Source organism: Rutilus rutilus (genome assembly GCF_951802725.1).
Source record: "Rutilus rutilus genome assembly, chromosome: 1".
Lineage (NCBI taxonomy): Eukaryota > Metazoa > Chordata > Actinopteri > Cypriniformes > Leuciscidae > Rutilus > Rutilus rutilus.
In genome coordinates, this window is record NC_140209.1 from 22,151,629 (window position 1) to 22,223,717 (window position 72,089).

General features: G+C 39.9%; 3 protein-coding genes across 4 annotated transcripts; 2 read left to right on the top strand and 1 right to left on the bottom strand.

Moving 5' to 3' along the window:
- Positions 1-19,379: 19,379 nt before the first annotated feature.
- LOC311292313 (zinc finger MYM-type protein 1-like) lies at positions 19,380-23,500 on the bottom strand. Its single transcript, XM_084411955.1, has 2 exons — positions 22,607-23,500; positions 19,380-22,531 (listed from the first exon to the last, which is right to left on the bottom strand). Exon 2 carries the CDS (start codon positions 21,557-21,559, stop codon positions 20,087-20,089), a length of 1,473 nt encoding a protein of 490 aa, XP_084268081.1. The 5' UTR covers positions 21,560-22,531; positions 22,607-23,500; the 3' UTR covers positions 19,380-20,086.
- A 4,564-nt stretch (positions 23,501-28,064) lies between these two features.
- Positions 28,065-32,216, top strand: LOC311291831 (uncharacterized protein). Of its 2 annotated transcripts, XM_084411129.1 has the most exons (6): positions 28,065-28,853; positions 29,066-29,163; positions 29,460-29,625; positions 29,860-30,140; positions 30,250-31,153; positions 31,406-32,216. In XM_084411129.1, the coding sequence occupies exons 1-6, from the start codon at positions 28,558-28,560 to the stop codon at positions 31,815-31,817; spliced, it is 2,157 nt and encodes a 718-aa protein (XP_084267255.1). In that variant the 5' UTR covers positions 28,065-28,557; the 3' UTR covers positions 31,818-32,216. The 2 variants fall into 2 exon arrangements, with proteins under 2 accessions (XP_084267255.1, XP_084267256.1); XM_084411130.1 differs by lacking the exon at positions 29,066-29,163 and having other exon boundaries at positions 28,579-28,853.
- Positions 32,217-49,307: 17,091 nt separating this feature from the next.
- On the top strand, positions 49,308-54,400 carry LOC311292521 (uncharacterized protein). The gene is made up of 3 exons (XM_084412233.1): positions 49,308-52,855; positions 53,028-53,237; positions 53,872-54,400. Exons 1-3 carry the CDS (start codon positions 52,280-52,282, stop codon positions 54,244-54,246), a joined length of 1,161 nt encoding a protein of 386 aa, XP_084268359.1. The 5' UTR covers positions 49,308-52,279; the 3' UTR covers positions 54,247-54,400.
- Positions 54,401-72,089: the final 17,689 nt, after the last annotated feature.

Below are 72,089 nucleotides of genomic sequence, written 5' to 3' on the forward strand. Positions count from 1 at the left end.
AAAACACCCTAGCAACCGCCTAGCAACCACCCAAAAGACCCTAGCAACCGCCTAGCAACCACCCAAAACACCCTAGCAACCACCCAAAACACCCTAGCAACTGCCTAGCAACCACTCAAAAGACCCTAGCAACCACCCAAAAGACCCTAGCAACCACCCAAAAGACCCTAGCAACCACCCAAAACACCCTAGCAACTGCCTAGCAACCACCCAAAAGACCCTAGCAACCACCCAAAACATCCTAGCAACCACCCAAAACACCCTAGCAACTGCCTAGCAACCACTCAAAAGACCCTAGCAACCACCCAAAAGACCCTAGCAACCACCCAGAAAACCCTAGCAACCGCCTAGCAACCACCCAGAATACCCTAGCAACCACCTAGAACACCCTAGCAACCACCCAAAATACCCTAGCAACCACCCAAAAGACCTTAACAACCACCCAGGACACCCTAGCAACCACCTAGCAACCACCCAGAAACCACCCAGAACACCCTAGCAACCGCCCAAAATACCCTAAAAAATACATTAGGAACCACCCAGAACACCCTAGCAACCTTTGCGGCCCAAACTTTCTCAAGCCAACTTAAAGTTTGTCTCGACGAACTTTCGCATCTAGTTATTATTATTAATCTTCTGTGAAAAACTGTTGACTCAAACTCGCCCTAGAGCTTTAACTCTACATACTCCAAACTCGGCTCAGACACTCAAACTGATCTGAAGTTAGTTGCTATATCTTTTCAGACTGATCGGACTTACGGTTTTCCGACAAATGACGATCAAAACTCGGAAAAACTCCCATTGACTTACATTGGGGAGTTCTAAAAAATTCAAATCCAGATTCAAACTCACCAACCGACAAAAATTCTAATCTAAACACCTTGAAGACTAAACCAAACTGCCGTTCTATATATATTAGCCAATGAAACTCATTTAAACTAATAAACTCTAATCTCATACACTTATAAACTAATTAACTTAAATTTAATAACTAATTAACTAATAAACTCATGAATTCATAGACTTATGAACTCTTAAACTCATAAATTAATAAACTCTGAACTCTAAACTCATTTAAACTTATAAACTCTAAACTCATAAACTCTGAGTGAGTGAGTGTGTCTGAGTGAGTGTGTGAGCGAGGTAGTCTGAGTGAGTGTGTGTGTGTGTGTGTGTGTGTGTGTGTGTGTGTGTGTGTGTGTGTGTGTGTGTGTGTGTGTGTGTGTGTTTTTGTGTGTGTATCTATCTAACTTATTTATATATCTATCATAAACTTCAAACTACTTTAAACTACTTTAAACTTCAAACCACTTTAAACTTCTTAAGTTTAATGCTTCCAGCTCCCAAGCAACTCCATAGCAACCAAACTTGAGTACCCTAGCAACCGTTTTGCAAGACCTATATCTCTGTATCAGAACATCGTATAGAGATGAGTTTTGGCTCTTTTGACTCATGCTAGCAAACAGCACTTCCAACATGCTACACATGCTAGCAGTGAATAGCTACATGCTAATAGCAATTAGTTAAGTGTTGAATCATGCCAAGATCATGCTAAGAACTCTATAAAAACTCCATAGTAACCATCTGTGACAACTACCAACCACCTAGTAACACCATATCAACCGCCCTCAATACCATAGCAACCCCCCAGAACACCCTAGCAACCGCCTAGCAACCACCCAGAACACCCTAGCAACCACCCAAAATACCCTAGCAACCGCCTAGCAACCACCCAAAAGACCCTAACAACCGCCTAGCAACCACCCAAAAGACCCTAGCAACCACCCAGAACACCCTAGCAACCGCTTAGCAACCACCCAGAACACCCTAGCAACCACCCAAAATACCCTAGCAACCACCCAAAAGACCCTAGCAACCACCCAAAACACCCTAGCAACCACCCAGAACACCCTAGCAACCACCTAGCAACCACCCAAAAGACCCTAGCAACCACCCAAAACACCCTAGCAACCGCCTAGCAACCACCCAAAAGACCCTAGCAACCACCCAAAATATCCTAGCAACCACCCAAAACACCCTAGCAACCGCCTAGCAACCACCCAAAACACCCTAGCAACCACCCAAAACACCCTAGCAACTGCCTAGCAACCACTCAAAAGACCCTAGCAACCACCCAAAAGACCCTAGCAACCACCCAAAAGACCCTAGCAACCACCCAAAACACCCTAGCAACTGCCTAGCAACCACCCAAAAGACCCTAGCAACCACCCAAAACATCCTAGCAACCACCCAAAACACCCTAGCAACTGCCTAGCAACCACTCAAAAGACCCTAGCAACCACCCAAAAGACCCTAGCAACCACCCAGAAAACCCTAGCAACCGCCTAGCAACCACCCAGAATACCCTAGCAACCACCTAGAACACCCTAGCAACCACCCAAAATACCCTAGCAACCACCCAAAAGACCTTAACAACCACCCAGGACACCCTAGCAACCACCTAGCAACCACCCAGAAACCACCCAGAACAAGCTAGCAACCGCCCAAAATACCCTAAAAAATACATTAGGAACCACCCAGAACACCCTAGCAACCTTTGCGGCCCAAACTTTCTCAAGCCAACTTAAAGTTTGTCTCGACGAACTTTCGCATCTAGTTATTATTATTAATCTTCTGTGAAAAACTGTTGACTCAAACTCGCCCTAGAGCTTTAACTCTACATACTCCAAACTCGGCTCAGACACTCAAACTGATCTGAAGTTAGTTGCTATATCTTTTCAGACTGATCGGACTTACGGTTTTCCTACAAATGACGATCAAAACTCGGAAAAACTCCCATTGACTTACATTGGGGAGTTCTAAAAAATTCAAATCCAGATTCAAACTCACCAACCGACAAAAATTCAAATCTAAACACCTTGAAGACTAAACCAAACTGCCGTTCTATATATATTAGCCAATGAAACTCATTTAAACTAATAAACTCTAATCTCATACACTTATAAACTAATTAACTTAAATTTAATAACTAATTAACTAATAAACTCATGAATTCATAGACTTATGAACTCTTAAACTCATAAATTAATAAACTCTGAACTCTTAAACTCATTTAAACTTATAAACTCAAAACTCATTTAAACTTATACACTAAACTCAAAAACTTGTACACTTATAAACTCATCCATTTATACACTTATAAACTCTAAACTCATAAACTCTGAGTGTGTGTGTGTGTGTGTGTGTGTGTGTGTGTGTGTGTGTTCACACACACACACACACACACACACACACACACACACACTAAACTCATTTAAACTTAAACTCTAAACTCATTTAAACTTATTAACTCAAAACTCTAAAACTCGTAAACTACTTTAAACTTCAAACCACTTTAAACTTCTTAAGTTTAAAGCTTCCAGCTCCCAAGCAACTCCATAGCAACCAAACTTGAGTACCCTAGCAACCGTTTTGCAAGACCTATATCTCTGTATCAGAACATCGTATAGAGATGAGTTTTGGCTCTTTTGACTCATGCTAGCAAACAGCACTTCCAACATGCTACACATGCTAGCAGTGAATAGCTACATGCTAATAGCAATTAGTTAAGTGTTAAATCATGCCAAGATCATGCTAAGATCTCTATAAAAACTCCATAGTAACCATCTGTGACAACTACCAACCACCTAGTAACACCATATCAACCGCCCTGAATACCATAGCAACCACCCAGAACACCCTAGCAACCGCCTAGCAACCACCCAGAACACCCTAGAAACCACCCAAAATACCCTAGCAACCACCCAAAATATCCTAGCAACCACTCAAAACACCCTAGCAACCGCCTAGCAACCACCCAAAAGACCCTAGCAACCACCCAAAATATCCTAGCAACCACCCAAAACACCCTAGCAACCGCCTAGCAACCACCCAAAAGACCCTAGCAACCACCAAAAATATCCTAGCAACCACCGAAAATATCCTAGCAACCGCCTAGCAACCACCCAAAAGACCCTAGCAACTACCCAAAATATCCTAGCAACCGCCTAGCAACTGCCCAAAAGACCCTAGCAACCACCCAGAACACCCTAGCAACCGCCTAGCAACCAACCAGAACACCCTAGCAACCACCCAAAATACCCTAGCAACCACCCAAAATATCCTAGCAACCACCCAAAAGACCCTAGCAACCGCCTAGCAACCACCCAAAAGACCCTAGCAACCACCGAAAACATCCTAGCAACCGCCTAGCAACCACCCAAAAGACCCTAGCAACCACCCAGAACACCCTAGCAACCGCCTAGCAACCAACCAGAACACCCTAGCAACCACCCAAAATATCCTAGCAACCACCCAAAAGACCCTAGCAACCGCCTAGCAACCACCCAAAAGACCCTAGCAACCACCGAAAATATCCTAGCAACCGCCTAGCAACCACCCAAAAGACCCTAGCAACTACCCAAAATATCCTAGCAACCGCCTAGCAACTACCCAAAAGACCCTAGCAACCACCCAGAACACCCTAGCAACCGCCTAGCAACCAACCAGAACACCCTAGCAACCACCCAAAATACCCTAGCAACCACCCAAAAGACCCTAGCAACCACCCAAAATATCCTAGCAACCAGCCAGAACACCCTAGCAACCGCCTAGCAACCACCCAGAATACCCTAGCAACACCATAGCAACCAACCAGAATACCCTAGCAACCACCTAGCAACACAATAGCAACCACCCAGAATACCCTAGCAACTGCCTAGCAACAACATAGCAACGACCCAGAACACCCTAGCAACAGCCTAGCAACTTTTTTAACTTTAAACTACTTGAAACTTTAAACTACTTTAAACTTCAAACTAATTTAAATTTTAAACTACTTTGAACTTCAAACTACTTTAAACGTCGAAGTACTTTAAACTTCAAACTACTTTCAACTACTTTAAACTTAAAACTAATTCAAACTTTAAACTACTTTAAACTACTTTAACCTTTAAACTGCTTTAAACTTCAAACTACTTTAAACTTCAAACTACTTTCAACTTTAAACTAATTTAAACTTCAAACTACTTTAAACTTCAAACTTCTTCAAACTCTCTGGTCCAGCTTTCTCAAGCCAACTTAAAGTTTGTCTCGACGAACTTTTTTTTCTAGTTATTATTATTAATCTTCTGTGAAAAACTGTTGACTCAAACTCGCCCTAGAGCTTTAACTCTACATACTCCAAACTCGGCTCAGACACTCAAACTGATCTGAAGTTAGTTGCTATATCTTTTCAGACTGATCGGACTTACGGTTTTCCTACAAATGACGATCAAAACTCGGAAAAACTCCCATTGACTTACATTGGGGAGTTCTAAAAAATTCAAATCCAGATTCAAACTCACCAACCGACAAAAATTCAAATCTAAACACCTTGAAGACTAAACCAAACTGCCGTTCTATATATATTAGCCAATGAAACTCATTTAAACTAATAAACTCTAATCTTATACACTTATAAACTAATTAACTTAAATTTAATAACTAATTAACTAATAAACTCATGAATTCATAGACTTATGAACTCTTAAACTCATAAATTAATAAACTCTGAACTCTTAAACTCATTTAAACTTATAAACTCAAAACTCATTTAAACTTATACACTAAACTCAAAAACTTGTACACTTATAAACTCATCCATTTATACACTTATAAACTCTAAACTCATAAACTCTGAGTGTGTGTGTGTGTGTGTGTGTGTGTGTGTGTGTGTGTTCACACACACACACACACACACACACACACACACACACACACACACACACTCTAAACTCATTTAAACTTAAACTCTAAACTCATTTAAACTTATTAACTCAAAACTCTAAAACTCGTAAACTACTTTAAACTTCAAACCACTTTAAACTTCTTAAGTTTAAAGCTTCCAGCTCCCAAGCAACTCCATAGCAACCAAACTTGAGTACCCTAGCAACCGTTTTGCAAGACCTATATCTCTGTATCAGAACATCGTATAGAGATGAGTTTTGGCTCTTTTGACTCATGCTAGCAAACAGCACTTCCAACATGCTACACATGCTAGCAGTGAATAGCTACATGCTAATAGCAATTAGTTAAGTGTTAAATCATGCCAAGATCATGCTAAGATCTCTATAAAAACTCCATAGTAACCATCTGTGACAACTACCAACCACCTAGTAACACCATATCAACCGCCCTGAATACCATAGCAACCACCCAGAACACCCTAGCAACCGCCTAGCAACCACCCAGAACACCCTAGAAACCACCCAAAATACCCTAGCAACCACCCAAAATATCCTAGCAACCACTCAAAACACCCTAGCAACCGCCTAGCAACCACCCAAAAGACCCTAGCAACCACCCAAAATATCCTAGCAACCACCCAAAACACCCTAGCAACCGCCTAGCAACCACCCAAAAGACCCTAGCAACCACCAAAAATATCCTAGCAACCACCGAAAATATCCTAGCAACCGCCTAGCAACCACCCAAAAGACCCTAGCAACTACCCAAAATATCCTAGCAACCGCCTAGCAACTGCCCAAAAGACCCTAGCAACCACCCAGAACACCCTAGCAACCGCCTAGCAACCAACCAGAACACCCTAGCAACCACCCAAAATACCCTAGCAACCACCCAAAATATCCTAGCAACCACCCAAAAGACCCTAGCAACCGCCTAGCAACCACCCAAAAGACCCTAGCAACCACCAAAAATATCCTAGCAACCGCCTAGCAACCACCCAAAAGACCCTAGCAACTACCCAAAATATCCTAGCAACCGCCTAGCAACTACCCAAAAGACCCTAGCAACCACCCAGAACACCCTAGCAACCGCCTAGCAACCAACCAGAACACCCTAGCAACCACCCAAAATACCCTAGCAACCACCCAAAAGACCCTAGCAACCACCCAAAATATCCTAGCAACCACCCAGAACACCCTAGCAACCGCCTAGCAACCACCCAGAATACCCTAGCAACACCATAGCAACCAACCAGAATACCCTAGCAACCACCTAGCAACACAATAGCAACCACCCAGAATACCCTAGCAACTGCCTAGCAACAACATAGCAACGACCCAGAACACCCTAGCAACAGCCTAGCAACTTTTTTAACTTTAAACTACTTGAAACTTTAAACTACTTTAAACTTCAAACTAATTTAAATTTTAAACTACTTTGAACTTCAAACTACTTTAAACGTCGAAGTACTTTAAACTTCAAACTACTTTCAACTACTTTAAACTTAAAACTAATTCAAACTTTAAACTACTTTAACCTTTAAACTGCTTTAAACTTCAAACTACTTTAAACTTCAAACTACTTTCAACTTTAAACTAATTTAAACTTCAAACTACTTTAAACTTCAAACTTCTTCAAACTCTCTGGTCCAGCTTTCTCAAGCCAACTTAAAGTTTGTCTCGACAAACTTTTTTTTCTAGTTAAGTTGGCTTGAGAAAGCCAACATATTGAAATCCTATTTAAACTTATTATTATTAAGTTGGCTTGAGAGAGCCAACTTACTGAAATCCTATTTAAACTTATTATTATTATTATTATTATTATTCTTCTGTTAAAAACTGTTGACTCAAACTCGTCCTAGAGCTTTAACTCTACATACTCCAAACTCGGCTCACACACTCAAACTGATCTGAAGTTAGTTGCTTTATCTTTTCAGACTGATCGGACTTACGGTTTTCCTACAAATGACGATCAAAACTCGGAAAAACTCCCATTGACTTAACATTGGGCATTCTAAAAAAATTCAAACTCACCAACCGACAAAAATTTAAATCTAAATCCCTTGAAAACTAATTCAAACTGCCATTCTATATATATTAGCCAATGAAACTCATTTAAACTAATAAACTCTAATCTCATACACTTATAAACTAATTAACTTAAATTTAATAACTAATTAACTAATAAACTCATGAATTCATAGACTTATGAACTCTTAAACTCATAAATTAATACATTCTGAACTCTAAACTCATTTAAACTTATAAACTCTAAACTCAAAAACTTGTACACTTATAAACTCTAAACTCATAAACTCTGAGTGTGTGTGTGTGTCTGAGTGAGTGTGTGAGCGAGGTAGTCTGTGTGAGTGTGTGTGTGTGTGTGTGTGTGTGTGTGTGTGTGTGTGTGTGTGTGTGTGTGTGTTTGTTTGTTTGTATCTATCTAACTTATTTATATATCTATCATAAACTTCAAACTACTTTAAACTACTTTAAACTTCAAACCAATTTAAACTTCTTAAGTTTAAAGCTCCCAGCTCCCAAGCAACTCCATAGCAACCAAACTTGAGTACCCTAGCAACCGTTTTGCAAGACCTATATCTCTGTATCAGAACATCGTATAGAGATGAGGTTTGGCTCTTTTGACTCATGCTAGCAAACAGCACTTCCAACATGCTACATATGCTAGCAGTGAATAGCTACATGCTAATAGCGATTAGTTAAGTGTTAAATCATGCCAAGATCATGCTAAGAACTCTATAAAAACTCCATAGTAACCATCTGTGACAACTACCAACCACCTAGTAACACCATATCAACCGCCCTGAATACCATAGCAACCCCCCAGAACACCCTAGCAACCGCCTAGCAACCACCCAAAAGACCCTAGCAACCACCCAGAACACCGTAGCAACCACCCAAAAGACCCTAGCAACCACCCAAAAGACCCTAGCAACCGCCTAGCAACCACCCAAAAGACCCTAGCAACCACCCAGAACACCGTAGCAACCACCCAAAAGACCCTAGCAACCACCCAAAAGACCCTAGCAACCGCCTAGCAACCACCCAAAAGACCCTAGCAACCACCCAGAATACCCTAGCAACCACCCAAAACAGCCTAGCAACCACCCAGAACACCCTGACCACCACCTAGCAACCACCCAGAATACCTTAGCAACGCCTAGCAACACCATAGCAACCACCCATAACACCCTAGCAACTGCCTAGCAACCACCCAGAACACCCTAGCAACCACCCAAAATACCCTAGCAACTGCCTAGCAACCACCCAAAACCGCCTAGCAACCACCCAAAACACCCTAGCAACGCCTAGCAACACCATAGCAACCACCCATAACACCCTAGCAACTGCCTAGCAACCACCCAGAACACCCTAGCAACCACCCAAAATACCCTAGCAACCGCCTAGCAACCACCCAAAACACCCTAGCAACCGCCTAGCAACCACCCAAAATACCCTAGCAACCACCCAAAAGACCCTAGCAACCACCCAAAATATCCTAGCAACCACCCAGAACACCCTAGCAACCGCCTAGCAACCACACAAAAGACCCTGGCAACCGCCTAGCAACCACCCAAAACACCCTAGCAACCACCCAAAACACCCTAGCAACCACCCAAAATACCCTAGCAACCGCCTAGCAACCACCCAGAATACCTTAGCAACCGCCTAGCAACACCATAGCGACCACCCATAACATCCTAACAACCGCCTAGCAAAAAACTTTCCGGTCCAAACTTTCTCAAGCCAACTTAAAGTTTGTCTCGACGAACTTTCGCATCTAGTTATTATTATTCTTCTGAGCGGAAAAAAATCTGAGACTAACTCCTCCTAGAGCTTTAACGCTACATACTCCAAACTCGGCTCAGACACTCAAACTGATCTGACTCGAGTTGCTTTATCTTTTCAGACTGATCGGACTTACGGTTTTCCTAAAAATGACGATCAAAACTCGAAAAAACTCATTCAAAAACTCCATTGACTTACATTGGGGAGTTCTAAAAAATTCAAACCGACAAAAATTTAAATCTAAACACCTTGAAGACTAAACCAAACTGCCATTCTATATACTATATGAGCCATTGAGACTCATTTAAACTAATAAACTCTAAACTATAAACACTTATAAACTAATTAACTTATAAACTAATGAATTCATAAACTTATGAACTCTTAAGCTCTTAAATTAATAAACTCTGAACTCTGAATCTCATTTAAACTTATAAACTCTAAACTGATTTAAACTTATAAACTCAAAACTCAAGAACTCATACACTTATAAACTCATCAATTTATACACTTATAAACTCTAAACTCAGACACACACACTGAGTTTATGAGTGAGTGTGTGAGCGAGTTAGTGTGTGTGTGTGTGTGTGTGTGTGTGTCTATCTAACTTATTTATCTATCTGTCAAACTTCAAACTACTGTAAACTACTGTAAACTTCAAACCACTATAAACTTCTTAAGTTTAAATCTTCCAGCTCCCAAGCAACTCCATAGCAACCAAACTCGAGTACCCTAGCAACCGTTTTGTAAGACCTATATCTCTGTATCAGAACATCGTATAGAGATGAGGTTTGGCTCTTTTGACTCATGCTAGCAAACAGCACTTCCAACATGCTACACATGCTAGCAGTGAATAGCTACATGCTAATAGTGATTAGTTAAGTGTTAAATCATGCCAAGATCATGCTAAGAACTCTATAAAAACTACATAGTAACCATCTGTGACAACTACCAGCCACCTAGTAACACCATATCAACCGCCCTGAATACCTTAGCAACCGCCTAGCAACACCATAGCAACCACCCATAACACCCTAGCAACCGCCTAGCAACCACCCATAACACCCTAGCAACCACCTAGCAACCACCCAAAAGACCCTAGCAACCACCCAAAAGACCCTAGCAACCACCTAGCAACCACCCAAAAGACCCTAGCAACCACCGAAAATATCCTAGCAACCGCCTAGCAACCACCCAAAAGACCCTAGCAACTACCCAAAATATCCTAGCAACCGCCTAGCAACTACCCAAAAGACCCTAGCAACCACCCAGAACACCCTAGCAACCGCCTAGCAACCAACCAGAACACCCTAGCAACCACCCAAAATACCCTAGCAACCACCCAAAAGACCCTAGCAACCACCCAAAATATCCTAGCAACCACCCAGAACACCCTAGCAACCGCCTAGCAACCACCCAGAATACCCTAGCAACACCATAGCAACCAACCAGAATACCCTAGCAACCACCTAGCAACACAATAGCAACCACCCAGAATACCCTAGCAACTGCCTAGCAACAACATAGCAACGACCCAGAACACCCTAGCAACAGCCTAGCAACTTTTTTAACTTTAAACTACTTGAAACTTTAAACTACTTTAAACTTCAAACTAATTTAAATTTTAAACTACTTTGAACTTCAAACTACTTTAAACGTCGAAGTACTTTAAACTTCAAACTACTTTCAACTACTTTAAACTTAAAACTAATTCAAACTTTAAACTACTTTAAACTTTAAACTACTTTAACCTTTAAACTGCTTTAAACTTCAAACTACTTTAAGCTTCAAACTACTTTCAACTTTAAACTAATTTAAACTTCAAACTACTTTAAACTTCAAACTTCTTCAAACTCTCTGGTCCAGCTTTCTCAAGCCAACTTAAAGTTTGTCTCGACAAACTTTTTTTTCTAGTTAAGTTGGCTTGAGAAAGCCAACATATTGAAATCCTATTTAAACTTATTATTATTATTATTATTCTTCTGAGCGGAAAAAAATCTGAGACTAACTCCTCCTAGAGCTTTAACTCTACATACTCCAAACTCGGCTCAGACACTCAAACTGATCTGACTCGGTATGCTATATCTTTTCAGACTGATCGGACTTACGGTTTTCCTAAAAATGACGATCAAAACTCGAAAAAACTCATTCAAAAACTCCCATTGACTTACATTGGGGAGTTCTAAAAAATTCAAACCGACAAAAATTTAAATCTAAACACCTTGAAGACTAAACCAAACTGCCGTTCTATATACTATATGAGCCATTGAGACTCATTTAAACTAATAAACTCTAAACTATAAACACTTATAAACTAATTAACTTATAAACTCATGAATTCATAAACTTATGAACTCTGATGGTGCGTTCACACCAAACGCGAATAGCGCGTCAGGCGCGAGTGATTTCAAAGTTAAGTCAATGCAAAGACGCGTTTCGCGCGTAAAAAATTCCTGCGGCGCGAATGAGGCGTTTAGCGCGGCGCGGTAGACGCGAATACGCCTCATTCGCGCGTCAAGTTCGCGCGAATAGCGCGAATTGAGCGTCTGGCGCGTTAAGCGCGTTACGCGCGAATGATTTTATTAGTGCTTTTTGTGCATTCACGCGTTTGACGCGAATTCGCGTCTGCCGCTCAAGTTGAAAAATCTGAACTTCTGCGTCAATTCGCGCCGCGTTAACCAATAGGAGCCTTGCTGCTGTCACGTGGTGAAGTGACGAGATAAACTCCCGCGTGGAGTTTCATTCATTTAAAATGGAGGAAAAATTAATTTTAGCCGTGAGCAGTCACCCAGAGCTATACGATAGCAGTTCTTATTTTTACCGAGACAGGAATAAAAAGGACCTTGCTTGGAAAAGGGTCAGTGAGGAGATAGGGCAAACTGGTGAGTTGTAAACATGTACACATTTCACTTTTAAATCACGTTATTGACCTTGCCGCTATATTCCCGCTATACAGCTACTTTTCGCTAACAAGATAATGTTTATTCAGAGGAAGTTTGCAGGAAAAAATGGAAAAGCCTCAGGGACACGTACCTGAAGGAGAAGAGGAAGGAGATGGAGAAGAGGAGTGGATCAGCAGCAGGGTCTGTGAAGAGGTGGAAATTCTCTCAGATCTTGGGATTCCTCGACCCCTTCGTCACCCCACGGGAGACGAGTGGTAACATGGAGGGGGTCGAGGCCCAGATCGAAGAGGACTACCACCTCGAGGACCAGGGACAGCCTGAAGAGATATCAGGGGAGACAGTGACAGGTGTGTTTCCAGTCAAGGCATTTATGATGCCATGTTTACAGATGAAGAAAATGTAATCTATCTATGACTATTGTTACCAATGTGTTTAACATAATAACATTTAAATGTTTAAAATAACATTTAATATTGTCTTGACAGAGGTAAATTATCAAAGAGGGGATCATCAAAGATCCCCTGCCTCTCCTCCTGTCTCCCCAGTCCCTGGTCCCTCAGTCCCTGCTGCTGAACCCACAGGTGAGTGAAGGCAATCGTACAAACAATATTTCAACATGTTACGAGCTCTAGTCCCCTTACTAATAATCATTGTATTTGTAAATGCAGACACAAATCCATTGCAATGTATGGAACCAATCATCTGCATACATACTTTATAGCTACTGTTCATTTGCATGTTTATCTATGTATATGTCTGAAGTATATTTATTTATTAATTTATTAATTAAAGGATAGCCTCTAACTTGTAACTTTAATTAAAGCCTATAACTTTAATTACTTAATATATGTTAAAGCAAGTTAAAAACAGTATCACATTTGCATTTAAATAAAAAAAAATTAAACCTTCACTGTGAACATGAAAATCAGGGATCATCTTTCTGCCTTCTCATTGCAGTGCTGTGTTGTATTTTTTTATTTCACAGGCCAACAGAGGAGGAGAGCCCGCCGGCGGCCCCGTGAGCGGTCCCAGGATGGTCCGTCGGAGGTGGAGCAGGCGCTGATGGAGCTTCTGTCACAACCTCCGGCGCGACCTCCAGCCCCACCGCCACTGACCGCCGATGAGCACTTCCTCCTCAGCCTTCTGCCTTTTCTGCAGAGCATGCCGCCTCATATAAAAGAAAATGTTAAATTCCAAATATATAAATTGACAATGGAAAACAGCACCACTGTGTTAAATTTGGAGCAATATGACCCCCCACAGTAGGTTTTAAAAAAAATGAGGCAGCAGGCTCTGCAGGAAACGCAGAATGCCCTCCTTCCTTTTCTCCTACATGTTGTTCCCTGTGGTTTTTCCACCTTCCAAGCGAGGTCCTTTTTATTCCTGTCTCTTTGTAAATAGTTTGTACGTTCAGTTTTTTTATTTTTAAAATCTGTTCATATTGTTAAATATAAATGTTCTATATTCATTTTATTTAAACCAATAAATTATTTTACAATCTGACTAAATGCCTGGTGTGGTTCTATGCACAACAAAGCAAATCTTGTATCACATAACTTGTTTTTTTAATATACGAGATGTATTAATTTAGTATTTAATGTTATTTATTCCATATCTAAATATAGATTATATGAAACATCATTGTAATATAAAGACAACCAACAACAACAAAAAAGAAAGGTTCATTACTTTTGGAGGCTGGCTCCATTTATTTATTAAAAAATAAATAAATAATTTTACCTTGTATACAAACATGGAAAACCTGTAATTTTGAAAAGGTTAGTCAGAGTTTAAACTTAATGCATGTGCATGTTGTGGACCTGACAGACTGGAACTGAGGCTGACAACCTGGAAAAAATACTACATATTATAATGGAGGAAAACTGTTTTTAGAAAGACATGTTCTTTATAGGTTTGTGGGTGGCTCTTAAAAGAGCCGTTGTGGGAAGTCATGAGGAGGACTTCAAATGCTACTCCGTCGGCTGCCATGGTACTGCTCCCTCCGCCGAGAAGTGTTCCATGAAAACCTCCCTCGCCTGGAGTGCCTCTCTGGAGGAGTTGTTGGCTGCAACTCGACCCAGACCTGGCAGTGGCTCATCTCCAGCATGCCCCGCGCCCCTCACAGCAGGTGCCTCTCTCCCTTCCGAATACCGCATGAAGTTGTGGAGAACACACGTCGCCTTCACACACTTCTCCGCAACTTCAGGGTGGACCTCGATGAGGCGGCGGTACATCCTCCACTGTGAGGAGAGGATGCCAAAGGCGTTCTCCACCACCAGCCTGGCTCTGGAGAGACGGTAGTTGAAAACACGCCTTTCTGGAGGAAGCGTGCGTCCAGGGAAGGGCCGCATGAGGTTCCTCCGCAGCGGGAACGCCTCATCAGCCACGAAGACATGGGGCTGGGGTCCTCTCTCTTCCGCACCAGGTAGAGGGTGGTCAGGAGGCAGATGAAGAGTGCCAGCCCGGAGAGCCTGTCCAAAGGCAGAGTTTGCCAGGATCCCACCGTCACTGGTCCTGCCATACCCCCCAACATCGATCACCCGGAAGCGATACTTCGCATCCACAACTGCAAGCAGAACGATGGAGAACGTTCCCTTGTAGTTGTGGAACTGGGATCCTGAGTTGGGGGGTGCCTTCAGCACCACATGCTTCCCATCCACCGCTCCAATGCACAGAGGGAAGTTCCACCGCTCCTGAAATCCCTCTGCGATGGACCTCCAGTCATCGTTGGTGGCAGGGGCGGATTAAGGTGGTCAGGGGCCCCTAGGCTGCTCTTTGTGTGAGGCCCCCCCCCCCACACTAAAAATGTATTTAGTGCCATACATGGCCATACGCAACTACAGTGAACTGGCATACACACACATTGAGACAGCCAAAGTGTTTTCTTTACATTCCTTCAAGTGGTGGACCACAACAGTAAGACAATTACCACCACACCACATAGGTAAAATGAAAAATTGAACATTACAAACAAACCACAAATACAAACAAGACCCAGTGCTTAGAATCAACCATTTAATTATGATCAAGAAACACTGGCAGTAAAACCAAAACTAACTTAATAAACAGAGGTGTAATTGTTAGAGGTTTTTTGTTTGCGCCAGGCACGGCGTTATGGGTGGGCCTGACGGGCTTAGGCCCACCCACTTTTCAACAGGCCCATCCAAAAATTTCCTTCAAAACAAAAAACAAAAAAAACAACCTTTTAATATATTCTAATTTTGGCAGAAATTATAAAAAATCGACAAAAGCTCATAATTTGTGCTAAAATAGTGTAAATATTTAGTTTTAAAAACAATTTTAAAAAGCTGGTTATGTCTATTTTGATGTTTCTGCGCAAGTTCGGCAGACAGTGAGGTTCGGGTTTGTTCCGATCAGAGCTCGTGAGCGGAGAGCGCATTTCTGAATATTCCGCTCCGCTCGCTCTTTCCGCAGGGTCGCTCGCTCAACCCAGAATGGCCTGAGACTGGTTCGAAAATATGTGGAATAAGGGCTGCCTCAGACTAAATTTTTTTCTAGTCAACTAGAAGTTGTTCATTTAAGCCTTCGTGGAAAATTCGCCCCTTTATATTAATTTAATTACTTAGGCTATAATGAGCGTTTACGTAGGCCTAATATAGCTGCACTCAAGCGCACGACCGCATGCATAAAGCTTGCCACAAAGAACCGGTAAAAGTAATGATTATGAATGTGTCTAAAATAGCAAGGAGACATTTAATTATTTATTAATAAACTGGTGTTTTCTGTGTCGCTGCAAAGATGAAGTTGACGATGCGGTCTCGCCATGAACGCCAGAGAGAAATGCACATTTCATATGGATTACATATTCAGAGAGTAGCCTATTTGTTTTGAATATTTTCGTTTAGAAGTAGACATTTCAAGCTTTCTATAATAGATAGCCTATATTTCTCAAATCTGTGAGGCACAAGCTGAGTTTCGGCGCCCTCCAGTTCACGTGCAATGCAAGTGATCGTGTCAGCCCCTTATTACATTGTCTGTTATATATTTGCTTCTTATTTATTAAATACAGGCAATTGGATGATAAAACATTGATCAAAATTAAGATACAATTTATACAAAACGAAAATCTTTTAAAAAAGAGACTACAAAACAAAAATTAATGAAGTGGTCAAAATGTTTTACCCATGTCTCCAGACATATTGCTCATCTCATGATGTATCATATCTCTCTCATGCTGCATGCTCACTTTCATACAGAAGAGGATTAGGGCCAAGCAATAATAAAAAAATAAAACCATCTCGAGATTAAAGTCATTATAATGCGAGATTAAACTCGTTAAATTTCGAGAAAAAAAGTCGAAATACAATCTTTAGAATAAACTCATTAAATATCGAGAATAAAGTCGTTGTGTTTCGAAAAAAAAAATCGTTAAATTTCGAGAGAAAAAAAACTCGAAATACAATCTTGAGAATAAACTCATTAAATTTCGAGAATAAAGTGGTTGTGTTTCGAGAAAAAAACTCGTTAAATATCGAGAAAAAAAGTCGAAATAATCGTGAGAATAAACTCATTAAATTTCGAGAGTAAAGTCGAAATGAAATGTAGAGAATAACGCATTCGATCAGTGTTCATTGCATAGCCTACTGATAGAGGACATGGCAGAGTTGGATCACTTAGTCAAGCTATATTTTAGACTTTCTTTCAGTAACAAAGCCGTCTAGGTCGGCTAGAGGAGGAGCTGTACTTTCATGGAATAATGTCCACTTTAATGCACCCAATAGGCGGGTGAGAAACAGCGCCATGAATTATGCAGAAAATGCAAGACTGCTCTTTGCGCATTGTGTAATGTGTCAAGTTCAAAGTTTCATAAAACAATAATTCCACAGTAAAAACTGCTTAAAATTTGGATTTCGTTAGACAACAGCTCTTCTATAATGGGATAATGTCCACTTTAACGCACCCTCTGATGCGGCCTAGAAAATGCACAACTATAGGAATGATGGCGCAATAAGGCGACTCTGAATTTGTTTGTCCCATTTAAAACTTTAACGGTCCATAAAAAAAAATTAAAAAAAAAACGATAGCCTACAGAAATTTGTGCCAATATTTCGGTTTCCACTAGATCAATATATGCTCTATTACTCCCTTTAGTCGGATTTAACGCGCCCTTACATATGGCTGAGAAATGCAGAATTTCTTCATTCATTTCTAACAGAGCTTGTTGCGAGCAATGCCATACACACAGGGTGCTTAAGGAAGCGTCGCGTCATTTAAAGGGGAGGTCCGCGCGTCAATAGCCTAACAAACGAATAAGTAACTGGATTCAGCCTCGTATGCAATGAACTCTGGTCGAATGCGTTATTCTCTACATTTCATTTCGACTTTTTTTCTCGAAACACAACGACTTTAATCTCGAAATGTAATGAGTTTATTCTCAAGATTGTATTTCGACTTTTTTCTCGAAATTTAACGAGTTTAATCTCGCATTATAATGACTTTAATCTCGAGATGGTTTTATTTTTTTATTATTGCTTGGCCCTAATACTCTTCCGTACTTTCATAATCAACATTAATTAAATTAAAAAACAATGACGTCACATATTTTCCAACCCAGCCCTCACCCCTGTTGCAACAGTCGTTGTTTAGGTAGGCTAACTTAAACGCGCACGTACAGTCTCGGAGTCATCGCTGCAACCAGGAGATGAAGGAGAGCTGAGATCCACATCACCTAGCACATCTTCGTCTCTGCCACCCCAGGGTGCTAGCGCGGCAAGCGCAGCTAGCGCTACCAGCGCCGTTGCTAGGAGGGCGCCAGCGCCTCTGCCTCGCGAGTGGATGATAGCCCTGAAGACGCCTAGCAATGGTGTACCTTTAGTGGTAGTATACCTTTAGTTAAGTTAAGAGTCTTCGTAGCGCGCTAAGAGACAACATTATCAGGAAACGCAGCCCAGGTATGATGCGTAATGGAGATTCCAAAGCGCTCTTCTTTGGTCAGAACCATGGAGAGCGATTGCGGATAGGTCCGTCCTATGCACCGGACTTTTTTACAATGCAACAAAATATTTAAAGAGCATCAAGCTATTATGTATACTCACAGATAATTTAACAGTATATTAGTCAGTAATTTTTATTAGGTTAAACAGTGATTGGATAACGTTTTTAATTTAACGTTCACAATTGGTCTGGCCCATCCAAACTGGACTCCTAGCTCCGTCCCCTGCCTGGTTCGCGCTTAAGTAAATATATATATAATAAAAAATATATAGGGGAGCGCGGGGCACAACCTAACGCGGGGTTAGTTGTAACGCGCTTGTTTTAAATACTTCCGCACATGCTTGGATGACGAAACTTTGTGTATTTACTAGTTGCCATATCAACACTATATAGAAAAAAAAAAATCCGCTAAATTTTTTTTTTTTTGGAAGATATCCATAGACATTTATTAAACCATAGCAAAAGTAAATTTCTTACTTAAGTTAATTTTTCATCTCTATTTTTTGTGTTTATTTAAAATAAGACAAATCTGATATTATTTTAATCTCCAATATGTTATTTAACAGTTGAGATAGTTATTTAATGCTTCACTAACTAGCAGAAGACACTAGCAGGGTTTAAATCCCAGTTGTGCAGGCGAGGGCATGTTGTAACACTGCGTTACAATGTGCCCCTATTAGAAATATGCTATTCTATTCTATACTTGTATTAATTTTATTGAGAAAACGTGAGAAAAAAGGTGAATAAAGACTGAGAGTCAATGTTCAGAAATTACTAATTATTTATTTGTTTTGAACTATGTTGTATAGCTGTGTTTTCATGTGTTTGTAGTCAAAACTCAAAAATGAGTTTATATTTAATTATTAAAAATTGCCATTATTTTATATGAAAAAGGTTTTTAATTGTATTTTATTTAGAAAATATTTTAGTTTGTTTTGTATATATTTTTTATTAGATCAGATAACATTTTAAGCTGTCATATGCAGGGGCGAAAATTTCATCTAAATGTTGGGGGGGACAATAAACATAACATTTTTCAAGAACAATTTTTGAAGGGGACACCAATAATACAGGCAAAATTGTACTTGCAAGGAAATGTGTACAGAGAGAAAAGCCTTACTCTACTATAGTGTAGCATGGAGACCATTCCACTATCCCAAAGTTTCTTTCTGGTTCAATGGAAAAGCTAACTAAATTGACCAAAAAAAATCTTCAAAATCATAAAAAAATGTATTGCAATGTTTTTTTTAAGTTGTTTGCACAGTCAACCCACCAAAATACAATGAAATTTGAACTCAACTTCAACATGTATTTATTTATATATCACATTTAATAGCAACATTGTTGCTTTACAGTTATAATTAAAACATACAAAAACACTTACCATGCCTTGCAAATAAAGGCATGACTACACTCTTTTAGAAATACACCCTCACACAACTATATAGTGAGATCAGTATAGACAAAAAAGAGAGGGAAAAAAATAAAATAAAAATAAGTTATTACTTCAAATTTTTATTTCAAACTTAACTTTAAAAGTAATGAAAAACATCAATATTGTAAAAGTATCCCTATATTAAACAAATCAAATTATTTTGTAACAAATAAAATTATTAGGTTATAGACACTGCTCTATATGTAGTAATAAAACATAGCTGTAATTTAAATGAAACTTGCATGACAGGAAAGGCACTAAACAAAAGTACCAAATGTATTTTTCCTGGTATCACTGGGCCCCACAAACTCTTGGCATATCTTGTTTATGTTAAGGCTGTCCAGCCTGTCTTTGTGCACATTGCACACTAAAAGACTGTTGAGTCTGTCTTGGCCCATTGTAGCCCTTAGCCACGTCTTCAGTCTCCGCAGTGCACTGAAGCTCCTCTCAGCTTCACATGAGGACACTGGCACCACCAACAAAATTCTGACCAGGACCTCAACTTGGTCAAACAACCCCCGAACCTCCACTGGCATTCCCCTTAGGACCTCTGCTGCCTCTCCACTGCTGCTACAGGGATATTTCTGCCGAAAGAGGGGCAACTGTACTGAGAGAGAACCTCTATGCAATTCAGGATACTCAACTATTGCATCCGTTAACACCCCGGTCAAAAGGACACTCTCTAAGTTTTGCAGAGTCTTTAGACTGTCTTGATTGAAACGGTCACCAAACTGACCCTCCACACAATCCAATACTTTAAAGAACTCTGCCCTGTAATGATCCACTGCTTTGCCAGCAAAGCGCCTTGAATTTGCCGTCTCAATAGAGTCAACTGATTCAGTGGAGTCAACCAATGCTGTAGCTTTCTCATACAGTTCAAGATAGTTCTTGTCATTTCTCTTTCCCTGAAGAGAGGATCGGACACAATCTACTGCAGCCTGCATACCAGAGACAGTCTGGGTCTTCTTCTGCAGTGAAATGTTTAGGCACTCAAGCTCTCCAACAACAGCAGAAGCAAGTGTGAGGCCCAACACAGTCTTACCTTTGCTGAAGTGCTCAAATAAACCACTGGCAGTTGAAGCTGTCCTAGATGCACTTTTTGCCATCTCCTCTAGGCTGCCAAGTACCCGCTCATACTGCCCTAGCACAGCTAATATAGCAGAATTGCGCACAGTCCACCTGGTTGGACAAAGGGGTTTCAGTGTGGTAATGGGAACATTTTCAGAGGTAACTATGTTTTCAAACATTCTCTTAAATTTTCCTGACTGGCTAAAAAGGATGCCTAACTGGTGGACCCAAGAAAGGCAGTCCCGAATCATTGGTGAGGCTGAGCAGCCAGCCTGTGTGATTAGACTGACACAGTGGGCACCGCAATGCACATAGAGGGCTAATGGCTGCTGTTCCTTCACTATTGCCTGTGCACCGCTGTACTTTCCTGCCATGTTTGAAGCGCCATCGTAACTCTGCCCACGTAAAGCAGACATGGGCAGATTGAGCCTCAACAGCACATCAGTTACCATCTTGGCAATGCCCTGGCCTGTTGTCTCTGATAAACTGTATAATCCAATAAATTCCTCATGTGGAACAAGGTCATGGTCCACATAGCGCAGACATACACTTTCCTGCTCAACACCAGAAATATCCTGGGTACCATCAACTACTACAGAAAACTGTACAAGGGCTGGAGACCTAATCTCACTTGCAATGCCTCGGATTATTGTATTGGCCATAATTTTCAGGATTTCATTCTGTGATTTAGGGCTTGTGTATGCAATGGTGCGATCTGTTAACCATTTCAATAAAATGGGATCATCCTCTTCTGCCCTAAGTTTCAGGAGCTGATACAGATTCCCACTTTCATCAGTATGGCCTCTTAAAGATTGTCCCTGCCTTGCCACATGCCGTACAGAGCTAACAACTCTCTTCAAGCAATGTCTTGCCACCTCCTGCTGTTTACCCCATGCACTGGATAACTGGGCACTGATTGGGTTTGACTGATGTGCACTCACAGTCACATAATGTCGGTGGGCTTGGGAGGTCTGGTGTGCTGTACATTTTTCAATGGCTTTTTTCCAATTTCTAAAGCCTGTACTAATGAAAGCCGCATCAGCTCTATGACCTAAAGGGTACTGATTAGAAACACCTTTGCTGCAGTAAAAACACAAGACCCCTCTTACTGATGGACTGTAATGTAGCCATGGAAAGTCTTGGTACCATTTATCTTGAAATGCCAATGACTTGTTCTGAAGTATTTGTTTCTCGATACACTGGGGGTGTGGTTGGTACGGCTTTGTGCAGTCACTGAGATCTGAAATAAAGACTGTGTTCCTGTCCCCTGTGCTAGTGCTGGCAATATTGTCTCCTTGTGCTGCTTTCTCTGGCTCTCTCCCTGGTTCTGACCCTTCCTCTACTCTCACTGTCTCAGGAAAGTCTGACTCCTGGAACAGAAGATGTGTTGCATACTCCTAATAACTACCTCATCCAACCCAATAGCAAGACTTCTAAATAAAGACTCTTTTTTTTTTTCTTAACACTTTGGCTGAATTGGCTGATCATACTATAAATTGTTGAGCCAGTGGTGCTCATCTGCTAAACAGACACACCTCCAAAAAACATTAACAAAAGCTCAACACACTTACCTGAGATTCTAAACCTGACTGTCCCTGGTCTCCCTGTCCCTCAGTACTTTCTGTATCCTTTGCCTGTGACACTGTGACGTTAGTATTTCCATAAGCACCCATTTTTATAATGATGTATTGCCTTAATTTTGTACTTACTTGGCGTTTTGGTGCACTGAAAAATGATCTTATGTCCGTTTTTCTTTTCTCTGTCATTTTCTCCGGCTAACAACACAAAGCAATTGTTGTTTAAATATGCGTTTAAATATGTAGGGTTTCATAGGTTCACCACACGGTAATATAATAATTATTAAATTATCTTGCGTCCTTCACATTGTATTTTAGGTTTCATCTGGGACAGACCTTTTACCTTTTATACATTCATTTTTAAACCTAATTATGCATGCATCATCTTTTGTGTAAATTTCATAAATGTAATCAAATTAAATTATAATAAGACAAAAGGACTGTATCAACAAAATATTTGCAATGTAGAGGAAACACAGAAGCTGCATTTGAAGTGGCATTTAGATGCTTTTACACAAACATAAATATTTTGTTGTTTTAAAAATATTTTATTAATATTTATATTTGAAATGATTTAAAATATGAAAATATACTTTTGATGTAAAATTAAAACCGCCAGTAGGAGGCAGCATCAAGTCACTGTTAATGAGTGAGTCATTGAGATTAAACTGATTCATTCAGTAGGAAACTCAGCGTTTCTCAGAGACGCAATTACAGTGCTCTGGCTTAGTTTTCAACTATTTTCGTTGGTGAAAGAGCTAAACACAGGCAAAGTGTTCTCTAAAATGTACATGACTTAATATTAACTTCTTGTTTATTAAACTTATAAAATCAAAATCACATTTGTTATCATGCTAATAGGCCTATCTGGAGAAAAACTGCACTGAAGAAAGAAAAACGAAGAAAACTGAAGAATGAGAAATGAAGAAAATCTTCATGTGATATTATATTAGATGAACTATATTAAATTATATAAACCGAGTAACCGACTAAATCACAGTGAAAGCGTGAAAATCTAAATCCGCACCCGCACTAGTCTAATCTACAAGACTAAAGGGCCTTACACACCAGGACGAATATCGGCGCGCGTTATTCGCCAGCGTTTTTCAACGCGTTTTTTGTGTTCACACCCAAGCGATTTTCGCTGACGATGAGCCGAGTGAACATGCAAATTCATTCCCTGACATTAGATGGCGCGATTGTCAAACGTTCGTGGAAAAAAGTTACAAGCCTATGTACATGAAAGACAAAATGAAACTCACCATCAAGGCCCATTTGCTCTGCAACACCACTCCAAAACAGTTCTCTTTTATCAAGATTTTTGTAGTCGCGTTTGTCATATAGTTCTTTATGTTCCGACACCAACGAGGCCAGCAGCTCTACATTCATCTTGCCTTGCATCTTCCTCGTCTTATTTCTTCCCAGCAGTGTAGACGCTATCTTCTTCGCCTGTATGTGTGCTCGGCAAGACCGTTTTGTGTTTGAGCGCCCCCAAGTTGTGTTTTACTGTAACTTCAGAAGCTCCAGACATGTGAGCAAAAGCGCCAATCTCATTGGTCGGATAGTTTTTGACGCGGCGCGTCAAACCAAAAAAACGAACCCGAGGCGTTTTTTAAAAAATGACGCTTTTACGCGTGGCGTTTTTCGCGTCGGTGTGCACACTCACATTGGCGCCCTTTGTTTAGTCACGAGGCGTTAAACGTCGGCGAATATCGCGCGCGAAATTCGTCCCGGTGTGAACAGGCCTTAACGTTACGTTAACTGTTAACACGTAGTGTATGCGTACACTCTATGGGGGTGTGTGAGAGATATAGCTGCTACCGGTATTAAACAAGCTAGGAAAACGCATAGCAGCTAGACTGTAACGTTATAAAACGGGTAAACGCTATTACGTTAATTGCTAACATGGCAGACTACATCGGTGACAAAAGTACATACACAAGTACACAATCATAATTTTTGTTTAGATGATTTATTAATGACTCAGCATCATCTATATTAAAGAGAAAATAATCACTTCATCCATTGTTTAAAGTGAATAAAATAACATTGACTTACTGAAGTTTCACAACTATTCAAAAACTTTGTTCTCTCCGACCGGACTGTGTGTGTGTCGGTGGTGAGGTAAAAGCAGGGTAAAAGTGGCGCTGTCAGTGGACCAAACCACTGTGAGGCAAGGGAGGGGGTAATCAAAATGTTTAAAACGTATTTTTTTTTTTTTGCTCCGTTTGCATTGCATTTGTATTGTTTTACTTCTTACACAACTATTTTAAGTATAAATCATTAAATTATTTTCAATACACATATTTTAATGATATTTTAGGGGGGGACAACCCTCAGATAGGGGGGGTCCTGACCCCCCCGACCCCCCCGCGATTTCCGCCCCTGGTCATATGGTCATGTTACAATGTGCCCCTCGACATGTTACAATGTACCCCACCTATGGGGCATGTTGTCACATTTCACTTCCATTCTTTCGGGGTATATCAAGAAAAAAGTATATACTGTATTAATAAAACAAAAACACATAATTGTAGTAGACATGTGGGAAATTAATGTGGGAAAAAAAAAATACTCTGAACCATAAGTAGATTTACACAAACTGAGAAAGTCAAAAAGCGTTACTTTGTGCCCCGCTCTCCCCTATAAAAAAAATTGTCTGGCCAATCCGAGGCCCCCTGCACACGTGGGGCCCCTAGGCTGCAGCCTAGGCAAGCCTGTGCATTAATCCGCGCCAGGTTGGTGGGCACAGCCATGTAGTCCTCCACAAGGCAGTCCCAGATGGCAGTCACTACCTGGGCGACGATCTGGCACACGGTGGAGACACCAACACGGTAGCTGGACGCTATCGTCCTGAATGAGTCCCCAGTGGCAAGAAACCTAGAAAACATTGTTATAAATATTATTACAAGTACACTTGTAGTTACATATTAAACTATACAATCAATACAATACTATTAAATGGTTTATGGTATATTAAAATGCCAATAATCAAGCACTACATATTGCTTACAGATAGAGATATTTAATTTCTAGGTTAATGTCTAGGTTATAGCAGTTAACTCAGTATCACTAGAAAGATTACTGTGTTTATACAGAGAAACATGACAGTATCACGTCTGCCAAGAGAATATTTTAATGTCTAGGTTATAGCAGTTAACTCAGTATCACTAGAAAGATTACTGTGTTTATACAGAGAAACATGACAGTATCACGTCTGCCAAGAGAATATTTTAATGTCTAGGTTATAGCAGTTAACTCAGTATCACTAGAAAGATTACTGTGTTTATACAGAGAAACATGACAGTATCACGTCTGCCAAGAGAATAGTATCACTAGAAAGAGCGCCAACGGTGGTATCCGTACCACAGTTTAAAAAAAACATTGATAGTATGTTAACATAGTTAACATATTGAATACACTGTATTTAAAATATCATATACATTTACTAACCGAAGACAAAAATTTAAATCTAAACACCTTGAAGACTAAACCAAACTGCCATTCTATATACTATATGAGCCATTGAGACTCATTTAAACTAATAAACTCTAAACTATAAACACTTATAAACTAATTAACTTATAAACTAATGAATTCATAAACTTATGAACTCTTAAGCTCTTAAATTAATAAACTCTGAACTCTGAATCTCATTTAAACTTATAAACTCTAAACTGATTTAAACTTATAAACTCAAAACTCAAGAACTCATACACTTATAAACTCATCAATTTATACACTTATAAACTCTAAACTCAGACACACACACTGAGTTTATGAGTGAGTGTGTGAGCGAGTTAGTGTGTGTGTGTGTGTGTGTGTGTGTGTGTGTGTGTGTGTGTGTGTGTGTGTGTGTGTGTGTGTGTGTGTGTGTGTGTGTGTGTGTGTGTCTATCTAACTTATTTATCTATCTGTCAAACTTCAAACTACTGTAAACTACTGTAAACTTCAAACCACTATAAACTTCTTAAGTTTAAATCTTCCAGCTCCCAAGCAACTCCATAGCAACCAAACTCGAGTACCCTAGCAACCGTTTTGTAAGACCTATATCTCTGTATCAGAACATCGTATAGAGATGAGGTTTGGCTCTTTTGACTCATGCTAGCAAACAGCACTTCCAACATGCTACATATGCTAGCAGTGAATAGCTACATGCTAATAGCGATTAGTTAAGTGTTAAATCATGCCAAGATCATGCTAAGAACTCTATAAAAACTCCATAGTAACCATCTGTGACAACTACCAGCCACCTAGTAACACCATATCAACCACCCTGAATACCTTAGCAACTGCCTAGCAACACCTAGCAACCACCCATAACACCCTAGCAACCACCTAGCAACCACCCAAAAGACCCTAGCAACCACCTAGCAACCACCCAAAATATCCTAGCAACCACCCAAAATACCCTAGCAACCGCCTAGCAACCACCCAAAAGACCCCTAGCAACCACCGAAAATATCCTAGCAACCACCCAAAAGACCCTAGCAACCACCCAAAACACCCTAGCAACCGCCTAGCAACCACCCAAAAGACCCTAGCAACCACCCAAAATATCCTAGCAACCACCCAAAACACCCTAGCAACCGCCTAGCAACCACCCAAAAGACCCTAGCAACCACCCAAAATATCCTAGCAACCACCCAAAAGACCTTAGCAACCACCCAAAACATCCTAGCAACCACCCAAAACACCCTAGCAACCGCCTAGCAACCACCTAGCAACCACCCAAAAGACCCTAGCAACCACCTAAAATATCATAGCAACCGCCTAGCAACCACCCAAAAGACCCTAGCAACTACCGAAAATATCCTAGCAACCGCCTAGCAACTACCCAAAAGACCCTAGCAACCACCCAGAACACCCTAGCAACCGCCTAGCAACCACCCAGAACACCCTAGCAACCACCCAAAATACACTAGCAACCACCCAAAAGACCCTAGCAACCACCCAAAATATCCTAGCAACCACCCAAAACACCCTAGCAACCGCCTAGCAACCACCCAGAATACCCTAGTAACCACCTAGCAACCACCTAGAACACCCTAGCAACCACCCAACATACCCTAGCAACCACCCAGGACACCCTAGCAACCACCTAGCAACCACCCAGAACACCCTAGCAACCGCCCAAAATACCCTAGCAACACCATAGCAACCACCCATAATATCTTAGCAACCGCCTAGCAAAAAACAGTCTGCTTCAAACTTTCTCAAGCCAACTTAAAGTTTGTCTCGACGAACTTTCGCATCTAGTTAAGTTGGCTTGAGAAAGCCAACATATTGAAATCCTATTTAAACTTATTATTATTTTTCTTCTGACCCTAAAAAAATCTATATCAAACTCCTCCTAGAGCTTTAACTCTACATACTCCAAACTCGGCTCAGACACTCAAACTGATCTGACTCGGTATGCTATATCTTTTCAGACTGATCGGACTTACGGTTTTCCTAAAAATGACGATCAAAACTCGGAAAAACTCATTCAAAAACTCCCATTGACTTACATTGGGGAGTTCTAAAAAATTCAAACCGACAAAAATTCAAATCTAAATACCTTGAAGACTAAACCAAACTGCCGTTCTATATATGTGACCCTGGACCACAAAACCAGTCGTATGTCGCACGGGTATATTTTTAGCAATAACCAACAATACATTGTATGGGTCAAAATTATCTATTTTTTTTTTTATGCCAAAATCATTAGGATATTAAGTAAAGATCATGTTCCATGAAGATATTTTTTAAATTTCCTACCGTAAATGTATAAAAAAAATATTTTTGTGAGTGGATGCAGCAAAATCGCGCAAAAAAATGTCCGGAAACACCCCTTCAAACTTTGCTCGCTGCTGACCGCTCTTTGGGAATTACCCACTCAAGTTTGGTATCTATGTAAAGCTTAGATTTCCCGCTTTCAGGTTTATAACTCTCCACAACGTCATTACAGCATTAAGCCAATAGAGAGCGTTAAAACAAACCCTTCTCGTGTAAACAAAACTGTTTTCTTCTTAGCAACGGCCTGCTACTGCGCCTCTGATTGGCTGGCGACTTCTCCGCGTGCACAGTGTACACAATCCGCGATGGTTGCGGTACAATCCATTGATTCTGAGATCGCGCGTTTGCTCAATCTAAACTTTAATGACAGCAATAATTTAACGAACATAGTAAACGATTTTTTCGCAAATGATTGGGAAGATGATACAGAATGTCCAGAGACCGGCTTGGCAAAGGAGGATGCCCTGGAAGATGATGAATTCGATCAATGTGTGGATCTCTTTGACTCCGTTATGGAAAATGCCGCCATGGAAGAATACAAAGTTTTCACTGCGGACACTGAATTCGATCAGGTTGAGTGGGAAAATGCCTCAAAGTTCAGGTGAGTCAGTCAGAAACATTCTTAAATGCCTTCTCTACAAAAATAGTGGTTTTCATGAGTTGTTTATGTCACAGCTATAGCATATTTTGCTTTGACAAAATGTAGGCTTATCAAAACACCAGCTTAGCTGAGGATGTCATGAGGGTGTGTATGATGATTATTTGCCGTAGCCAGCTCCTATATTCAACAAAGTGATATTGTTTTGTTTTCAGCTGTAATTGTCAGTACAATGATGGGCAGCCGTGCTATCGCCTCTTCACCCCAGAGGAAATGATACATAGGAGAGCAGCCATGAGAGAACTGACATCCAGTTAGTATGCCAGGAGTAAAAAAAAAAAAAAAAAATCATGAAAATTGTACAGACAGGTCACTAAGTGCTAAGATTTCAACAAGTTTAATCAGTTTTCTAACTGTTCCTTCATTAACAAGCATGATGACAGAAATATAGAATAGAATAGAATAGAATAGAATAGAATAGAATAGATTTTTTTTGTCATTGTCCAGTGAAATCAATGAAATACAATAATGTAATTCTTTCCCTGGCAAAATCCAGAACCATAAAATTCAGTTGTTTAGCTAGTTTTAAAGTTGCCGTTTCATTTTCAGGGGACCAAATGCTTATCCTCCTGGGGAAGATTTCATGTTCAATCAACAACTCTGAGACCACAAACTTAACAAAAAGGAAGGAACAAACTCCTCGTCAGCGACAGAGGACTTACTATTGGATGGAAGGAAAGCGGTTATGCCGCAATACTTTCAAATTTCTGCACATGTAAGTAAACTAGGAATGACCCACCACTTACAGTTTTGTAACAAAAAGCTCAATGCTGCTTCCAATCTGTACACATAGGATTGTGTAGTATTTTATAGACACTTAAGATTTTCTTTCCTGAGATGTACAAAGACATTCTGTGTGCAGAAAATATTGAAAACGAGTTGTGTTGGTCTGAATGCGTTTTTTTTATTTTTATTATTATTATTTTTAATATATTTATATATATTCCAGGCTAAGCCAAGATCGCCTCACAGGTCTACTTTTGCATTATAAAGAGCATGGATTGGAGTCAAAGGAAAAGAAATCTGGAGGAAGAAAAAACAATACACGATCACTAGAATTTGAAGATTTACAGCGAGCTGTAAGGTTCCTGACAAATTATGCATCAGAAAATGCATTGGTCCTTCCTGGGAGGGTTCCTGGTTTCAAGAGGGATGACATGCAGCTTCTGCCTTCATCTCACACAAAGATTTTGGTCTACAACTGCTACAGACAAGGTCTTGAAAATACAGGTAAATAATTATTATTGAAATTGGTATTATAGAGAGAGCACAAACATTTCAAGCCTTTGGAATACTTTAGAAAATTACTTGATCAGATTCTTGTATTTGTTGCTTTCAGGACACAGAATAATGGGAGACAGCAACTTTTTCAAGCTTTGGAAGAAAGTCTGCCCTTTTATTATCACGGCCAAGCCAATGACGGATTTGTGTTGGGTTTGTCAGGAGAATAATACTCTCATCTTCCGTAGTGCGAACTTGACAGACGTCCAGAAAATAGACCGCGTTGCACAACAAAACAAGCATCTATTAATTGTTAAAACTGAGAGGTCCCTGTACAATAACATGGTCACAGAGGCCAAGAAAGTGTGTGCTGAGAATGACATCAAAGACCTAAGCAGCAACCAGCCATGTAGTCGCAACATCACTATGCACTACTCATTTGACTATGCCCAGCAAGTCCACCTGCCAAGTAACCCCTTGCAGCCAGGACCAATTTATTTTCTAGTTCCAAGGAAGTATGGGTTGTTTGGTGTCTGCTGTGAGGGGATTCCTCGGCAGGTGAACTTCCTGGTTGATGAAGCACATCTCATTAGTAAAGGCTCAAATGCAGTGATTTCATACCTCCATTTTTTCTTCAGCAATTATGGCATTGGAGAAACAGATGTGCATCTCCACTGTGATAATTGCTCAGGGCAAAACAAAAACCGTTTTGTCCTTTGGTTTTGTGCCTGGAGAGTCGCAATGGGTTTGCACAGGAGCATAACCTTGAACTTCCTTATTGCCGGGCACACCAAATTTGCGCCTGACTGGTGTTTTGGGCTTCTCAAGAGAGCATTCAAACGTCATGTGGTGCCTTCACAGAGTGTGCTGGAGAAAGTTGTAAATGATAGCTCCACTGTTAACATCGCCCAGGTCATTGGAAGGGAGGATGGTACAACAGAAGTCCCAGTGTGTGACTGGCAGACCTTCTTCGCTGGATCCTGTAAACCAGTTCTTGGAATGAAAAAGTATCAACACTTTAGGTAAGTGTGCAACTTATCTAAGTAAAATGGCATGTACATTGTATTTATATTAAGCAAACCACTACCACAATCTGCATGTAGGAACTTTGCTTTAGTTGACTTTTTAATGACCCTTTTTTATAAGCAATAAGCAAGATGAATCTGACCAGAAAGGATAGATTTTTGTGTTGATGTCAAGACACCTTCAGAACAGCCATCTTACTTGCTATGTTTATGAGCACTAAAATTGTCATTGTCTCATTATTTTTTCAGGTTTGATGCTGAGCATCCTGGAATGGTTTTTGTCAAGAAAGAGGCAGGCAGTGACGAATTACCTTTCCAGATCCTTCTGCAAGGCATGGATTTCCCAGATGGAGAACCGGTTATCCTGACTCCTCCTGGATTATCACTCCAGAGGCAACAGTACCTGTATAAGAACATCCGCCCTTTCGTTGATTATCCCTACAAGGATACTGTTTGTCCAAGGCCCGAGGTCCTACCAGTTGATGATTCTGACGACAAAAGTGCTCGAGAAATGGACCTTGTGGTGAACTTGGTCTTGGAGCAAACTAAGGATGCTGAACTGGGTCGGGGTCGGGGTCGGGGTCGGGGTCGGGGTCGGGGTCGAGGCCGTGGCCGTGAGTGTGGTCAGCCACTGAGATACAGGAGTCGAAGCCCTCACTAGGCAACTGGGACAATGGCCCAAAAAAAAAGAACACTTTGTGGACTGTTCAAGGTCAGATGTGACTTAAGATATAGACCGTAACCTCATCCCTGATTGAGAGCATATGAAAATGAATGGCAAAATTGATGAAAAATGGCAAAAAGTCAAGTGTAAAATATTATATGTTCCTGATGAAATATTTTAATGAAATTTTGTGTGTATAAAGGTTTAGTTGTGGTAAATCAATGGTGTAAATTTCATTTATTTCCCTTCATTAGTAATATGTGTAGCTAAGGACATAATTTGGACAACTTTAAAGGCGATTTTCTCAATATTTCGATTTTTCTGCCCCATCAGATTCCAGATTTTCAAATAGTTGTATCTCGGCCAAATATTGTCCTATCCTAACAAACCATACATCAATGGAAAGATTATTTATTCAGCTTTCAGATGATGTATAAATCTCAATTTTGAAAAAAATACCCATAAGACTGGTTTTGTGGTCCAGGGTCACATATATTAGCCAATGAAACTCATTTAAACTAATAAACTCTAATCTCATACATTTATAAACTAATTAACTTAAATTTAATAACTAATTAACTAATAAACTCATGAATTCATAGACTTATGAACTCTTAAACTCATAAATTAATAAACTCTGAACTCTAAACTCATTTAAACTTATAAACTCTAAACTCAAAAACTCATACACTTATAAACTCATCAGTTTATACACTTATAAACTCTAAACTCATAAACTCTGAGTGTGTGTGTGTGTGTGTGTGTGTGTGTCTGAGTGAGTGTGTGAGCGAGGTAGTCTGTGTGAGTGTGTGTGTGTGTGTGTGTGTGTGTGTGTGTGTGTATCTATCTAACTTATTTATCTATCTATCTCTCTGTCATAAACTTCAAACTACTTTAAACTTTAAACCAATTTAAACTTCTTAAGTTTAAAGCTCCCAGCTCCCAAGCAACTCCATAGCAACCAAACTTGAGTACCCTAGCAACCATTTTGCAAGACCTATATCTCTGTATCAGAACATCGTATAGAGATGAGGTTTGGCTCTTTTGACTCATGCTAGCAAACAGCACTTCCAACATGCTACATATGCTAGCAGTGAATAGCTACATGCTAATAGCGATTAGTTAAGTGTTAAATCATGCCAAGATCATGCTAAGAACTCTATAAAAACTCCATAGTAACCATCTGTGACAACTACCAACCACCTAGTAACACCATATCAACCGCCCTGAATACCATAGCAACCCCCCAGAACACCCTAGCAACCGCCTAGCAACCACCCAAAAGACCCTAGCAACCACCCAGAACACCGTAGCAACCACCCAAAAGACCCTAGCAACCACCCAGAAACCCTAGCAACCGCCTAGCAACCACCCAAAACACCCTAGCAACCACCCAAAACACCCTAGCAACCGCCTAGCAACCACCCAAAAGACCCTAGCAACCACCCAAAACACCCTAGCAACCGCCTAGCAACCACCCAAAAGACCCTAGCAACCATCCAAAAGACCCTAGCAACCGCCTAGCAACCACCCAAAATATCCTAGCAACCACCCAAAACACCCTAGCAACCGCCTAGCAACCACCCAAAAGACCCTAGCAACCACCCAAAACAGCCTAGCAACCATCCAAAAGACCCTAGCAACCGCCTAGCAACCACCCAAAATATCCTAGCAACCACCCAAAACAGCCTAGCAACCACCCAGAACACCCTAGCCACCACCTAGCAACCACCCAGAATACCTTAGCAACGCCTAGCAACACCATAGCAACCACCCATAACACCCTTGCAACTGCCTAGCAACCACCCAGAATACCTTAGCAACACCTAGCAACACCATAGCAACCACCCATAACACCCTAGCAACCGCCTAGCAACCACCCAGAACACCCTAGCAACCACCCAAAATATCCTAGCAACCACCCAAAACACCCTAGCAACCGCCTAGCAACCACCCAAAAGACCCTAGCAACCGCCTAGCAACCACCCAAAAGACCCTAGCAACCACCAAAAATATCCTAGCAACCACCCAGAACACCCTAGCAACCGCCTAGCAACCACACAAAAGACCCTAGCAACCACCCAAAACACCCTAGCAACCACCCAGAACACCCTAGCAACCACCCAAAATACCCTAGCAACCGCCTAGCAACCACCCAGAATACCTTAGCAACCGGCTAGCAACACCATAGCGACCATCCATAACATCCTAACAACCGCCTAGCAAAAAACTTTCCGGTCCAAACTTTCTCAAGCCAACTTAAAGTTTGTCTCGACGAACTTTCGCATCTAGTTAAGTTGGCTTGAGAGAGCCAACATATTGAAATCCTATTTAAACTTATTATTATTATTATTCTTCTTACCAAAAAATTACACTCAATCTCGTCCTAGAGCTTTAACTCTACATACTCCAAACTCGGCTCAGACCTTCAAACTGTTCTGACTCGAGTTGCTTTATCTTTTCAGACTGATCGGACTTAGGGTTTTCCTACTAATGACGATCAAAACTCGGAAAAACTCCCATTGACTTACATTGGGGAGTTCTAAAAAATTCAAATCCAGATTCAAACTCACCAACCGACAAAAATTCAAATCTAAACACCTTGAAGACTAAACCAAACTGCCGTTCTATATATATTAGCCAATGAAACTCATTTAAACTAATAAACTCTAATCTCATACATTTATAAACTAATTAACTTAAATTTAATAACTAATTAACTAATAAACTCATGAATTCATAGACTTATGAACTCTTAAACTCATAAATTAATAAACTCTGAACTCTAAACTCATTTAAACTTATAAACTCTAAACTCAAAAACTCGTACACTTATAAACTCTAAACTCATAAACTCTGAGTGTGTGTGTGTGTGTGTGTCTGAGTGAGTGTGTGAGCGAGGTAGTCTGAGTGTGTGTGTGTGTGTGTGTGTGTGTGTGTGTGTGTGTGTGTGTGTGTTTGTGTGTATCTATCTAACTTATTTATATATCTATCATAAACTTCAAACTACTTTAAACTACTTTAAACTTCAAACCACTTTAAACTTCTTAAGTTTAATGCTTCCAGCTCCCAAGCAACTCCATAGCAACCAAACTTGAGTACCCTAGCAACCGTTTTGCAAGACCTATATCTCTGTATCAGAACATCGTATAGAGATGAGTTTTGGCTCTTTTGACTCATGCTAGCAAACAGCACTTCCAACATGCTACACATGCAAGCAGTGAATAGCTACATGCTAATAGCAATTAGTTAAGTGTTAAATCATGCCAAGATCATGCTAAGAACTCTATAAAAACTCCATAGTAACCATCTGTGACAACTACCAACCACCTAGTAACACCATATCAACCGCCCTGAATACCATAGCAACCACCCAGAACACCCTAGCAACCACCCAAAATATCCTAGCAACCACCCAAAATACCCTAGCAACCGCCTAGCAACCACCCAAAAGACCCTAGCAACCACCGAAAATATCCTAGCAACCGCCTAGCAACCACCCAAAAGACCCTAGCAACTACCCAAAATATCCTAGCAACAGCCTTGCAACTACCCAAAAGACCCTAGCAACCACCCAGAACACCCTAGCAACCGCCTAGCAACCACCCAGAACACCCTAGCAACCACCCAAAATACCCTAGCAACCACCCAAAAGACCTTAGCAACCACCCAAAATATCCAAGCAACCACCCAAAACACCCTAGCAACCGCCTAGCAACCACCCAGAACACCCTAGCAACCACCCAAAATACCCTAGCAACCACCCAAAAGACCCTAGCAACCACCCAAAACACCCTAGCAACCGCCTAGCAACCACCCAAAAGACCCTAGCAACCACCCAAAACATCCTAGCAACCACCCAAAACACCCTAGCAACCGCCTAGCAACCACCCAAAAGACCCTAGCAACCACCCAAAAGACCCTAGCAACCGCCTAGCAACCACCCAAAAGACCCTAGCAACCACCTAAAATATCCTAGCAACCGCCTAGCAACCACCCAGAATACCCTAGCAACCACCTAGAACACCCTAGCAACCACCCAAAATACCCTAGCAACCACCCAAAAGACCTTAGCAACCACCCAGGACACCCTAGCAACCACCTAGCAACCACCCAGAACACCCTAGCAACCGCCCAAAATACCCTAGCAACACCATAGCAACCACCCATAACTTCCTAGCAACCGCCTAGCAAAAAACATTCTGCTCCAAACTTTCTCAAGCCAACTTAAAGTTTGTCTCGACGAACTTTCGCATCTAGTTAAGTTGGCTTGAGAGAGCCAACATATTGAAATCCTATTTAAACTTATTATTATTATTATTATTATTCTTCTGAGCGGAAAAAAATCTGAGACTAACTCCTCCTAGAGCTTTAACGCTACATACTCCAAACTCGGCTCAGACACTCAAACTGATCTGACTCGAGTTGCTTTATCTTTTCAGACTGATCGGACTTACGGTTTTCCTAAAAATGACGATCAAAACTCGAAAAAACTCATTCAAAAACTCCATTGACTTACATTGGGGAGTTCTAAAAAATTCAAACCGACAAAAATTTAAATCTAAACACCTTGAAGACTAAACCAAACTGCCGTTCTATATACTATATGAGCCATTGAGACTCATTTAAACTAATAAACTCTAAACTATAAACACTTATAAACTAATTAACTTATAAACTAATGAATTCATAAACTTATGAACTCTTAAGCTCTTAAATTAATAAACTCTAAACTCTTAATCTCATTTAAACTTATAAACTCTAAACTGATTTAAACTTATAAACTCAAAACTCAAGAACTCATACACTTATAAACTCATCAATTTATACACTTATAAACTCTAAACTCAGACACACACACTGAGTTTATGAGTGAGTGTGTGAGCGAGTTAGTGTGTGTGTGTGTGTGTGTGTGTGTGTGTGTCTGTGTGTGTGTGTGTGTCTGTCTATCTAACTTATTTATCTATCTGTCAAACTTCAAACTACTGTAAACTTCAAACCACTATAAACTTCTTAAGTTTAAATCTTCCAGCTCCCAAGCAACTCCATAGCAACCAAACTCGAGTACCCTAGCAACCGTTTTGTAAGACCTATATCTCTGTATCAGAACATCGTATAGAGATGAGGTTTGGCTCTTTTGACTCATGCTAGCAAACAGCACTTCCAACATACTACACATGCTAGCAGTGAATAGCTACATGCTAATAGTGATTAGTTAAGTGTTAAATCATGCCAGGATCATGCTAAGAACTCTATAAAGACTCCATAGTAACCATCTGTGACAACTACCAGCCACCTAGTAACACCATATCAACCGCCCTGAATACCTTAGCAACCGCCTAGCAACACCATAGCAACCACCCATAACACCCTAGCAACCACCCAAAAGACCCTAGCAACCACCCAAAATATCATAGCAACCACCCAAAATACCCTAGCAACCGCCTAGCAACCACCCAAAAGACCCTAGCAACCACCAAAATATCCTAGCAACTGCCTAGCAACCACCCAAAAGACCCTAGCAACCACCCAGAACACCCTAGCAACGACCCAAAAGACCCTAGCAACCACCCAAAATATCAATATAAATTTAAATCTAAACACCTTGAAGACTAAACCAATGTGTGTGTGTGAGAGAGTGTGTGTGTGTGTGAGAGAGAGAGAGAGAGTGTGTGTCTCTATGTGTGAGTGTGTGTGTGTGTAAACTCAAAAACTCAGAAAGACAAAATCAAGTAATTATGCTTCAAAAATTATTTTATTTAGTTAATGCCCATTTGGATCGCACTTAGTCTGGAACCTCACCCTTAAGTAAATCAAACTGGAGTAAAAAGCTCCAGAATTACTCACTCTTGGGATCACTGGAACACACAAGCCTTCCCACCACGTCAAGGTGGCGATCCATGGAAAAGGACATTCACTCTCCATCCATTCCTTATCTAACAAACAAACAAACAAACATACAAACAAACAAACAAACAGTCTATATGTAACACATTCACACACACATGCACACAAGAAGTAGACAATGTGAACAGTTCTGTAGTATAAATTTATTTGTATTAGTATTTTTTTCTTGAAATAAAGATGTTATCTTACAGCAGTGTTGACTGTGTGATGCAGATTAGTGATATATTTGATGTTTCTACTCTAAAACACAATATACCGGATCATGATAGCTGTAATACGTCTGTAGAACTCCTGCTCTGACGTTTGAGTGTGTGCCACTTATGAACACAGGATCTAGAAGAGTGTTTTTTTCTGTTGTCCCGGTGCTGATTACCTGCGTGTATCCTTTATCTTCAAACAAATTCAGAATAGGTTTGTTGCAACGAGAAAGCTGATCTTCATTGAAGTCACCACAAACGATTAGAGGCCTGAAATCAATGATCTCCAGAGATGTCAAGAGGGCGTTCAGGTGTGCCAAAAACTCTGCCAAATTATAACTTGGTGGTCTGTAGATTACAGCAAGAAGTGCTTGTTTGGGGGCTTCTATCTTCAAAACCAAATATTCCAAGTCAGTAACATTCTGCATGTACATCAGAGGAGAAACTTGAAAGTTGTTCTTCACATAAATAGCCACTCCACCACCATTTTTGTTTGCCAAAAGTGCATAGTTTGTGTAGGATGCATGCCTGTTGCGTTTGTACATGGTGTATCCATCCAGATGTAGATGTGCAGGAACAGCTGAGCCTGACAGGTGTGTTTCAGTGAGGCACAAAACATCAGCCAATAGAAGCTCATGGTGGCATTTTAAATCCTCCATATGACACTCCAGTCCCTCTGTGTTATGATGAATGATTTTAAGAGCGGAATTCAGGTTGGAATCCTGTACAATATTTAGGATGGGCTGGATACTTTGAAAATCCGCTCTTGGCATGTTCTCCAAGGAGGCACTTATTTCTGGATTACAGAAGACTTTCTTTTCATCAAAGTCATTAATGTGCAATCCACTGAGTGATGTTGTTCTGCTGAGTGCAACGTATGCCATGCCTGATTCGAATATGTGCTTCAGAGATACAACAGCGCGGTCAGTCGTCATTCCTTGGACTTTATGGATGGTACATGCGAAAGCAAGCTTCATGGGAAATTGTCTTCGAATTGTTCCTTTTCTTTTCAGTGGTTCCTCTGACCTCTCAATATAGACAATGTTGTCATCTCCACCAGGTGCTTTGTTGCGATGTTTCTGTCCAGCAGTCATATTATCTAAATGAAGACCAATTAATTGAACAAATCCATCTCGGGTCTGAGTTGTTATTTTTGCCACCTTGCCAAAAGTGCCATTAACCAGTCCATCTTCCACATCAATATTTCTGGTTAGCATCACTCGTGCACCAATAGCAATCTGTAGTGTGTCAATAAGGTCACGATTGTCTCCTTTAAATGGTACTGCTTGTCTTTTCATTTCTCCTGTTCGGGGATCTTTTTTGTAATCATGTGCATTTATGGTAATGACATTTGAAAAGCGTGAGGATATGGCTTCACTGTTGTGATTGTCTACCTCTTTATTGGTTGCATAGATGTGTAATGCATCAGTGGGACACTCTTCAGGGGAGGATCTTATGACAGTTTCTAACATGCACCTGTCTGCATCAGTTAGTTTCTCGTGCTTCCTTTTTACTCTCAGTCTGTTGAGCAGCTCAGCGTATGCAAGATCATCTCTCTGTCTCATGATCTGAGTCATAGTTATCATTTGAAAATGATCTGTCCAGAAGTCCAGCACATGGTCCTCATACACACAGAGTGGTTTTGCTCTTCCCACAGGTGGTAACTGATAATAATCTCCCACAGCTAATACAGATAAGCCACCAAAAGGTTTCTGGTTTCCTTTAATCTGTTGCAGTCTCCAGTTCACATAGGAAAACAACTGTTTTGACACCATTGATATTTCGTCGATAATTAAAATGTGTGCATTAGAAAGGTCTGCCCTGATTTCATCCAAGCTGTTTCCCAGGCCTTGGTATGGAGGCTTCAAGCTTCTCGGGAGTTTCAGAAGACAGTGCAGTGTTTTACCTGAGATGTCTTATATACTGATTGACTCTCCTCTCCCTCCTCACACCTGCCTCCATTTTGTTATTTGCAATACTATAATGTTCATTTGCACTGCTGACTGTTATTACAGTAACAACTGTTTACATATGCATCTTGCACTACTACCTTGACTGGAATATGCTCATTTGCACTGCCGACTGTTATTTACAGTACCGACTGTTATATATACATTGCAATATCGTACCTTATCTGTAATATGCAATTACTTTCCACTGCACTCACTCGGATAGCTTCTGTCCAAACTTTATTTGCACTACTTTAAATCCATTGTTATACTGCTCATTAGCCTAACTTATACATATATCTATTTGTAAAATTCTGTTTATAGTAATATCCATCTGTATATTATGCTCACATTCTGTTTATAGTAACAGCCATCTGTATATATATTCATAGTACATATCTATCTGTAAAATTATGTTTATAGTAACAGCCATCTGTATATTATATTCAGTACATATCTATCTGTAAACATTCTGTTTATAGTAACAGCCATCTGTATATTATATTCAGTACATATCTATCTGTAAACATTCTGTTTATAGTAATAGCCATCTGTATATTATTATATTCAGTACATATCTAGCTGTAAATTCTGTTCACAGTAATAGTTATCTGTATATTATATTCATAGGACAATCTATCTGTAAATTTTTGTTTATAATAGTATTCAACTCTATATTTATTCAGTACATATCCATGTTCTGCACTTATGAACCACTGTATATCCTGCACTTGCTGCTATTGCACTTCTGGTTAGACCTAAACTGCATTTCGTTGCCTTGTACCTGTACTTGTGTAATGACAATAAAGTTGAATCTAATCTAATCTAATCTAAAGGCTGCAGTTCCTGTGAATGCTGTTAAAAGAACGGTTGGCTTGGAAATGTCAGTATGCTCTTGTATGCATGGAAGCCTGCGCAAAATCTTGGTTGCTTCTGCATAAATAGATTTGATGACGTGCGATTTACCAACTCCTGCTCCTCCATTCAAGAAATACAGAAACTGTTGTGGGTTTTCACCAGAGACACATCTTTTGCACCAGTCTCGGACTGCATAAAATATGGAAGCTTGTGTTTGATTCAAGCTCTGGTACATTTTGCGAATCTGTGCATGATTTTGTTGGGTAGCTTCCAGGAGTGGCATAGCGGTGTTACTGACAGAGGTAGATGCTGTGTATTCAGGAATATCGTCCTGCTCGTTCACGTCATTAGGATCAGTGGGTTCACGTTCTGATATGCTCTCCAAACGGATCAGTTCATTTGCTGGAGCCAATGTAGTCCATGCATCTTCAACGGGACCATTCTGTTCAAAATCCTCAATTGCCTTTTCTATAGCCTCATTATGTTTTTCATATTTCTCACGGTTTTCGTTCACAATATTGCACACGCGCTGCAGTTCATCAGTTCCTGGTAGTTTTACTGAAGCGAATGCATAAAATGATTCGTATGTCTGGAATCTTGTGGACTTCAGCTGCTCATCTGAGCGATATGGCAAGTAAAGCTTTAGAAAAGTTCCATAGAATTTTTCTGGGTTTTTCTGCTGTGAAAACCGGGCAAATCTGATGACAGCAGGTTTTCCTCTTGTTCTTTTCTGTATGTGTCCCAAGTTTTTTTGAAGTGGCAAAACATTTTTACCTTTTGTCTTTCCTGCATAAACAATGCGGTATTCACTTGCAAATTCAGCCATGCACATGTTCTCAAATTCAGGTCTGTTTGGTCTGGCTTTGTACTTTTCTGGCAATCCTGTCATCCACACATTCTCTATGTCATCATCCATGCTCTCCAAGCACCTCATTGGTAAACTCATCTTTACAGCGTTGTCATCAGTAGGTATGAATATGACAGCACGTGATGATGATTTTAATTTCAGACTGCATGTGCGAGCGACTGCCTCCTGAGCACTGACTTCTCTGTTCTTTGAATATGCATTCATGACCTGCTTCATGCACTCACGTTCAGACAGGTTATCATGGCTTGAGTCTTTTATCACTTTTTTAAGATAATCACTCATCTCATGCTCAGCTTTTGAAATGTACGAGACAATACACATGATGCAGCTGTAGGGGTTCAGAATGAACTGTATGTCCATGTTTGCATCCCAGGCTCTTAACAGCATTGGATTATAACCATTAACCCAGCAGTCCTGTGGTCGTCTCTCCATGAATATTGAACTTGATGTAGAAATAGTATCGATATGTTTCTCGTAGTCTTCATAAGTCATGTTTACTTTATGAAGTAGCTGTGTAATGCTATCAAAACTCTGAGTTGAGTCATTCAGTAGATCCCACACCTTCTGCAGCTGTTCTTTTGCGAAACTGGCATCATTTCTTTCCTCTGCTTCATTACCTTCATCATCATTCTCTACAGGAGGAGGCCTGGGGCGTGATATCATTGTTCTTTTAATGGGTGGTTTAGGAAATCCAAACCGGCAGTGCTTCTTGTTCTTTCTACAGGATTTTGAGTGGTTACGACTGTGCATCTGTACTTCACTTACAATTTTATGTAGTTCTGGGTCTTTGTCTGGGTCTGGTAATTTGCATGAGATGTATTTATCAATGAAATCACACACATCCTGATCTTCATCTTTTTCAAACTCTGGAGCATCTTTAACCCAAAATAAGCAGTGAATGTGTGGAGAGCCACGTAGCTGGAACTCTACTCTGTAAAAAAAGTCAATTACCTCACCGATAGGTCGAGCAGGGGAATTGATCAAATCTCTCATCAAGGCTTCAACTCGCTTTTCAAAAATTCTCATCGCCGTCACAGGGTTACTTCTGAGGATTTCACATTTTTCGGACCAGTCTAATTCAGCAAAGTTCACAGTTTCACCTTGTTGTGCTTTAATAGCAGTAATCACATCAGGCCATCTCATCTCAGCAGCACTAAACGTACAGAAAAATGTTGGAGTGCCGAGCTGTCTTAGCATAGCAAACAGATCACGGAGAGATTTCTCCCAGTATGCTGGAGTCCCTCTTAATGGTTGCATGAATCGTGTAGCTTCCTTATTTATTATAAGCTTTTCTAACTCCTGTTTGTCCTGCAGCAGTGAGCAGTTTATTCTGCGTCCATCACGGGTCATGGGTTTTCCTTTCCGTAGTTGGATAGACATACTTGATGTAGCCATGTTTACTTCAGTTACAAACTGCGCAAAGAAGATATAGTTGGTATCCTTCGCACAACGATTGTCAATAGAGAATAGTCTAGAGTTAAAGTATCTGCTGGGGGAAACATGTTTTGCTCTACCAGGTTCATCAAATGTGTTCGTGCCATCAGGAAACTGCACTGGAAACGCCATAGACTCAAGTTTAGGAATTTTGAAAGTGTTTACAGGAGTGTTTCTCTCTGCAGGGGCAATGCAAAATATTCCATCATCATAAGACAACAGCTGCTGGCCGAGATCTGGGGGCTGAAGACATGTGTCCAAGGCAAGGCCTCTCGATTGCTCTTCTGCAGTGTCATCGTTAGAATCATTGTGTTCATTCTCATTGCTCTGTTCTTCAGTGTTCTCACTTTGTCTACTGTTCTCAATATCCATTTCCTCATCAGGAGCATTGATGTCATTTTCACACTCTTCATGCTCATTAAACATTTCTTCTTCAGAAGCATTGATGTCATCGGCACACTCTTCATGCTCATTAAACATTTCTTCTTCAGACGCATTGATGTCATCGGCACACTCTTCATGCTCATTAAACATTTCTTCTTCAGAGAGTTCTGCATTAATGACGATATCTTTATATTCTGAATGGATATCTTTTAGCTTTCTTAAAGCAGACAAAACCTTTTGCATGTTCACAGTCTGAAACTGATAGTGGCCTTGGTAACACAGACGTCTTTTGAGTTTCACTGTAAGCAGTTGTGATTCACTTCTTGGTCTGGGTAAACAATTTACTGTTGTTTCTACTTCAGATGCAACAGAAATCACAGCACCTTTAATAGCTCTTTGCTGGCCTTTCGGTAGTGTAACAATCTTAGCAAAGGGAATGTACTTTGCAATAATGTGTCTTTCAAGAACATTCAAATCGCAGAGTTCTGGAGGAATGGCAGCGAACTGAAGATTATTGGCTAAAGCAATGTCTGGCATCAGACCTCTCAATAGTGTATTATGGCAGCAGTGACAGATCCACTCGGTTTTCCTGTTCTCCAAGGCACATTGATCAGGGCAGTCAGAGCAGACATGAACATAGTTCCCAGTCAAGCAAACTGAAGCAACTGTCGGATTCTTCTGATAGCGCTCACGATCACATGATTTGACTTGATTTGAGAAGAGTGCTCTGGCACAGCATGTGCAGACATAAGTTGGCCCCTGTTTTATAACGTCTCTGAAAACATTTAAGGCTCTTAACACAGTCGGATCTTGTACTGCGTCAGGCTGGTTATTTTGTACAGTGTCTCTCTGCTGGCGCATCAGATTCATGTTTTTGTATTTGCGCTGTATTTCTTGTGCACAGTGTACTTTGTGAAGTATCTTGAGTGCAGATATTTTGTTTTTAGATTTGAATAAATTATATTCTTTCTGCCGAGCCCTAAAATGTGCATCACAGTGATAACGTTGTTTAAAGTTGTTCTTCCTTTTTTCATAGAAGTTAGGATCATTTTTGCATCGGTTTGTGTAATGCTCTATTTGCCTTTGTCTAAAAATTGGATCCTTTAAATATCTATCAACAAGGTATTTCATATGCTGCTCCTTATATTTAGCATTGTTCCTATAATTTCTCAATATATAATTCTTCTGTTTCTCCCTGAATTGTGCATCATTCCTGTAATTTTTAATTATATAATTCTTCTGTTTCTCCCTGAATTGTGCATCATTCCTGTAATTTTTAATTATATAATTCTTCTGTTTCTCCCTGAATTGTGCATCATTCCTGTAATTTTTAATTATATAATTCTTTTGTTTCTCCCTGAATTGTGCATCATTCCTGTAATTTTTAATTATATGATTCTTTTGTTTCTTTCTGAATTGTTCAATATTTCTGTACTTGCTAATTACATAAGCCTTTTTTCGCTCTCTGTATTCATTGATATTTTTATAATTGTTTTTCATTGCTTGTTTGTGTTCTTCTCTGTAAATCATACTATTCCAATACTTGTTCTTCATGGTTTGGTTATGTCTTTGCCTGGATTCACTGCTTCTTTTATAATCATAGACTTTACGTACAGCCTGTTTTTTGTCATTAACACCTTGGCTCTGAACCATTTCTTTGTGCCATTTTTTAGAGTAAGCCTTTTGCTTCTGAGTCTTGTTCAGTTTTTCTGTCTGCTTAATTGTCGATTGTGAATATTGGTGATTTGGAGCTGACAATCGCAATTGATCCTGTGACAGCATTCCATGAGAAAGTTCACTGAATGGTACATTTTTATTACTGTCTTGATTCTGAGTGACAGAAGTTATAACATTCATTTTATCTTGCAAAGTCAAGTGGGCTTGATCATTAGTTGATGTGGCTCCATTAACGGTAGTCTCAGATGGTTGTTCAACCGGATCTTGGACACACTGTTGTGAGACATCAGCAGACATGCATTGTTCTTTGTTTGACAGAACTTCGTTCTCAAAAGAGGTGGATGGTTGCACATCTTGGACTTGAACATACAGTTGTGAGACATCAGTAGACCTGCATTGTTCTTTGTTTGACAGAGCCTCGTTTTCAGAAGAGGTGGATGGTTGTACATCACGTTCAAGCACACAGCAGTTCAGGGAGACTTCAGGACGTACACTGCTTTCAGTTATCCGGTTAATGAACGATACAGGTAGCAGATCAAATTGTTGCTGGTCTCTCAAATCGAAACACCCTTGAAACAATAGCATCAGCCTCTCGATCATGTCTTCTAGACGGAAGAAGGTCAACATCACGGCCGTACCAGTGCTTTCTTCCTCAGGCATTCCATATGCTGATCTGCAGTGAGAATCAAAATAACCAAACCTCCCTGAGCGATCTCTGAATACGGCGATACATGTGGTTCCAATCAGCAGCAACGCGTCACTCACATCAGCTCTGAGGCACTGCAGAGTATTCTCAAGGTTATCATACTCGCCCAGGACAGGTGAATCTTTCAGAAATCCAACTCTCTGCGGATGTTTCAGGATGTTGTAGCAGGCAGAATTGGTTTTAACTGTGCTTGGCAGCTCATCAAAGTTTAAAAAATTAGCCACAAATTGTGCTTTGCTCTGCAGTGTTTTTTTGACACTAGTGTAAACTGCATCACCTTTCTGCAAAATGCGGTCTAAATCGAAACTGCGCAACTCATTACGTTCATTATGGACAGCTAGGAACATTAATGCATTGCAAGTACACTGACGGCTTCTGGAGTAAATGTTGTACCTGGAATCGTTTTGACAGTGGGATGCTGTAACAGACAGAACATAAGCATTTTCATCAATCATACCTGATACACAGGCACTACTGGTGCCACATGAAGCTTCTAGGTTTCTGCGCTGTTTCTGAGATTGACTCCTCTTTCCTTTTCTTGGCATGGTGATGTTTCAGCACTGGCAATCAAGCAAATATGTTTGAGTAATGGGTAAAAATATTGATATTTACTGTTACTTGAAAAACACACACACAAAGATAATGCCTTATATGTGATCAGATATACAGAAAAAAATTATATTTGATATATAACAGGAGTATATATATATATATATATATATATATATATATATATAAAAAAAACAGTAATACAACAGTTGATATATAACAACAGTAAATTAATTAATATGAAGTTAGGTTGATCAAAAAATGATTGTGTATTTTACAAGAGTTGATATTCCACTTTCTTGAATCTGCAGTTGTTTTTTCTCACTTGGGTTCGATAGTCAAGTTTTTCACAGTCAAGCTTTTCACAGTCAAGTCGATCTTTTTAGTCAAGTGTTCAGAGTTTTTGGTGTTCAAAGCGTTTTTTGGTTTTCAAAGCGTTTTCAGGGTAAAACTTGTGGTGGTTCTGGCTCTTTATTTTTAAAGATGCGCAAGCTTGCATGTGCGGTTTGGATTTATGCGTTTTGGTTTTTGCATTTTTGAGATTGCGTTTGGGGTGCAAGCAAGCGAAGCAGCAAGCAATGCAGCAGCGTTTTTGGATAGCGGCCAGTTAGTTTTTGGTTTGAAGAGAAAGAACAGAATGGGCAAGAGGTAGAGGTTTAAGCGAGATAAAAGTTTGAGTGAAAATGGCCATAAAGGACAGGACAGTAAAGGACACACACACACACACACACGCACGCACGCACACACACACACACACAAAAAACAAGTTAATTACATTCTTTACAGAAAACATTAATACACAATTGCACTTAATTAAAACTTCACTTTACAGTTAAGTGGGCAAATATAATAATAATAATAATAATAATAATAATAATAATAATAGTAAAACAAGAATAATTTCTAAAATTATTACTTACTCTATAGAGGTGGGAAAATGTAATAAATAAATACAGATTGCAATAATCAACATATTTTCAACACATGACTGAATTATAATTGTATGAAATTACGTGCATTTTTTGGGGTTATGATGCTACGCCATTAAATGTAAAACAGTTCTTACATAAATGGAAATAGAGATGTCCAATCTACTGCAGGGCGAGAGAAAAAGAGACACATCTCACACAAATCAAGCTGTTCATTTAAGCTAAAAAAAACTTGTTTTTACTCAGCATATTTACATGTCCAACAAACAAATACATTTACCTTTACTCTAATTTCTACCAATGGCTAAATGTTTAAATATCACAATGTTATATATACAGTAAAGACTAAGACAGCAATGTCTATGTGGACCCTACAGGACCTGTAGAATTGTGCATTAAAGGGATACTCCACCGTTTTTTCATATTAAACTATGTTATTCCTTAACTAAGACGAGTTGATACATACCTCTCTCGTCTCAGTGCGTGCACTAAATCGCTCTGTCTTGCGGCGAAACTTTGTTAGCACTTAGCTTAGCCCAGTTCATTCAATATGGGCCAAGCAGAGAAGCTACCAAACACCTCCACGTTTTCCCTATTTAAATACAGTTACTCACGTAGTGTAACTCGACCTAGGACGGTGACACAAAACAAAACATTGCGCTTTTCTAAGCGTGTAAAATGGATAACTATATTGTATGGCGGAATACCATAGCAAGTGCTTGTAAGCACTTCGACTTGGCGCAGTAATATCTTCACTCGTGAAAAATCCTCTCACCGGCCCCCGCTCCCTCTAGTGAAGATATTACTGCGCCAAGTCGAAGTGCTTACAAGCACTTGAGAGAGAGGTATGTATCAACTCATCTTAGTTAAGGGAATAACAGTTTAATATGAAAAAACGGTGGAGTATCCCTTTAATCAATATAAATATAAGACTAATGATTAATATGTGGTGTGTGTTACTTGCATAGACAGCCAAAGCAGCCTCCACCCTATGGATAAATGAAAGTAAATCAAAAAAACAAACAGCTAGTGATAGTGAATAGAAATGGCTGTTCATGCGTTTGTTACGTCTCTGCTAGATTAATGCAATTCATTATTTTGCTGTATATCCAAGTCTCAAATTGCTTGTCTTCAGCTAGTCCAAAACGCTGCGGCCAAACTTCTTCATAAGTGTCGTAAATTTGAACAAATCTCTCCTATTCTCAGCGAATAGACTTTAAAGGACCATGACTTTAGGGCCACGACTCTGGAACTCTTAACTCTAGATATTAGAACGGCCCCTTCTCTGTCTGCTTTCAAGTCTCTGTTTGCTTTCAAGTCTCTGTTTTTGGTTCTTCTGTTTTATGGTTACTCTCATTTTTTATTTATATTTTGTTATGCCTGTAATATCTACTTTTAATCTTGTTTTTCTGTAAAGCATTTTGTCAGCTGTTGTAAATGTGCTATATAAATAAAATTGAACTTGAACTATTAATGAGGTGAATGTGAATAAATGAATTACCTTAAAATGAAGGTGCTGATGGCAGTTGGCAGTGGGCACGAGGCAGTGGAGCAGACACAAAATCTAATCGATATATTAAATAAGTAATCTTGATCTAATACGCAAACATGTTATTCAAAATGTTAAGTACAAAAGAGATTATTACATGTTGTGAAATATGGTATAGATTGCTATTCCATATTTATTTCATATGCAAATACTAAGAATGTGTCAGACAGTCAGCTAAAAAGATTACTTACCGCAATGGATGCAATGAACTCAAGATTTCTCGTTTATACAGACATTGATTCACATAAAGGGAAAGGGAGAAACATAAGAAATGACATATGATTCACTAATATACGAGTCAGATATTACAGAGTTCTGTATGGATGGACATGTACAGAAGAACTGTCAAGTCTTACAAAATATTATTGATTTTATTGGTGTTATATTTATTTACCACAAGGTTAGATGGCATTAAAGGTGAATGTAATACAACATTACAATTATGTCTACGATCTTCATGTATGCAATCAATTCTGCTGTTATACAATTTAATACAATGCTGTTTTACAAAAGGCAGGTTTTTCTCATGATAAATGCAAATACTGAGAATCTGTCAAGCTGTCACTCAAATACTAGCGAATTACCTTGAAATGAAGGTGCTGATGGTAGTTGGCAGTGGCTACAAGGCAGTGGAGGAGATCCGAAACCTAATGAGTAAATGCAATGAGTAATCTTGATTCCAAAAATGTTATTCAAATCTTAAGTGCTTAATAAAAGAGGTTATTACATGTTGTGAAATACGCTCATGTAGATTGCTATTCCATTGTAAATGCAAATACTGAGATTGTGACAGTCAGTTAAAAAGATTACTCACCGCAATGGATGCAATGAACTGGTAAGATTTTTTCAGACATGTATTCACATAATGGGAAAAAAAAAATGAAGAAAAATAAGAAATCACATATAATTCACTATTTTACAAGTAAAATATTGCACAGGCCTGCATGGATGAACATGTACAGAAGAACAGTAAAATCTTAAACATTTCATTGACTAATCTGAATCATATGAATATATGTAAATTCGAAATCGATGTACAAATTTGTATTATTTATTTACCACAAAAGTTAGATGGCCACAAAGTAAGGTGAATGTAAGAAAAAAAAACATGTTTCCCTTTATGTCTATGTTCTTCATCTCTGTAATCTGCCAATCATTCTGCTGTTATACAATTTATCAGTGATCAAGAGGGGGTAACATTAGGTTTTTACCATAACTAATAGCAAATGCTGAGAATCTGTCAGGATATCAATCAAATTCAAATACTTACACAACAGCAACAACGACCTGTTAACACTCAAACAAAATGGGGAAATAGGTCAGATAATACACGGGTATGGATGAATGGACATAATAAAAGTACCGTTAGCATTATTAGTTTGGTAATAAATGAATGCAACCGATAGGTTTAAGTCAAGTCAAGTATATTTGTATCTAAAGTTAGCGCTTTTCACAATTCAGATTGTGTTTACCATAAACTTATCTCACGGCGCCCTATATTTCATATAAACAGGAACAAAAAGCCCAATGTCATACCAAAATAACGAATACTTATATCTTAAGTGAATATTTTTAACAAAACAAATCAAGTTAACTTAGACGAAAGACAGATCTTCGCACAATCTCCTCACGAGACACATGATTATTGTAAGTTAATGCTTAATGGAAATTATGTTTCAGCAATTATAAACAGTTATAATCAAATAGGTTTAACTGCATTCAAATCGTTGACCCACACACATTTTAATTACCTCAGACAAATTTTCTTACTCACCCGACGCAGGCCTAGAAAAATCCAGAATGGCCGCGCATTAGTTATGCAGCATTCAACATTTTAATTGGCCAGCCGTTATATTCGTTTAAATACTAAACCCTGATACACTTATAATCAAGTTTAATTAGTCAAAATACATTTAAAAGTCATTACAAGTAAAAAAAAATGACAATAAATAAAAATAACAAGTTAAAAATATTTATCAAAACGCGCCCGCGAACACACAGACCGTGCAGGAGATGCGCGCACCCTAGCGGAGTCAGTTAATAAAAACGGAAATGTTTAATTAATACATTAGGCATCAACAAGACAAGAGAGAAGTCAGCAAAAAGGGTAATAGGAAATAGGGTCATCCATTAATAATTTAATTAAACAATTGCAGGCAAAACAGATTTAATATGGATTTATTTTTAATTCATTACAAGTTAAAAAATATTAATCAAAGCGAGCTCGCACACATAGAGCAGGAGATCCGCCAGAGAATATTAAATAAAATTGATTTCAAGTTAAAAATATTTATTATAATACATAAAATGAATTATAAGTTTAAAAAAAAATATTACAATAGATAAAAATAATTACAAGTTAAAAAATATTTAATTAAAAACACGCCCACGCACACACAGGAGATGCTAATAATATCATAAATAACAAATAATATCACAAAGAATATAAATAAAATTCATTATCAGTTAAAAACATTAAAAACATGCACACGCCCGCGGGCACACACACAAAGGGTGCGCGCAGCAGATGTCCTTAAAAGACGTGCACAGCCCCCTGTCTTCTTCAGTGCGCAGCAGTTCTCCACCGCTTACCAGAGAAGGCGCTATTGTTCCCCTGCTGAATTTTAAGGTGAGATGGAAGATATAACATGTAATGATGTATTTGAAACACTATGCATTTATAAATGTTAATTTATACATAAATAAATAAGAATAAAATTAAATAAAATAAAAAGTCAGAAACTAGCTGACAGGAAAGTTTATTTTCTGAGGTAAATCTTTACTTCATTATAAATTTTATCAATGACTTTCAATATATAAATCAACTACATGAATAAATAAATCAATTCCTGTGAAATATAAAGTAAAAAAAGATAGAAATCCTGTCAGAGTATGAAGTTTAAAAAAATTATCCTGTCAGAGGCTGCTCTTTTTCCACTTCCAGGCAGGAAATGTAATTTTCAGAGATACATTTTTACGTCACAAGAAACATAACATGTAATGATGTATTTGAAACACTATACATTTAGAAATGTTAATTTACACATAAATAAGAATAAAATAAAAAGTCAGAAACTAGCTGACAGGAAAGTTTATTTTCTGAGGTAAATCTTTACTTCATTATAAATTTTATCAATGACTTTCAATATATAAATCAACTACATGAATAAATAAATAAGTTCCTGTGAAATATAAAGTAAAAAAAAGATAGAAATCCTGTCAGAGTATGAAGTTTAAAAAAAATTATCCTGTCAGAGGCTGCTCTTTTTCCACTTCCAGGCAGGAAATGTAATTTTCAGAGATACATTTTTACGTCACAAGAAATTATTTACGCAATTAATTTATTAATTGGAAGTTGTTGTTTAACATTTCTTGTGACATAAATATTTATTAAACAAAAAAAAAAAAAAAAAAAAAAAAAAACCTGTCAGGGATTGGAAAAGAAGCCCTCTATGGCTAAGGTTGATGTGTTATACAAGTCAAGATATATACAAGATATATACAAGTCATTCTGTCATGATATTTTCATGTCTTATAAAGTAATTGAAAACATTATGAAAGTTATAACCATACCTTTTTCTTCTTCTATTATTCTTAGAATGGCAACCCCCAGTCGCCAAGCACCACTCAGACTGAAGTGTGTGGGTAACCGCAGGAGCAAAAAGGCGTTAACTTTTGTCTCCGGCGATAATACTATAGATGTTGGATTATACCGAGTCACCACACAGTCTGTCCTAACAGATGGACAGACATGTTACATATCAGTAAGAAGTGGAAGTGACCCGGAGTTTGAAGAGGGTGGGTCGTATGTAGTGAAAAATTTTACCATGTCAAAGAAATATGGCCGGCCGTGTATTTTTATCAACCGGTCAACCAGGAAATTCAAAACCTCCCCACTGGCCATAACTGAGGCGGCAGAGAGAGCTGCTAAGGAGGTCCTCTGTCCTCCTTCCCCATGTGTAACTGGGGAAGAACAGGACATCTTCTCCACCCCTGGGTACCTGACTCTGCGGGGAAATATTGAAATAGTAAGTTAATTTAAAAGCATAATTGAATATCTAGTACATTATCCTGGTATACTTAGCCTAGGTAAATGTAAGCTATTATACTTGTGTTTCTCAATCACAGTCCTAGAGTACCCTAACACTCTTATTTGAGATGCAGTGTTTAGGTGAATTATTCTGGGCTGTTATTTTCCAGGTGCAAGTGGCAAAGATGACTCGGGCCCAGTTTCCCATCCTGGACCTTTGTCTGAGATGTGGCAGCAAACTCTACGACATCTCATTATGGAGAGAGGAGGCGTTGGTGGAGCTGTATGTCGGCGATAAGGTGGAGGTCACCCACCTAAGAGCCAATATACGGCCTAACGGAAAAGGAAAGTTTGACTCTTCCAACTACACAACTGTCAAGGTAAACAAATATAAATTTCAAATATTGTGAAAGACAAGTTAACAGTCAATAATAAAAAATAAGAACAAATAATTAAACTGCAAGCATTGAGATCTTCGTAATCAAATCGGGAACATCTATATTGATACCCAGCCCAAAGGAAGATATTTAGAGGAATATCAGTAACCAGGCAGTTTTTGGGTCCCATTGACTTCCATAGTAGGAAAAAAATATACTATGGAAGTCAATGGGACCCAAAAACTGCCTGGTTACTGATATTCCTCTAAATATCTTCCTTTGTGTTCAGCAGAAGAAAGAAATTCATACAGGTTTAAAACAACATGAGGGTGAGTATATGATGACAGAATTTTCATTTTAAAAGTGAACTTCTCCTTTAAGTCAAAGAGGAGAAAAAAAAAAACAATCTTACATCGATAGTTACAATCCCAATGTTGATAACCTTGGCATGACCCTTCTGGCTCTGTGTCCTGTAGTAAAATCAGTATAAATGTTAGATCTCTTCTAAATATTTACATTAATTGTTAAGACATAAAAAATATATATATTATATATAGTATAAGACGGTATTTTTTTTGTATGACTGTACCGTCATGTGTACCCTAAGTGTAGATTTGTTTTATTTATTTTTCACCAGATTGTTGAGCGTCAGACCCTCGAGGCAGTGCTGACGATTATCGGAGTGTCAGAAGATGACGGCATGCTCATCCTTTTGGACAGTGAGATGGAAGACTTCACTGTACCAGGTCATTTTTATTCTGGAAATATAAATGACTTGGTACAGCAGCTTCCGGTTAAGTTAAAAGTTCAGCATGTTAACCATCGTGTGCTAAAACTACAACACCTGGAGATCGTGGATCCAGTTGAGGACGCAGAATTCCTGGACCTTATTGAGGTGGCAGAATCCCTGGATCCAACTGAGGCTGCAGAATCCCTAGATCCAGTTGAGGACGCAGAATCCCTGGATCCAACTGAGGCCGCAGAATCCATGGATGGGGAAAACACAGATTGAGGATTATAATTTGTTTGTTAAAAAAGTCATGGTCATTGACTTTTATTTTTATTAGGTTTTGTTTTCTTAAGTTCTGATTGTTTTCCATTTCTGATTGTTTTCTATTTTTAAGTGTTCCAAGTAATTTGCATATACATTATTAAATGATGTTTTATTATAATATCTTGTTGTGTGCTTCTTTGCATTCACCCCATTACATTACAGCTTGTTTGTTTTTATGGTGTTTTAATTTGAATTACATTGCGTAAATTACGAAAAACAAAATGCATGAGCTGTTCTCTGTTTCAGGAAAAGATTCAAAGCATCAGGAATGTTGCAAACAGTGCCATCTTGTGGCAGGTCAAAAACCCAGATGTTTACAGCTCTCTTGTTTTATCAACTAAGCACAAATAAAAAGCCTGACAATGCTAAATGTTTTTTGATAATCTAATACATATAATAATAATAATAATAATAATGTAGTGTTTCAATAAATGAATGAATAAAATGTTTCTGGACAGTGTTGCTGTCAACGGGTAACCAGGTGAGAGACAGCGCCCACGACTGATCTAAATTATCCAAATTTTAAAAATGAATTGCTGCCACCTACCACTTAATTTCACATTTAAAGTACAGTTTTTCATTTCGAAAATAAATATTCAACATTATGTTTAAAAACAAAAGCATTGTTAATGAATTCTTAATAGGTAGGCTATTCATCAAGTCATTATTCACTCCAAGTGAGCATTGCAAAGATTCATTTTGATACTGAATTCATCAGCTCTATTGTGTCTTGTTACTCTAATTTAAATGACTTATTAAATTGTAAGAATTTGACATAAAAGATGATGCATACATTCAGCACAGCATTCCCAGAAAGGTTGAAGCTGTTATGATAGTCATTTTTTTTTACTAATAACTAAAAAAAATAAACATTTTTTGTCGATTATTGCTCTTCATATTGTTATAATGAATAGCGTCGATTAAAAGAATATTAAACCTTTTTATGTGAGGGGGGAAATGTAATACTTGCACGACAATAACCACTTAGGAATAAGTTAACTGCTTTTTACGCATTAGAAAAAAATTGCATGGCATAAAAAATGACTATAAATCATCATCTTACTTACATAGTATCTACACTTTTCCTCGAGCGAACTGGCAGAATCCAGTCAGGGGTCATGACTGTCTGTCTGTCTGTCTGTCTGACTGACTGAGGTGAACAGTTAAAGGAGACATATCATGCTTTTAAATTGTTCCTTTTTACATATAAATCATACATTTGTAGTCTATATAAAGCGGAACTGCAATGCTTGGGTCTGAATTCCTCATTATTATAGCTCCACAAACCCCCTTTTTACCCCTTTTCTGATGTGCGTCTCAGAGCAACCCGTTTTGATGCGGTCTCTTTAAAAAACATTGAGACACTTCATACCCCGCCCCCTCTCCAGGTTGCAGAGGTTCAACTCCACCCCATTCGGCCATTTTTGTAGTCTGATAGCAGAGATAGGATTATCTAACGGCACAGAAACTTTTTATTCACACGTTATTAACAAAATGTCAACAACGGAAGACTTGTCCAGCCAGCCTTACATGTTCGAGCCAGAGTCGGAGCCGGAGCGAGATAAAAATGTAGACGACGAACCTGCAGAACAACGTCTTCATATGGATGTATCGCAATGGTATGTTACTGTATTTACACATGAAACTTTGGTCTTCCGACCTTTTACCACCGTGTCGATTTATTTTGATTAATATGTGCGAGGGAGAGCGAGCAAGACAGCGTCTTTTGGAGACGGTGAAGTCATGTTTACACCATAGACTGTAGGGCTCCGAGAGATATAGAGAGCGCCCGCGCGACCGGGTCTCTCTCTCTCTCTCTCTCTCTCTCTCTCTCTCTCTCTCTCTCTCTCTCTCTCTCTCTCTCTCTCTCTCTCTCTCTCTCTCTCTCTCTCTCTCTCTCTCTCTCTCTCTCTCTCTCTCTCTCTCTCTCTCTTTGCTCGTTCTTTCAGTCAAACATGCGCCACAAGCGCGGCAGTTCATCTACATTAGACGGTGTAATGAAGCGTGTGGGTTACTACATCCAACAACCGAACATTTTAACTTACCCTCTCGTAACTTCTGCATCCTTTAGCTTGGACTACAAAATTGCAGTGATAAATAATAATGGCGGATTTCTCGAAGTGTTGGGCCGGAAGTCAATGTCCTTATTTGGCAGTTCCGCTGCAAATACTGTGACGTATTAGTTCGCAAAACGTCATAGATAACAGAAAAATCTGAACCGGTTGAAAAATATGACCAAAACAGAATATAAAGATATCAACGAAGCACCTGAAGAGAATAATTTCATCTTTTCTGTACTTCTAAACACTCCAAATATACAACAAAATGCATTTCAGGGCTAAAAAAGTGCATTTAGCATGATATGTCCCCTTTAAAACAACTCCCGCGAACCCGCAGTTTGTTTGTTCATCATTAACCAATCTGATTGGTTATTGCATTATGAGCTCAACAGAGACTTGTGTGATTGGTGGTAATGCTCAACGCTGAGAAAAAAAGTATAAAAAGTAATCTTGCATGCCACGTGAGCATCTTTACCTGTAATGCGCAACACTTTACTTTAGTTTCACATTTCAAGTTTCACATTTCAGTAAAAGTCGCTATAGATTGATTCATTTCGACTGTGTAGGGGGATTTTTTTAACCCTTTAAGTTTAAAAAGCAGGGAAATGTAGCAATTTAATTTCTTCATTTCCTTCACCTGGTTACTGTGACAACGCGCGTCCATCGCCACATTAGCTGTTCACAATATAATTTTCTTATTATTACGAGTTGTTGCTATAAAAGTTGCGATTAAGATTTTAAAATATGCTCACTGATAGCATTGAACCATTGAACTGTAATAACTGAAAAACCATCATTATTGACAATTATTGCTCTGGATATTGTAATGATGAATAAAGTCGATTAAAAGAATATTAAACGGTTTTTTTTTTTATGTGAGGGGGTAAATGTCATTCTTGTATGACAGGAACCCATTAGGAATCAGTTTATTGCTTTTTACGCATTAGAAAAGCAAGACATGTTTTAGTAACATGAAAAATCAAAAGGATTATAAATTAATATCTTACTTACATCGTATCTATCTACACTTTTCCTCGAGTGAATGGGCAGAATCCAGTCAGAGTGTCTGTCTGTCTGACTGACTGAGGTGAACATTGCGTGAACGCGGCAAAAACTCCCGCGAACCCGCAGTTTTTTCTTCATCGGTAACTAATCTGGATTGGTTATTGCATTATGAGCTCAACAGAGACTTGTGTGATTGGTGCTCAACGCTGAAAAAAAAGTAATCTTGCATAAGCATCTTCAGCCTACCTGTAATGCCGCAACACTTTCCTTTATTTTCACATTTCACTGCAAAAGTTATTCTAAAATATTCTAATCCGTATATTGTCACGTAAACTGATCCTCTCAGCACTATATTTATTACACCATAAAATAACATGCTCAACATTTTCTGGTACATTACAACTGTCACATTTATCAGAAATGCATTTTGTCATTAAATAGCCTACAGTTGATTATAAGGGGATTTATTTATTTTTACCCTTGAAGTTTAAGAAGCAGGGAAATGTAGCAATTTAATTTTTCCTTCACCTGGTTGCTGTGACAATGCGCGTCCATCACCACATTAGCTGTTCTTACAATATCATTTTTTTATTGCTATAAAAGTTATGATGAAGATTTTAAAATATGCTCTATCTCTCTCTATATCTATCTCTCTCTCTCTATCTATCTAAAACTAATTAAATTAAACTAATTTAAACTTTAAACTAATTAATTAAATAATTAAATTAGTGTCTGAGAGCCATTGAGACTCATTTAAACTTATAAACTCTAAACTACACTTATAAACTAATTAACTTATAAACTCATGAATTCATAGACTTATGAACTCTTACAGGAGAACTCCGGTCAATTTTAACATTGAGCTAATTTTTTTGTACATTTGGAGTGCAGTCAGTACAGAGAACAACGACAAAAATCGGTGTTGCCCCTGTTTTCCTCTTTTTAAAATGTGCACCCTGTTGACTTCAATGGGGCAATGTTTAAACCTGCTTTTAGCCTCTTAACATCCTTGATGTGTCATTACAAGTGCACAGAAAATGTGAGTGATTCCTTCGGGGTGAACGCGGGTGAATCTGACTGCAGTAGATGTGAAAGATGTGAATAAAAGTGATGTTTATTCAGCCAGCGATCATACCTGTATTTACATCATGTTTTCGGTCGAAGTCCACAGTAATCGATTGTCGAGCTCACGTGCGTCATCATAGATACTAAACCTATGCGAGTGAACTCGACAATCGATTACTGTGGACTTCGACCGAAAACAGGGTGTAAATACAGGTATGTGCGCTGGCTGAATAAACATCATTTTTTATATATTTCTTTCACATCTACTGCAGTCAGATTCACCCGCGTTCACTCAGAAGGAATCACTCACATGACCTGTGCACTCCAAATGTACAAAAAAATTTGCTCAATGTTAAAATTGACCGGAGTTCTCCTTTAAACTCATAAATTAATAAACTCTGAACTCTTAAACTCATGTAAACTTATAAACTCTAAACTCATTTAAACTTATAAGCTCTAAACTCAAAAAACTCATACACTTATAAACTCATCAATTTATACACTTATAAACTCTAAACTCTGTGTGTCTGTGCGTGTCTGCTTGTGTGTGTGAGTGTGTGTGTGTGTGTGAGAGAGAGAGTGTTTGTGTGTGTAAACTCAAAAACTCGTACACACTCATTTAAACTTATAAACTCTTAACTCAAAAACTTGTACACTTATAAACTCTAAACTCATATAAACTCTGAGTGTGTGCGTGTGTGTGTGAGAGAGAGTGTGTCTATGTGTGTGAGTGTGTGTGTGTGTGTGTGTGTGTGTGTTAATGAGCTTGTCTGTCTGTCTGTCTGTGTGTGTGTGTGTCTGTGAGTGTGTGTGTGAGAGTGTCTGTGTGTGATGGTGTGTGTGTGTCTGTGTGCGTATCTGAGTCTGTGTGTGTGTGTGTGTGTGTGTGTGTGTGTGTGTGTGTGTGTGTGTGTGTGTGTGTGTGTGTGTGTGTGTGTGTGAGAGAGAGTGAGAGTCTGTGCGTGCGTGCTTGTGTGTGTGTATGTCGAAAATTTAAATCTAAACACCTTGAAGACTAAACCAAACTGCCGTTCTATATACTATATGAGCCATTGAGACTCATTTAAACTAATGAACTCTAAACTCAAAACATGTGTCCAGAATACCCTAGCAACTGCCTAGCAACACCATAGCAACCACCCAGAACACCCTAACAACCGCCTAGCAACCATCCAGAATACCCCAGCTACCACCTAGCAACCACCCAGAACACCTTAGCAACCCACTAGAAACACCCTAGCAACTTTTTAACTCCAAACTTTAAACTACTTTAAACTTCAAACTAATTTAAACTTTAAACTAAAAACTTCAAACTACTTTAAACTGTAAACTAAATTAAACTTCAAACTACTTTAAACTTTAAACTAAATTAAACTTCAAACTTCTTTAAACTTTAAACTAAATTAAACTTCAAACTACTTTAAACTACTTTAAACTTTAAACTAAATTAAACTTCAAACTTCTTTAAACTTTAAACTAAATTAAACTTCAAACTACTTTAATCTTCAAACTACTTTAAACTTTAAACTTTCCAGTCCAAACTTTCTCAAGCCAACTTAAAGTTTGTCTCGACGAATAATATTATTATTATTCTTCTGTGAAAAACTGTTGACTCAAACTCGTCCTAGAGCTTTAACTCTACATACTCCAAACTCGGCTCAGACACTCAAACTGATCTGAAGTTAGTTGCTTTATCTTTTCAGACTGATCGGACTTACGGTTTTCCTACAAATGACGATCAAAACTCGGAAAAACTCCCATTGGGGAGTTCTAAAAAATTCAAATCCAGATTCAAACTCACCAACCGACAAAAATTCAAATCTAAACACCTTGAAGACTAAACCAAACTGCCGTTCTATATATATTAGCCAATGAAACTCATTTAAACTAATAAACTCTAATCTCATACATTTATAAACTAATTAACTTAAATTTAATAACTAATTAACTAATAAACTCATGAATTCATAGACTTATGAACTCTTAAACTCATAAATTAATAAACTCTGAACTCTAAACTCATTTAAACTTATAAACTCTAAACTCAAAAACTCATACACTTATAAACTCATCAGTTTATACACTTATAAACTCTAAACTCATAAACTCTGAGTGTGTGTGTGTGTGTGTGTCTGAGTGAGTGTGCGAGCGAGGTAGTCTGTGTGAGTGTGTGTGTGTGTGTGTGTGTGTGTATCTATCTAACTTATTTATCTATCTATCTCTCTGTCATAAACTTCAAACTACTTTAAACTTTAAACCAATTTAAACTTCTTAAGTTTAAAGCTCCCAGCTACCAAGCAACTCCATAGCAACCAAACTTGAGTACCCTAGCAACCGTTTTGCAAGACCTATATCTCTGTATCAGAACATCGTACAGAGATGAGGTTTGGCTCTTTTGACTCATGCTAGCAAACAGCACTTCCAACATGCTACACATGCTAGCAGTGAATAGCTACATGCTAATAGCGATTAGTTAAGTGTTAAATCATGCCAAGATCATGCTAAGAACTCTATAAAAACTCCATAGTAACCATCTGTGACAACTACCAACCACCTAGTAACACCATATCAACCGCCCTGAATACCATAGCAACCCCCCAGAACACCCTAGCAACCGCCTAGCAACCACCCAAAATACCCTAGCAACCGCCTAGCAACCACCCAAAAGACCCTAACAACCGCCTAGCAACCACCCAAAAGACCCTAGCAACCACCCAAAATATCCCAGCAACCGCCTAGCAACCACCCAGAATACCCTAGCAACCACCCAGAAACCCAAGCAACCGCCTAGCAACCACCCAAAAGACCCTAGCAACCACCCAGAACACCCTAGCAACCACCCAAAATACCCTAGCAACCACCCAGAAACCCTAGCAACCGCCTAGCAACCACCCAAAAGACCCTAGCAACCACCCAAAACACCCTAACAACCGCCTAGCAACCACCCAAAAGACCCTAGCAACCGCCTAGCAACCACCCAAAAGACCCTAGCAACCACCCAAAAGACCCTAGCAACCACCAGAAATATCCTAGCAACCGCCTAGCAACCACCCAGAATATCCTAGAAACCACCCAGAACACCCTAGCAACCGCCTAGCAACCACGCTAGCAACCACCCAAAAGACCCTAGCAACCACCCAGCAACCACCCAAAACACCCTAGCAACCACCCAAAACACCCTAGCAACCGCCTAGCAACCACCCAAAAGACCCTAGCAACCGCCTAGCAACCACCCAAAAGACCCTAGCAACCACCCAAAATATCCTAGCAACCGCCTAGCAACTACCCAAAAGACCCTAGCAACCACCCAGAACACCCTAGCAACCACCCAGAACACCCTAGCAACCACCAAAAATACCATAGCAACCACCCAAAACACCCTAGCAACCACCTAGCAACCACCCAAAAGACCCTAGCAACCACCCAAAAGACCCTAGCAACCACCCAGAACACCCTAGCAAAGACTCAAAATACCTTAGCAACCACCCAAAACACCCTAGCAACCACCTAGCAACCACCCAAAAGACCCTAGCAACCACCCAAAATATCCTAGCAACCACCCAAAACACCCTAGCAACCGCCTAGCAACCACCCAAAAGACCCTAGCAACCACCCAAAACATCCTAGCAACCGCCTTGCAACCACCCAAAAGATCCTAGCAACCACCCAAAAGACCCTAGCAACCACCTAAAATATCCTAGCAACCGCCTAGCAACCACCCAAAAGACCCTAGCAAACACCCAAAATATCCTAGCAACCACCCAAAAGACCCTAGCAACCGCCTAGCAACCACCCAAAAGACCCTAGCAACCACCCAAAAGACCCTAGCAAACACCCAAAATATCCTAGCAACCGCCTAGCAATCACCCAAAAGACCCTAGCAAACACCCAAAATATCCTAGTAACCACCCAAAAGACCCTAGCAACCGCCTAGCAACCACCCAAAAGACCCTAGCAACCACCCAAAATATCCTAGCAACCGCCTAGCAACCACCCAAAACACCCTAGCAAACACTCAAAATATCCTAGCAACCACCCAAAACACCCTAGCAACCGCCTAGCAACCACCCAAAAGACCCTAGCAACCGCCTAGCAACCACCCAAAATATCTTAGCAACCGCCTAGCAACCACCCCAAAGACCCTAGCAACCATCAGAAATATCCTAGCAATCGCCTAGCAACCACCCAGAAAACCCTAGCAACCGCCTAGCAACCACCCAGAACACCCTAGCAACCACCCAGAATACCTTAGCAACGCCTAGCAACACCATAGCAACCACCCATAACACCCTAGCAACTGCCTAGCAACCACCCAGAACACCCTAGCAACCACCCAAAATACCCTAGCAACCGCCTAGCAACCACCCAAAACCGCCTAGCAACCACCCAAAACACCCTAGCAACCGCCTAGCAACCACCCAAAATACCCTAGCAACCACCCAAAAGACCCTAGCAACCACCCAAAATATCCTAGCAACCACCCAGAACACCCTAGCAACCGCCTAGCAACCACACAAAAGACCCTGGCAACCGCCTAGCAACCACCCAAAACACCCTAGCAACCACCCAAAACACCCTAGCAACCACCCAAAATACCCTAGCAACCGCCTAGCAACCACCCAGAATACCTTAGCAACCGCCTAGCAACACCATAGCGACCACCCATAACATCCTAACAACCGCCTAGCAAAAAACTTTCCGGTCCAAACTTTCTCAAGCCAACTTAAAGTTTGTCTCGACGAACTTTCGCATCTAGTTAAGTTGGCTTGAGAGAGCCAACATATTGAAATCCTATTTAAACTTATTATTATTATTATTATTATTCTGAGACTAAAATTTCTATATTAAACTCCTCCTAGAGCTTTAACTCTACATACTCCAAACTCGGCTCAGACACTCAAACTTTTCTGACTAAGTGTGCTATCTATTTTCAGACTGATCGGACTTACGGTTTTCCTAAAAATGACGATCAAAACTCGGAAAAACTCCCATTGACTTAACATTGGGCATTCTAAAAAAATTCAAACTCACCAACCGACAAAAATTTAAATCTAAATCCCTTGAAAACTGATTCAAACTGCCATTCTATATATATTAGCCAATGAAACTCATTTAAACTAATAAACTCTAATCTCATACACTTATAAACTAATTAACTTAAATTTAATAACTAATTAACTAATAAACTCATGAATTCATAGACTTATGAACTCTTAAACTCATAAATTAATAAATTCTGAACTCTAAACTCATTTAAACTTATAAACTCTAAACTCAAAAACTTGTACACTTATAAACTCTAAACTCATAAACTCTCTCTGTGTGTGTGTGTGTGTGTGTGTGTGTGTGTGTGTGTGTGTGTGTGTGTGTGTGTGTGTGTGTGTCTGAGTGAGTGTGTGAGTGAGGTAGTCTGAGTGTGTGTGTGTGTGTGTGTGTGTGTGTGTGTGTGTGTGTGTGTGTGTGTGTTTGTGTGTATCTATCTAACTTATTTATATATCTATCATAAACTTCAAACTACTTTAAACTACTTTAAACTTCAAACCACTTTAAACTTCTTAAGTTTAATGCTTCCAGCTCCCAAGCAACTCCATAGCAACCAAACTTGAGTACCCTAGCAACCGTTTTGCAAGACCTATATCTCTGTATCAGAACATCGTATAGAGATGAGTTTTGGCTCTTTTGACTCATGCTAGCAAACAGCACTTCCAAAATGCTACACATGCTAGCAGTGAATAGCTACATGCTAATAGCAATTAGTTAAGTGTTGAATCATGCCAAGATCATGCTAAGAACTCTATAAAAACTCCATAGTAACCATCTGTGACAACTACCAACCACCTAGTAACACCATATCAACCGCCCTCAATACCATAGCAACCCCCCAGAACACCCTAGCAACCGCCTAGCAACCACCCAGAACACCCTAGCAACCACCCAAAATACCCTAGCAACCGCCTAGCAACCACCCAAAAGACCCTAACAACCGCCTAGCAACCACCCAAAAGACCCTAGCAACCACCCAGAACACCCTAGCAACCACCCAAAATACCCTAGCAACCACCCAAAAGACCCTAGCAACCACCCAAAATACCCTAGCAACCACCCAGAACACCCTAGCAACCACCCAAAATACCCTAGCAACCGCGTAGCAACCACCCAAAAGACCCTAACAACCGCCTAGCAACCACCCAAAAGACCCTAGCAACCACCTAGAACACCCTAGCAACCGCTTAGCAACCACCCAGAACACCCTAGCAACCACCCAAAAGACCCTAGCAACCACCCAAAATACCCTAGCAACCACCCAAAACACCCTAGCAACCACCCAGAACACCCTAGCAACCACCTAGCAACCACCCAAAAGACCCTAGCAACCACCCAAAATATCCTAGCAACCACCCAAAACACCCTAGCAACCGCCTAGCAACCACCCAAAAGACCCTAGCAACCACCCAAAATATCCTAGCAACCACCCAAAACACCCTAGCAACCGCCTAGCAACCACCCAAAAGACCCTAGCAACCACCCAAAACACCCTAGCAACTGCCTAGCAACCACTCAAAAGACCCTAGCAACCACCCAAAAGACCCTAGCAACCACCCAAAACACCCTAGCAACTGCCTAGCAACCACCCAAAAGACCCTAGCAACCACCCAAAACATCCTAGCAACCACCCAAAACACCCTAGCAACTGCCTAGCAACCACTCAAAAGACCATAGCAACCACCCAAAAGACCCTAGCAACCGCCTAGCAACCACCCAGAATACCCTAGCAACCACCTAGAACACCCTAGCAACCACCCAAAATACCCTAGCAACCACCCAAAAGACCTTAGCAACCACCCAGGACACCCTAGCAACCACCCAAAACACCCTAGCAACCACCCAGAACACCCTAGCAACCACCTAGCAACCACCCAAAAGACCCTAGCAACCACCCAAAATATCCTAGCAACCACCCAAAACACCCTAGCAACCGCCTAGCAACCACCCAAAAGAACCTAGCAACCACCCAAAATATCCTAGCAACCACCCAAAACACCCTAGCAACCGCCTAGCAACCACCCAAAAGACCCTAGCAACCACCCAAAACACCCTAGCAACTGCCTAGCAACCACTCAAAAGACCCTAGCAACCACCCAAAAGACCCTAGCAACCACCCAAAAGACCCTAGCAACCACCCAAAACACCCTAGCAACTGCCTAGCAACCACCCAAAAGACCCTAGCAACCACCCAAAACATCCTAGCAACCACCCAAAAGACCCTAGCAACCGCCTAGCAACCACCCAGAATACCCTAGCAACCACCTAGAACACCCTAGCAACCACCCAAAATACCCTAGCAACCACCCATAAGACCTTAGCAACCACCCAGGACACCCTAGCAACCACCTAGCAACCACCCAGAACACCCTAGCAACCGCCCAAAATACCATAAAAAATACATTAGGAACCACCCAGAACACCCTAGCAACCTTTGCGGCCCAAACTTTCTCAAGCCAACTTAAAGTTTGTCTCGACGAACTTTCGCATCTAGTTAAGTTGGCTTGAGAAAGCCAACATATTGAAATCCTATTTAAACTTATTAAGTTGGCTTGAGAGAGCCAACATATTGAAATCCTATTTAAACTTATTATTATTATTCCGAGACTAAAATTTCTATATGAAACTCGTCCTAGAGCTTTAACTCTACATACTCCAAACTCGGCTCAGACACTCAAACTGTTCTGACTCGCGTTGCTTTATCTTTTCAGACTGATCGGACTTACGGTTTTCCTACAAATGACGATCAAAACTCGGAAAAACTCCCATTGACTTACAATGGGGAGTTCTAAAAAATTCAAATCCAGATTCAAACTCACCAACCGACAAAAATTTAAATCTAAACACCTTGAAGACTAAACCAAACTGCCGTTCTATATATATTAGCCAATGAAACTCATTTAAACTAATAAACTCTAATCTCATACATTTATAAACTAATTAACTTAAATTTAATAGCTAATTAACTAATAAACTCATGAATTCATAGACTTATGAACTCTTAAACTCATAAATTAATAAACTCTGAACTCTAAACTCATTTAAACTTATAAACTCTAAACTCAAAAACTTGTACACTTATAAACTCTAAACTCATAAACTCTGAGTGTGTGTGTGTGTGTCTGAGTGAGTGTGTGAGCGAGGTAGTCTGAGTGTGTGTGTGTGTGTGTGTGTGTGTGTGTGTGTGTGTGTGTGTTTGTGTGTATCTATCTAACTTATTTATATATCTATCATAAACATCAAACTACTTTAAACTACTTTAAACTTCAAACCACTTTAAACTTCTTTAGTTTAATGCTTCCAGCTCCCAAGCAACTCCATAGCAACCAAACTTGAGTACCCTAGCAACCGTTTTGCAAGACCTATATCTCTGTATCAGAACATCGTATAGAGATGAGTTTTGGCTCTTTAGACTCATGCTAGCAAACAGCACTTCCAACATGCTACACATGCTAGCAGTGAATAGCTACATGCTAATAGCAATTAGTTAAGTGTTGAATCATGCCAAGATCATGCTAAGAACTCTATAAAAACTCCATAGTAACCATCTGTGACAACTACCAACCACCTAGTAACACCATATCAACCGCCCTGAATACCATAGCAACCACCCAGAACACCCTAGCAACCGCCTAGCAACCACCCAGAACACCCTAGCAACCACCCAAAATACCTTAGAACACCCTAGCAACACCATAGCAACCACTCAGAACACCCTAGCAACCACCCAAAATACCTTAGAACACCCTAGCAACACCATAGCAACCACTCAGAACACCCTAGCAACTGCCTAACAACCACCCAGAACACCCTAGCAACCACCCAAAATACCTTAGAACACCCTAGCAACACCATAGCAACCACCCAGAACACCCTAGCAACCACCCAAAATACCTTAGAACACCATAGCAACACCATAGCAACCACTCAGAACACCCTAGCAACCACCCAAAATACCTTAGGACACCCTAGCAACACCATAGCAACCACTCAGAACACCCTAGCAACTGCCTAACAACCACCCAGAACACCCTAGCAACCACCCAAAATACCTTAGAACACCCTAGCAACACCATAGCAACCACTCAGAACACCGTAGCAACTGCCTAACAACCACCCAGAACACCCTAGCAACCACCCAAAATACCTTAGAACACCCTAGCAACACCATAGCAACCACCCAGAACACCCTAGCAACCACCCAAAATACCTTAGGACACCCTAGCAACACCATAGCAACCACTCAGAACACCGTAGCAACTGCCTAACAACCACCCAGAACACCCTAGCAACCACCCAAAATACCTTAGAACACCCTAGCAACACCATAGCAACCACCCAGAACACCCTAGCAACCACCCAAAATACCTTAGGACACCCTAGCAACACCATAGCAACCACTCAGAACACCGTAGCAACTGCCTAACAACCACCCAGAACACTCTAGCAACCACCCAAAATACCCTAGCAACCACCCAGAACACCCTAGCAACCACCCAAAATACCCTAGCAACCGCCTAGCAACCACCCAAAAGACCCTAGCAACCACCCAAAATATCTTAGCAACCACCCAAAACACCCTAGCAACCACCCATAACACCCTAGCAACTGCTTAGCAACCACCCAGAACACCCTAGTAACCACCCAAAATACCCTAGCAACCGCCTAGCAACCACCCAAAAGACCCTAGCAACCACCCAAAAGACCCTAGCAACCGCCTAGCAACCACCCAAAATACCCTAGCAACCACCAAAAATATCCTAGCAACCACCCAGAACACCCTAGCAACCACCTAGCAACCACACAAAAGACCCTAGCAACCGCCTAGCAACCACCCAAAACACCCTAGCAACCGCCTAGCAACCACCCAGAATACCTTAGCAACCACCTAGCAACATCATAGCGACCACCCATAACATCCTAACAACCGCCTAGCAAAAAACTTTCCGGTCCAAACTTTCTCAAGCCAACTTAAAGTTTGTCTCGACGAACTTTCGCATCTAGTTAAGTTGGCTTGAGAGAGCCAACATATTGAAATCCTATTTAAACTTATTATTATTATTCCGAGACTAAAATTTCTATATGAAACTCGTCCTAGAGCTTTAACTCTACATACTCCAAACTCGGCTCAGACACTCAAACTGTTCTGACTCGCGTTGCTTTATCTTTTCAGACTGATCGGACTTACGGTTTTCCTACAAATGACGATCAAAACTCGGAAAAACTCCCATTGACTTACAATGGGGAGTTCTAAAAAATTCAAATCCAGATTCAAACTCACCAACCGACAAAAATTTAAATCTAAACACCTTGAAGACTAAACCAAACTGCCGTTCTATATATATATTAGCCAATGAAACTCATTTAAACTAATAAACTCTAATCTCATACATTTATAAACTAATTAACTTAAATTTAATAGCTAATTAACTAATAAACTCATGAATTCATAGACTTATGAACTCTTATACTCATAAATTAATAAACTCTGAACTCTAAACTCATTTAAACTTATAAACTCTAAACTCAAAAACTCGTACACTTATAAACTCTAAACTCATAAACTCTGAGTGTGTCTGAGTGAGTGTGTGAGCGAGGTAGTCTGAGTGTGTGTGTGTGTGTGTGTGTGTGTGTGTGTGTGTGTGTGTGTGTGTGTGTGTGTGTGTGTGTGTTTGTGTGTATCTATCTAACTTATTTATATATCTATCATAAACTTCAAACTACTTTAAACTACTTTAAACTTCAAACCACTTTAAACTTCTTTAGTTTAATGCTTCCAGCTCCCAAGCAACTCCATAGCAACCAAACTTGAGTACCCTAGCAACCGTTTTGCAAGACCTATATCTCTGTATCAGAACATCGTATAGAGATGAGTTTTGGCTCTTTTGACTCATGCTAGCAAACAGCACTTCCAACATGCTACACATGCTAGCAGTGAATAGCTACATGCTAATAGCAATTAGTTAAGTGTTGAATCATGCCAAGATCATGCTAAGAACTCTATAAAAACTCCATAGTAACCATCTGTGACAACTACCAACCACCTAGTAACACCATATCAACCGCCCTGAATACCATAGCAACCACCCAGAACACCCTAGCAACCGCCTAGCAACCACCCAGAACACCCTAGCAACCACCCAAAATACCTTAGAACACCCTAGCAACACCATAGCAACCACTCAGAACACCCTAGCAACCACCCAAAATACCTTAGAACACCCTAGCAACACCATAGCAACCACTCACAACACCCTAGCAACTGCCTAACAACCACCCAGAACACCCTAGCAACCACCCAAAATACCTTAGAACACCCTAGCAACACCATAGCAACCACTCAGAACACCCTAGCAACTGCCTAACAACCACCCAGAACACCCTAGCAACCACCCAAAATACCTTAGAACACCCTAGCAACACCATAGCAACCACTCAGAACACCGTAGCAACTGCCTAACAACCACCCAGAACACCCTAGCAACCACCCAAAATACCTTAGAACACCCTAGCAACACCATAGCAACCACTCAGAACACCCTAGCAACCACCCAAAATACCTTAGAACACCCTAGCTACACCATAGCAACCACCCAGAACACCCTAGCAACCACCCAAAATACCTTAGAACACCCTAGCAACACCATAGCAACCACCCAGAACACCCTAGCAACCACCCAAAATACCTTAGGACACCCTAGCAACACCATAGCAACCACTCAGAACACCGTAGCAACTGCCTAACAACCACCCAGAACACCCTAGCAACCACCCAAAATACCCTAGCAACCGCCTAGCAACCACCCAAAAGACCCTAGCAACCACCCAAAATATCTTAGCAACCACCCAAAACACCCTAGCAACCACCCATAACACCCTAGCAACTGCTTAGCAACCACCCAGAACACCCTAGTAACCACCCAAAATACCCTAGCAACCGCCTAGCAACCACCCAAAACACCCTAGCAACCGCCTAGCAATTACCCAAAAGACCCTAGCAACCACCCAAAAGACCCTAGCAACCACCAAAAATTTCCTAGCAACCACCCAGAACACCCTAGCAACCACCTAGCAACCACACAAAAGACCCTAGCAACCGCCTAGCAACCACCCAAAACACCCTAGCAACCGCCTAGCAACCACCCAGAATACCTTAGCAACCACCTAGCAATATCATAGCGACCACCCATAACATCCTAACAACCGCCTAGCAAAAAACTTTCCGGTCCAAACTTTCTCAAGCCAACTTAAAGTTTGTCTCGACGAACTTTCGCATCTAGTTAAGTTGGCTTGAGAAAGCCAACATATTGAAATCCTATTTAAACTTATTAAGTTGGCTTGAGAAAGCCAACATATTGAAATCCTATTTAAACTTATTATTATTATTCTTCTGACCCTAAAAAAATCTATATCAAACTCCTCCTAGAGCTTTAACTCTACATACTCCAAACTCGGCTCGGACACTCAGACTGATCTGACTCGGTATGCTATATCTTTTCAGACTGATCGGACTTACGGTTTTCCTAAAAATGACGATCAAAACTCGAAAAAACTCATTCAAAAACTCCCATTGACTTACATTGGGGAGTTCTAAAAAATTCAAACCGACAAAAATTTAAATCTAAACACCTTGAAGACTAAACCAAACTGCCGTTCTATATACTATATGAGCCATTGAGACTAATTTAAACTAATAAACTCTAAACTATAAACACTTATAAACTAATTAACTTATAAACTCATGAATTCATAAACTTATGAACTCTTAAACTCATAAATTAATAAACTCTGAACTCTTAATCTCATTTAAACTTATAAACTCTAAACTGATTTAAACTTATAAACTCAAAACTCAAGAACTCATACACTTATAAACTCATCAATTTATACACTTATAAACTCTAAACTCAGACACACACACTGAGTTTATGAGTGAGTGTGTGAGCGAGTTAGTGTGTGTGTGTGTGTGTGTGTGTGTGTGTGTGTGTGTGTGTGTGTGTGTGTGTGTGTGTGTGTGTGTGTGTGTGTGTGTTGTGTGTGTGTGTGTGTGTGTGTGTGTGTGTGTCTATCTAACTTATTTATCTACCTGTCAAACTTCAAACTACTGTAAACTACTGTAAACTTCAAACCACTATAAACTTCTTAAGTTTAAATCTTCCAGCTCCCAAGCAACTCCATAGCAACCAAACTCGAGTACCCTAGCAACCGTTTTGTAAGACCTATATCTCTGTATCAGAACATCGTATAGAGATGAGGTTTGGCTCTTTTGACTCATGCTAGCAAACAGCACTTCCAACATACTACACATGCTAGCAGTGAATAGCTACATGCTAATAGTGATTAGTTAAGTGTTAAATCATGCCAAGATCATGCTAAGAACTCTATAAAAACTCCATAGTAACCATCTGTGACAACTACCAGCCACCTAGTAACACCATATCAACCGCCCTGAATACCTTAGCAACCGCCTAGCAACACCATAGCAACCACCCATAACACCCTAGCAACCACCCAGAACAGCCTAGCAACCACCCATAACACCCTAGCAACCACCTAGCAACCACCTAGCAACCACCCAAAAGACCCTAGCAACCGCCTAGCAACCACCCAAAAGACCCTAGCAACCAC

Coding starts and splice junctions, on each gene's coding strand:
- LOC311292313 (XM_084411955.1), bottom strand. CDS start 21,559: ATGGCCAATACAATAATCCGAGGCATTGCAAGTGAGATTAGGTCTCCA.
- LOC311291831 (XM_084411129.1), top strand. CDS start 28,558: ATGGTTGCGGTACAATCCATTGATTCTGAGATCGCGCGTTTGCTCAAT. Junction 29,626..29,859: donor ACTTTCAAATTTCTGCACAT/GTAAGTAAACTA, acceptor TATATATTCCAG/GCTAAGCCAAGATCGCCTCA. Junction 31,154..31,405: donor AAAAAGTATCAACACTTTAG/GTAAGTGTGCAA, acceptor TTATTTTTTCAG/GTTTGATGCTGAGCATCCTG.
- LOC311292521 (XM_084412233.1), top strand. CDS start 52,280: ATGGCTAAGGTTGATGTGTTATACAAGTCAAGATATATACAAGATATA. Junction 52,856..53,027: donor TGCGGGGAAATATTGAAATA/GTAAGTTAATTT, acceptor GTTATTTTCCAG/GTGCAAGTGGCAAAGATGAC. Junction 53,238..53,871: donor CCAACTACACAACTGTCAAG/GTAAACAAATAT, acceptor ATTTTTCACCAG/ATTGTTGAGCGTCAGACCCT.